Source organism: Gymnoscopelus braueri (assembly GCF_963280865.1).
Source record: "Gymnoscopelus braueri genome assembly, chromosome: 10".
Taxonomy (NCBI): domain Eukaryota; kingdom Metazoa; phylum Chordata; class Actinopteri; order Myctophiformes; family Myctophidae; genus Gymnoscopelus; species Gymnoscopelus braueri.
This window is the reverse complement of record NC_137611.1, coordinates 51,977,917-52,050,005: the sequence shown is the minus strand read 5'-3', so window position 1 is coordinate 52,050,005 and position 72,089 is coordinate 51,977,917. Positions and strand designations below refer to the sequence as shown.

Genomic DNA, 72,089 nt, shown 5'->3' with positions numbered 1-72,089 from the left:
TAACTGGCCGGCAGTGGTTCAGGGGTAGAGTGGCCGGTAGAGCGGCCGGATGGGGGCTGCGAGGTTCCCGCGAGGTTCCCAGTTTGATCCCGGGCTCCGCCAGAGTTAGTGCCGAAGTGTCCTTGAGCAAGACGCTGAACCCCTAATTGCTCCCGATGAGCAGGTTGGTGCCTTGCATGGTTTCCTCCACCATCGGTGTATGAATGTGTGGGTGAATGTAATGCACAATCTAAGTAACGCGCCTTGGATAAAAGCGCTATATAAATGCAACATTTACCACTGTGCACTAAGTGAGGTTCTAACGTGCCTGAAGGGATGGAACCTTTTGATTAAGAGGCCGTTTCAGACTGAAACTTCAAAATAAAATTACCAAGAATGTCATTGCACTGGACCTTTAATGCATCATTTTGATCGTTTGTGGGTTCCCTGGTAGCCTACCTTGTTATACAGGTTGAGACCTAATCACATAAAACACACACACACACACACACACACACACACACACACACACACACACACACACACACACACACACACACACACACACACACACACACACACACTCAGTTTTCACATGATGCGAGTTCATTATTCCGACATCCCAATAGTTCAACAAACGTTAGGTTAGTGTGAGGTTAAGGGTTAGGGTTAGGATTAGGGGTAGTTATAATGGGCTAAATGGGGTTAGTCGGACCAACGGGATGTGGGAATAATGGGCTGTTGGAATAATGACATGGGGTCAAAGCTCAGAAATACCATCAGTAAACCTCTTGTTTGATGTTTAGTCAAGTCGTGTCCCAGTGGATGGAAGCAGTTTGGAGACAGCTGTTATTACAGCTCTACTGGATGGAAAACCTGGGAGCAAAGTAGACAACAATGTCTGAAGGAAGGAGCAGATCTGGTGATCATTAACAGTGGAGAAGAACAGGTTAGTGTATGTGTGTGTGTGTGTGTGTGTGTGTGTGTGTGTGTGTGTGTGTGTGTGTGTGTGTGTGTGTGTGTGTGTGTGTGTGTGTGTGTGTGTGTGTGTGTGTGTGTCAATCGTCCACATAGATGCATGTGATGCAATTATCTGAGTTACAGAAAATGATGTAATTTGAATTCAATCATGTACAAATGATCAGGAATTCGTTGGAGGATTGTGCAGTTTTTCAGAAATGTCATGGATTGGACTGAACAGGACTAAGGGCAAATGGATGTGGGTGGATAGAACACCACTGACAACACAGTGAGACATGTTATACGTTTTTTATACATTAATTATAATTCTATGAAAAACAGTGAATCACTGTATAATGTGAATGACTGATGGTACATTGTTGTTTATTTTGCAGGTACTGGGGTCCTGAACAGCCTGAGAAGTATGCAGACCTGAACTGTGCATACTACTGGCATGGAGAACGACATTGGTATAATGCAATCTGTACATATAAAAGAGTCTGGATCTGTGAGAAGTGATTTCTCTCTTCATGCTCTTCCTGTCAGACAAACTCCACGTCCAAATATATGGCTGTGTGGATGGAATTTCATTAACATTTTTATTTTGCAACTATGCTATGCAATCTTGCTTTTATCATGTCTTTTTGACCTTCCTTATTATATTTCTACTGATACGCAGTTGGGGAGGTTTAAGCACAAAATTTCATATGATAATAATTAACAATTCTGCTGACCTATTGAGACATATACTGTACTGTAAGCGCTTGATAATACTCTGTATTTAAAAGGATGATGAATGTATTCTTGTGTCTAGATTAAAACATTTACTCTCAAAGTTTAAAGGACTTGGCCACGGACCCCCATATCCAAATATTTTGTTCCAGGGACCCCCAGAAGCAAAGATTTGAGTTAAAGATGTTTGCTTTAAAAAAAACTATATATATATATATATATATATATATATATATATATATATATATATATATATATATATAGGCCTAGGCTATTCAAAGATTTGCACACTTTTTCAACATTTTTGGAGTTGTGGAGTTCATTCAGATAGTTAAGCCACACAGTGTTTTAGTTCATTCTCCCTGTCTGCAGAGTTGACGTGAAGAGATGTGTGTCCATTGACCAGGAAGTGTTTGTTTTATGTTTTCATGTTTTCATGTGTGAAATGCCCTTGTTTGTATTTTGTGTTTCTTAACAATACTGCAACTGTTTGCTCATTTCAAAGTCTACACAGGTGAAATACAGTAGATAAGTGATTCTTGTTTAACCAGAGAGTCGACACATTTGACTGTATAGAGTTTATATGCTGTTTATTTCTTTTCTTATAGAAACACATGCCTACACAACCTGTATGTAGAAATAAAACTGTGATCTAAACGTCACATCAGTAGTGGGTGTGGATTCCTTGAGTGAGCCTACAGTCAGTTCATTCACCTTTTCTTCAGCGGGTCTTGACTCAGTAGAGCCAGTAATAGCCCTTGAAGCAAACCTTACTTTGTCATCAATAAAAAAAAGTTAATGGGTCCATAATTTACTAAAATGCATATCATTAATGAAACTGAAAGAAAACTAGCGACTGAAAGCATAAAGTATATGACAATGTTTACTAAGGTAATAAAATCAAGTGTAAAGTCTGGTCAAATACCCTTTTGAGATGGCATGAAAAGTATTCTACAACCAGCAGGTGTGTATATGATATATGATATATGACATCTCTCAGAGAGGTGAGGGCCAATCAAAGCCACACGCCAATCTGTTACCATGGAGCAGGGGGGCAGGCCCACATAGGTGAATGAAGCTGGTACTTTTCCACAGTAAAAGGAATATTCGTACAGAACATTAGAAAAGCTACAAAAATACAATTAAATAAGTCAGTAGAAAGGTATTACAATCACAAACATAAAATACCTATAGGGTCTAACTGAGTGAGGCAGAATATATAAACATGGATATAATACAAATAAAGGAGAAAATGCTGTGTCCCAGGAGGGCATAATATCAAATACATGTATTGGGGGTCAGACCTTGTAAGTTACAGGTGTATAAGGGTCTAAACTCCAAATACACCAGTAGGACATCACACACAAAAACAGGATGCTTAAGATACTGTTGATCAGGACAAAAAGAGGAAAAATATCATATAAAAAAAATACCCAAAGGAATAAAGCCTAAAAATCACAGCATCACATTTAATAATGTTCATCAATTAAGCCTTTGGGGGCTAGAGCAGTGGTTTTCAACCAGTGGTCCGGGGACCACCAGTGGTCCTTGAGGGAGTTCCAGGGGGTCCCCAGCTAAATGATGGATAGGAACCAAATGGACCCTTATGGGTCTGTAACTCTGAGTGTACAAACTCTGAGTGTACAAATGAGGGTCCATTTGGTTCCATTTGTACACTCTCAGAGTTAAATTAACATTGATTTTATAATATAAATTGGGGTCCCTGAGATCGAAATGACATTAAATGGGGGTCTGTAGCCTATGCATGTTAAACTGGGGGTCCTTGAAATTAAAATGGTTGAGAATCACTGCTAGAGCCGTAAAAATCGTCTCTTATTGGGGGTCCCCTGGCATATCTTTTCAAATGGGGGGTCCCTGGGCTAACGTGTGTCAATTTGGGGGTCCTTGACGCAAAAAAGGTTGAAAACCACACTGGGCTAGAGTATCACACGTAAAAACTTTGCAAAAACGTTGCATCCTATATAAACTTCTTTATAAGTGAAGTCCCTTCTCCCTTTTTCTTCCATTGATCATGAAATAAAACATAATGTCACATGTAACATACATCTGACCCACCATAATGAAAAGGATAACGATAAAAGCTCACAGCTTGTTTCCATTGCGGTCCTTAGTATGAGGTGCATATGAGGTCATGTAGTGTGGTGCTGTTGGGTGCATGAAATGAGTTCATGATGTGATAATGTGTCCCTGGCTGTGGTGGAAAAAGTACTCAAATGTTTTACCTAAGTAAAAGTATCAATACTGAAATGTAGAAGTACTCTGTTACAAATAAAAGTCCGGAATGAAAAATGTACTTGAGTAAAAGTACAAAAGTATTGGTATCAAAATGTACTTAAAGTACCAATAGCCTAGGTATAAATTAGGGCTAAAGTGGTAAGAGTATGTTTTATAATAATGTAATAATTCATATCTGCAAAGTAACTAACTAAGTGACTAAGTGACTAAGTTTTCAAATAATTGTAGTGGAGTACAAGTACAAGTTTTGCCTCTGAGATGTAGTGGAGTAGAAGTAAAACACACATGTAGAAGTCTCTGAGTGGATGCGTGGGTGTACCTGCCACTCAAAGTGTGGGAGTGGGGAACATCAAATACATATTTATTATAATACCATATAGGCAAACCCGGGATCTGGTATTTTCAAGGCGCGTACGTTAGCAGTCAGCTAATCTCTCAAGAACAAGTTCAGAGCTGCGCTACTGAATCTGTCGGGAGCCCCGTTCAGAACGTGTGAGCGTTGGCCTACAAGTGGGCGTGCCTTCATATCAGGAAGCAGGCCGCGCTTTACCCAATCAAATTGTAGTGGGAGGGATTTACATCTGTGCGTTCGCTTTCCACTGGAGACAAACCCAAACTCCTTTAACAATAGCGTCCTTGGAGCCGACAAAACCACGGAAAGTTAGTAACATTTTAACTTGTTCTTTCATCATAGAAACAAGTGGGCTTATAACCAAAACGATCCATGTTCTTTGGGAGAAATGGTGTTAGTGTTCCGTGGAGAAATATTGTTAGTGGGAATTAAAACATAGGCGCACCACCAGAAGTGGAGGGCTGAGGGCAGAGACCAAACGCCGGTTTCCAGTCATCATCGATCTATTTAATCACGCCCCCCAGAGTCAAATGCAAAAGTGAAAAACGCTGGGGGCGCTGTTTTTCCTTTTTATTTGATGATGGGTTCCCAGATTGGCAGTCAGCTAAAGTGCCAGGCTGGATAGCGATCAGCAAGGCAGCAGCCTACATTAGCTGCTGAACAGACCGTCTGCTTTGCAGCAACTGAACACTAGGTGTCACTGCTGAACAGAGTGTTTCCAGAGCCTGTCTAGGGCATTGGGTTCTATGGTGGTATCAATGGTATCAATGTACCATATTAGGGACATCAACGGACATCAGCCTCCTTGATTGGCCAACCCACAACCATCGGCTTTGCCAGTTTGCGTGACGTTTGTGCCTCTGAACCAATATAAGTGATAATGCAGAATATCCCGTGCTCTTACACAGCAGGACTTGACCGATATTGTTAAGATTGACCAATAGGATTGATCACCTTTCGTATACTGTTGTGAATAATGTTACACTGGGCGGTGAGTCTGAGAGGACCTCAGAGGACCAGAGCCAATCGAACCGCTGTGGCTGTGAGACACTATGTGTACCACCTTGGAGGTGACAGTCCTGGAGACGAGGATCAGATGGATGTGTCTTCAACACTGTGTCTCTGCTCTGGAGGAAGTTGACCCCCGAGACACCAGAAAAAGGAGAGCGTCACGTTCCCTCCGTGCGTAGGCAACACACAGCTGCACTGATAGAAGATATCATCTACATCTGGGGAGGTTATGCTAGCGAGAGGTTCTGCAACAACCGTCTTTATGCATTTGATGTCAACACCCACAGATGGATCAAGCTCAAGGTTACCGGGACTGCCCCAGTGGGGAGGAGGAACGACACAGCCTGTGTCTTGGGGAAGGTCATGTATGTCTATGGAGGATTAACCCAGCTGACTGGGAACACTAATGCCATCTACAAGTTGGACACCACCACAATTGTCTGGTCTTTAATCAACACCAGGGGAACTCCACCATCTGCTTCAGAAAGTCACTCTGCCACCATCATCGGGACAAAGATGTTTGTATTTGGGGGCTATCCGGAACACGACAACAACATCAGAGTGTTTGACACAGAGACCCACTGCTGGCTGAGCACGCCTTCTGCACCACTTCTTTCAAAAGGACGCTGGGATCATTCAGCCTTTACCTACAATGGAGAGCTGTACATATTTGGTGGCCTGGATATGATTCATTCTTTCAATGATCTTTCAATGTGGAAATTCAGTCCAGAGACCTTCTCCTGGAAAAAGGTTGTTCCCAAGGGCAAAGGCCCACGTAAGCTCTCTGAGATGTGCTGTTGCACGGTGGGAGATCGTATTATCATCTTTGGAGGATACATCGAGCCTGATGACCTGTATATTTTAGACTTAAGTCCTAGTCTGAAGACGTTATGTAAGCTATCTTACTCAGTACGGCCTGGAGCAGTCTGAACTTCCACACAACCTCCGCTGGGAACTGGCAGCCATGACTACCAACAGTGGTGGAAAAAGTACTCACATTTTCACAAGTGCCAAGAGTGGCGGCCGCGTGACAGACGCACGCTTGCCTGCCATCAAATCTGTCACTCCTTCAACGCCCATCTCCCTTCGTTTCAGTGTTCTTGTGCTCTTGTTGTCGTTTACTATCCAGGCGACTATCGTCGCTCTCGTGGCCTGGTTCTGCCAGACCCCTAGTGGTTGAAATCTGAATGGCCAGTCTTCGCATGACGTGTGTGCAGAGGAAAAGAGGGACCGACCGACCGACCGACCGACCGACCGACAAAGCCTCCTGTAGGCCGATCCCCTGGGTCTGGCAAAAAGTATCAATACTGCAATGTAGAAGTACTCTGTTACAAGTAAAGGTTCGGAATTAAACATTCACTAGCCTCGATCTCCAGGCTTTTATTGCTTAGTTTTGCTAAAAAATAAAAGCCTGGCCCAGCACGTCGGTGTACTCGGTATAAGGAAGTGTTTCACTTCCCAACCAACCAGAGTGCAGTGGGCGTCGCTCGTAATGTTGTGTTAACGGGGCGGGGGTTGACGGACAGATCGGTGAACCAATGGGGATCAGGCGCAATCTCTCGCCGGCTCTAACACCCGCCCCTCTATACACGAAATCAGGAGCGTTGGGGCAGTCTAAACATTCACTTGAGTAAAAGTACAAAAGTATTGGTATCAAAATGTACTTAAAGTACCAAAAGTAGAAAGTACTCATTATGCAGGATGTCCCATTTCCCGAGTTTTCAAATGTATACAAACTAGAGGGTCGGGGCGCTGCGCGCCCCTCCCCCCTATCCGCTGCGCGGTGCTTTGTGTTTGTTAGTCTCTATAATATATAAAGCCATAATAGGAGATGTTCCCAATGGAGCTATGCCCAAATATGGAGTGTGTTGTCTGACCTCACTTCCTGTCCAGGGGGGGTTTGTATATATAGATAGGGGTGGCTTCAGTGGGGGACAGGAAGTGCTGACTTTTCTCAATTGTATATATAGATGTCAAAACATAGTTTGAAAATAGCCGATCTACAAGCTCACAATGTGAGCATTGTGAGCTTGTAGATCTGCTATTTTCAAATGGCCGAAATGTATATAGGGCTGAAGTGGTTAATGTATGTTTTGTAATAATAATCAAAATCTACAAAGTAACTAGTAACTAAAGTTTTCAAATAATTGTAGTGGAGTAAAAGTACAATATTTGCCTCTGAGATGTAGTGGAGTAGAAGTAAAAGTATTGGAAATTGGAAATACTCAAGTAAAGTACAAATACCTCAAAATTGTACTTAAGTACAGTACTTGAGTAAATGTACTTACGTAGTTACTTTACACCACTGACTACCAACAGCAACTGAACAAACAAATAATACAGTAAAATACTTCATAATTAATAAATAAAATTGACACGTGTGGACCAATTAAAAAAAAAGGAAAGTAAAATAAGCGACTAAACAAGATAGGGCGTATACCGGTGTTGCTTCCATGTCATGTGACCATTCTATGACGTCACCCATCAATGATGTATATTCATGATGTAAGATTCCATGTTTAGGTTGGAGGTTCCTCATTGACTTCCCAGGAGTGGGCGTGCAAAGTTTCACACTGATCGGTCCAGCGATGGTTCACAGAGAGACAGACAGACGGGACAGTCGGACGGAATCACAGGAGCGAAAACGGAATCCCTCGCCTTCGGTTGTTCCGGCCTGGCGGGGATAATAATCAGACTCAGGTCATCCATACAGCCTGTGGTGTCTTTCAGCACCACCGAGACGGAGGTCTCTCTCTCTCTCTCTCGTGTGTGTGTGCTCTGACACAGTGTGACTGCGTTGTGTGTGTTTTCGGTGCCACTGTCTACAGAATGCTATGGTTTTACCACGGTTCTCCGTTTACTACTCACTATGGGATATCAGCGCCCTCAGGCGATGAGACAGAGCAACACACACGCTCCCGGCGCCAATACTGATTGGCTAAGGGTATGTCACGAGTCCGGGAGGACCCGGGAGTATAAAGCTCCCCCGTGACGTAGGCTCTTCCTCTTTTCTCCACTCTGCAAGCGAATGCGCAGATATTCACACACAAAAAGCAAGAAAATTTCAACTTAACCCAACGCGGGAATACGGAGTATCTCCCCACGGGAAAACCTTGCTAAAAGTTCTCTCCCGGAACTTATTTTATTATTTTATTTGTCTATCCTCTCAGTTTCTTCCTTTGTCTGGCATTTGAAAACGCCGGTTAGCGTTTTTCATTCATTTAGCGACTAGGCTACTAGTAGCAGCTAGGCTAAGGTGCTACTAGCCAAAGTTTAGGCCGCTGTGTTCCAGACCAGGATGGAACCACCGAGGACCTGCGGACGACCGAGGTGCGACCTCCTCGTCGCCGCAGACGACCCCCACAGTGTCTGCATTTACTGCTGTGGGGTCGCCCATGCCGTTGACGCCAAGGTACGCCAGGGCGAGAGGGACGAGTGCCCAGCGTGCGCGTCCTTCACCAGCCAGCAGCTCGACGCCCGGCTTGCCAGGGTAGAGACCCTGGTCGGCTGGGCCAGGAGCGATCCAGGCATGGCGTCCGTCACCACCAGCACAGGGACCCCAGGAGTGCCGCCCGAGGAGACACTCATGGGACCCCCACCGGTGCCGACGCCGAAGGTAAAGCGGCCAGCGGCGGAGACGCCGCCTTCCGTCGCTGCCGCTGTACACATGTCGCCGCCGCAGCTAACCAGCAGCGCCTCCACCTCCCCCCACCGACGCTACGACTGGGCTGCCTCGTTGGCCGATAGCGAGGAGGAGCTGGCCTTCGAGGAGCTGGAGGACGAGTTGGACCTCGCGCCATACCAGGAGGTCCAGGAGGTGTCCATGGCGAGCGCCGAGGGGGATGGCGGAAACCCCGACACCGTCGAAGTGGTCGTCGAAGAGGTCACCGAACCAGTAACAGCGGTATTCAAACGGGCTATCGCCAGGTGCGGGTTGGTGCAGCCCGTAGAGAGCCGCAACGCCACCGCTCTCGCAGCAGGCTTCCAGGGCTTGGAGGCTCCACCAACACGGGTGGTGGAGTCCAAGAAGCTCCCTGAAGCGATGGGGTTCCAGACGGCCTTGGTGAGCTCCTGGGGGGATCACCAAGACCCACAAAAGCTAGCTTTCCCCATCGACCTGATCTCCGCCAGGGAACTGGGGCTGATCGAAGTCCCTCCGATGGACCCTGTGTTGGCGGAAGGACTGGAGGACATGCAACCAGGTACGGTGGTGCTTGGGGGCGCCACACCGTCCTTTTATAACGAGGAAATGAGGAAATCCTCCGCGGCGTTGAAGAAGACCTACGCCGCGGCTGGACAGGTCGCAAAGACCCTCAACGCCGTTACCATCCTCCAGGGCTCCTCTGCCGTGCGACTAGCGGAGATGAAGACGAAATGGGGCGATGACGCTAAGGAGCTGCATCGCCTTAACCAGCTCACCATTTCCTGCACCCAGCACGCCATCAACTGGACCGGCCGGGTGTTGGACGACTGCGCGACCATAGAGAGGGTGCGGTGGCTCGACCTCGCCACCTTCACAAGAGACGCGCAGAAAATAGACGCGAAGAAGAAGCTGCTGGCCCTTCCACTCAAAGCAAGTAATCTCTTCAGCGGTGCAGAGAAGTACTTAAAGGACTCCACGGAGTCGGCGAGGGCCCGGAAAGAGGCAGCGGCGGGTCTTTTGGCCCCGAAGCCTCCCCACCCAGGCAGACCCCGCCAGGAGAGGTCTGCCATACGGGGGAGACTCTCCTCATCTCGCCAACCCAGCGCCAGCGGCAGCTCCCGCAACTCCTCGGCCCGTCCATCCAGAATGGAAGGGCCCATGTCGCTGGGAGCCGGCGACGTCCGTCGCAAAGACCCCCGTTCCCCCCCTCCTTCTTCCCCCCGACCCACACGACGCGGCGGGAGAGGACGTGGTCGCGGGCAGCATGTTTGACATTTGCCCCCCGGTGTTACCGGTTGTTCGGCTGCCCCCCCCACATCCACACGGACGGAGTGGGGGGGGATTAGCCCCCCTGGTCACCTCGGGAAAGAGACGTTGCCTTTTCATGGCCCCGACGGACTTGAGAAACAAAAGACAAAAAGTGACAATGTTACAGAGCCAGGCCTCTGCCGTATTGTATTGTCAGAATGTTGTTTGCCAGGGTGTTTGTGTGCAAAATGTGGTTCCAATAAATGTTCTGAAATTTACAAAACCTCTCATCATTTCACCCGTCTCAGAGCGGCGATGCGGAGGGACCCCCCTTGGGGGGGCCCCTCCATATCAATGCCCTCCACCCATAAGCCCACAGCGCTTGGACAGTCCCTTTGGAGACTGTCCAAGCGCTGCTGGGATGAATTTTGTGCATGCTATGAACAAGACAAAGGTAATAAACCCATTGCTAATTCCAAACGCCAATGTACAAGGGTCACGCCAAAATTTCCATTTCTACCATCCATCCAGCAGAGGGCGCCAGAGGCCCACTGTGGGAAGGAAGGTTTGCAAAATGGCGGCGCGGGTCGAGGGTCACCCCAATATTTACAGTCTGCCGTGCACCGAGTCACGCCAACCTCTGGAGGGCGACAGAGTGCCTCTTTCAGTAGAGGTGGCTCCGTCGCTTCCTTTAGTCAGGCCAAGGGCCCTAGACAAGATGGCGGCGGACCTTGTAGACAACGTGAGAATAGTGCGGAACACTTCCGCACTAGGTCACGTGATCTCTACACGCAGAACGTCAGGATCGACGCGACCTCCTTTGTCTCTAGCGAGCTCCACAGCTGTAGCTCCGCTGAACAGAGTTTTAGCGTCTCCGGTTCCCATGGTAACGGTTTCACGACCAGTGGAACTAGCGACGGCAGCATCCAGCGACAATCCTCTCGCTCAATGCTTGGATCAATGGAAACTTTGCAAGCCGTGCCCTTGGGTGCTGCGCACCGTTCGCAAGGGTTACAGACTGCAGTTTGCCAGGAAGCCGCCCATGACAGACAAGGTATTGTACACCCGAGCGTCGGGCCAAGCGGCCAAGACCTTGAGAGAGGAAGTAGCCTCCCTTCTGGACAAGGGCGCGATAGAGAAATTATCTCCGGATCAGAACCGTCTGGGGTTCTATTCGGAATATTTTCTGGTGAAAAAGAAAGGGGGGGGCGTAAGACCCATATTGAATCTGAAGGGACTCAACAGGTTCCTGCGGGTTTTTCATTTTCAAATGCTAACGACCGTGAAGTTATTACGCACGGTGCGTCAGGGCGACTGGTGGACGAGCATCGATTTGAAAGATGCTTACTTCCACATTCCAATTTACCCCCCGCACAGGAAGTTCCTGCGCTTCGGCTTCGAAGGGGAAGTGTACGAGTACATGGTTCTCCCTTTTGGTATGTCGTTGAGCCCACGGGTGTTTGTGAAGTGTACCAACGCGGCCATTGCTCCACTACGGAGACAGGGAATCCGTCTGTCGACCTACATCGACGACTGGTTGATAGCCGCAGGCTCGGAGGAGGAGGTGGCGCGGCACACGGCCATGGCCATCTCCCATCTGACGTCACTGGGTTTCACAATCAACGTCAAGAAGAGCGTTTTGGTTCCGTCCCAGCGGGCCACCTTCTTGGGGATCTCGCTGGACTCGAACACGCTCAGGGCACGTCTATCCAAGGAGAGGATAGACAGCGTTTTAGCTTGTGTGAGATCTTTCCGCCCGGGGCGGGAAGTTACTTACAAACAATGCATGCAAGCAGTAGGTCTCATGGCCTCAGCCATTCACTTAATCCGCTTAGGCAGGCTCTACATGAGACCCGCTCAGAGGTGGCTGAGGGCCCTTCGGATCCCACCCACCTCAGGTCGTCGGCTTGTGATGGTGTCTCCATGGTGTGTGGAGGCACTCAGACCATGGTCACAAGCAGCCTTTCTGTCCCAGGGGGTCAGTATAGGAGCTGTGATTTCGTGGAAGGTCATCACCACGGACGCCAGTTTGGCTGGGTGGGGTGCCGTCCACGAGGGCAGGTGGACCAGGGGAATGTGGGATCCGACACTGCAGTCGGCTCACATCAACTACCTGGAACTGCTGGCGGTTTTCCTCGCTCTGAAACATTTCGAGGCACAGATCTTGGGTTGTCATGTCGCGGTCAGAACGGACAATACGACAACCATGTGTTTTATCAACAAGCAGGGAGGCTTGACCTCCCTGGTGTTGGATGGTCTAGCACGCGAGATGACGCTTTGGTGCGAGTCACGGCTCGCGTCCATACGGGCGTCTCATGTACCGGGCCTCCTGAACCACGGAGCGGACTTGCTGTCCAGGGGCGATCTCCGGTACGGGGAATGGTCACTCCACCCGATAGTGGCGAAGGATATCTGGCACAGATTCGGTCGCCCCCAGGTCGATTTGTTTGCCTCCGAAGAGAACGCGAAGTGTTCTCGGTTCTTCTCAGTGAAGAGGGGGGACCGTTCCATGGGCATGGACGCCTTGGCACACAGTTGGCCGAGCGAACTGCTTTATGCCTTCCCGCCAATGGAGTTGATCCTCCCCACCTTGGAGAGGGTCAGGCTCCAGGGGTTGTCGGTGTTGCTGGTGGCTCCAGCATGGGGCACGTGGAGGTCGGAGATAGCTCCGCTCCTTTACGATGCGCCTCTGGCCCTCCCTCCCAGGGCAGACCTGGTGAGGCAGGGAGGGAACGAGCTGTTCCACGAGCGCCCTCAGGACCTAGACCTATGGGTTTGGCCCGTGAGAGGGCGAATTTGACTTCATGTGGCCTCCCCCCTGACGTGGTGGCTACCATCCAGGGTGCGAGGGCTATGTCCACAAGGGAAGCTTACGAGGTCAGATGGAATATGTTCGCATCTTGGTGTCTGGAGCAGTCACCAGTGGTGGTGGCTGTCCAGGCCCCGGTGGGCAGCATTCTTACCTTTCTACAGGGAAGGCTAAGTCAAGGTTTATCCTTCTCGACAGTGAAAGTGTATTTGGCTGCCATTTCGGCTTGCCACCTAGGTTTCGACGATGGCAAGACGGTGGGTCAGCATAACTTCGTGCGCCGGTTTATGAACGGCGCCAGAAGAGCTAGACCAGTCAACAGGCCACTGTTCCCAGTCTGGGATTTGACGGTGGTGCTGGATGCACTGTGCCGTCACCCGTTCGAGCCTTTTGAGTCTATGGATCTGAAGGTCATTAGTCTCAAAACGGTCCTTTTGGTGGCCCTGTCTACGGCTAAACGGGTCAGTGACTTGCATGCGCTCTCGGTGAGCCCGGAGTGCATGAGTTTTCTGAACAACGACAGGAGGGTTTTGCTTAAACCAAACCTGGCGTTCGTTACAAAGACCGGGGTGGTGGCCCCGGATCCGGTTGAATTGGTAGCTTTTCATCCACCTCCCTTCGCTTCGGCGGAGGACAGGCGGTTACATTGCCTCTGCCCGGTGAGAGCTTTGAAGCTCTACTGCCAGAGGACGGCGGCCAATCGCTCATCGACACAACTCTTTGTCTCTTTTGGCGTGGGGGTTCAGAGGAAGGCGGTCACCAAAGCGACGCTTTCTAGATGGATCCGAGATGCCATTAAGCTGGCTTATGTGAGCAGTGGTGTCCCAGTCCCGGGGGGTCTGAGGGCCCACTCTACTAGAGGCATGGCTACGTCCTGGGCTCTCTACAAGGGAGCTTCGATCCAGGAGATTTGTGCGGCTGCAAATTGGTCGTCACCATCGACTTTTGTGGCCTTTTACAGTCTGGACGTGGCGGCGTCATCAGTGGCGCACGCTGTCCTGGGTGTGGCTGCTGCCTCCAGGTCAGTGGGGGATAGGGAGTAGGCTTGGGGCTTTCTCCTTATCTTCAACTTCCTCTTTAGGTTTCCTTGGGACCAGCAGGGCTGTGTCTTGGGGAATGAGGGCCCTGCTCCTCAGTATTATGAGGCGGACTGTGTCTGCCTGTTAGAGAATAAGGCAGACTCTAGAGTCTGTCAGGGCCTACTCTTATTATCTATCCCGCACCCCAGCCCGGTGGGCTGGGGGGGCGCCCAGGGGTCATGAGGTCGTGGACCTATGGCCTGGGGTTCTTAGGTCACGTCCTGGGGGACGTGACCTGGGGCTGAGGGGCGTGCGGGGTTGTCAGGGTTGTGTGGCTCATTACCTCAAGGGGGGTTTATGAATCCCATAGTGAGTAGTAAACGGAGAACCGTGGTAAAACTAGAGGTTACGAATGTAACCCCGGTTTTAGTAGGTTCGGAGTTTACTACTCACCAGACACCCCTTTCTGTGCGCATTTGGCATGCAGAGAGGAGAATGTTAAGAGGAAGAGCCTACGTCACGGGGGAGCTTTATACTCCCGGGTCCTTCCGGACTCGTGACATACCCTTAGCCAATCAGTATTGGCGCCGGGAGCGTGTGTGTTGCTCTGTCTCATCGCCTGAGGGCGCTGATATCCCATAGTGAGTAGTAAACTCCGAACCTACTAAAACCGGGGTTACATTCGTAACCTCTAGTTCATCAGTGTGTGTCACGGTTTACAAAACTGGCAGACCCAAATGAAGACACGACACTTAATGATAGTCCAAGGGTTTTTATTAAACAAAGGAGGTGTTGTCGTCTGGAGTGAAGGTGGTAGGCAGGCTGAGGCGAAGGCAAACAGGTGGGCAGGTAGGCAGGCAACTGAAGAAGAGGAAAACAGGCGTGAGTCAAAAAAACAAAAAACACTGGGAGCAAAAACAAGAACTATAGAGCTAGGATGCACTCAAAATACAAGGATTAAATGGCTAGAAGCGTTACCGCACTGTGAAAACGATCTGGCAGCGCGTCGGCAGAAGACCAGGGACTTTATAGAGTGGAGGGTAATGAGCAGATGGCAGGCAGGTGAGTGAGATGAGATGACCAGAGACAGGTGCGTCAATCTGGGAGGCCAGGAACCAAGCCTACGCCCACACATGCCCAAACACAGACAGACAGACAAAAACATAAACACACACGGACCCTGGCAGGTACCGTGACAGTGTGGTGACGCTAACAACATCATGTTGTCATAGTGACGTGGCTGTGTTTTGTTTATGTTGTCATAGTGGCGTGGCTGTGGTTTGTTTATGGATGAGTCAGAATGACGAGAGGTCCGCCCTAGCTCGTTTTAATTTAGGATTTGTGTCTATAGTGGTGGACAGGGACAGCTTTTCTATTCAATAATAATAATTAAACAAATAGAAAATACAATAAACAAACATATACAAACATAAAAAATCACACCCAGTGTGAAGTGGGCGGTGTGGTCATCACAGTGGTCATCACAGTGATGGAAGCTCACTTTAAAAAAAAGTGGTTCTTTTGAAGTGCATAGTCCTATTTATATGTTATTAATTTCATCATGTGTCTCACTAGCCAATCACAGTGCTGAATAAAGTCAGCCAATAGAGTCAGCCAATCACAGTACAGCTAGGGCTGTACTAATGTAGAGGGGTGTGCTATTATGGGCCAATCACAGTGCAGCTAATGAGGTGTCCCAACCCCACTTATAGGGGGCGGCTACACCGCCCAAAAAGACAGAGGCACAGAAAAAAAAAGGAAAAAGAAAAAATGACAAAACAAAGAAACAATGAATAGCATTGAGATCAGTATCTTATCTTATCATCAATACAGTGGATTTTAGGTCCCTAATGCAATGAGTGATTCCCTATATGTGATGTCTATTTATTTCAGTTCTTGACAAATTGTTCAGTTCTCAGCCCACACCCCATGAAGCCTTGAATTCATGGAGATTTTTTAGTATCTGTCACATTCCAAAGCCAATAATTTGATAACCGGACTCCGGAAAGAGTCTCCTACTGACGATGACCTGGTCATCAAATTATTGGCTTAGGAATGCGATGAAAACAAATCATCTTCATGGGGCACTACTCCTTTAATAGTATAATGGTGGTGCTGGTGTTAATTACAAAAAATATTTAAATAACTGATAGATTATTTCAAAATAGATTCTTCATTATAAAAAACAAACTATAAAACAAATAAAACAAAAAATGAAATAAAATCCTTTGTAAAGTTTTAATCAGTTGTAATAAATAAATGAATAAATGTACCCAAAATGACTTGACTTCCTGCCAGCAGCCTAACTACACCTGGCGAGTTCGGCATTTTTGCATATTTGGTTTTAACCAGAGCCATTCAAGGAGAGTTACGTCACCTCCGTCCACTTTTTCGGGCCATGTCTTCTACATAGCCTTCTATTGTCGAATAGTGACAAAGCCCTAAACCAGAAGTTTATGGAATGCATTGGAGCGTTTATGCGTTATGAGCGTTTGTAACTATTTCCAGTTTACATGAACAACGTGACCGACGCTGTTTCTGCCCCCTCAGTGGCGGAACTCTCTAATACACTGGTTCTCAAAGTGGGATCCGGGGACCCCCAGGGGTCCTTGAGGGAGTTCTAGAGGTTCCCAGCTAAATGATTGATAATTAGGAACCAAGTGGACCCTTATGGGTCTGTAACTCTGAGTGTACAAATGGAACCAAATGGACCCGTTAGGGTCTCAGAGTTAAATTAACATTGATTTTGCGATATAAATTGGGGTCCCAGAGATAGAAATGTCATTAAATGGGGGTCCGTAGCCTAACGCATGTCAAACTGGGGGGGTCCTTGAAATTAAAATGGTTGAGAATTACTGCTAGAGCAGTAAAAATCTTCTCTTAGGGTCCCTGGCATATATTTTGAAATGGGGGGTCCGCGGGCTAAAAAGTGTCAATTTGGGGGTCCTTGACATGAAACAGTTCGAGAACCACTGGTCTAATATAAGGCTCTGGTTTTAACCAGTTCTGCATATTTGGTTTGAACCAGTTCTGCATATTTGGTTTTAACCAATTCTGCATATTTGGTTTTAACCAGTTCTGCATATTTTCATGACTGACCCGTATGTACTGTAGGTCTGTCATGCAAATATGCAGAACTGGTTAAAACCAGGGAAACTGTCCGGCGGTGGGATATCTAAAGTTATCCGTCATGAAAGAGGAGTTGCCATTTGATTCAAATGACTGGTGTTCTTTAATAACTGCTGCTATGATAGCCTACAGTATGTATGGTTAATTGTGGGCTCACTAATGCAAGCACAGTAATGTTCACTTTATAATATTATTCTCCCGACTTATTTGAATGTGAGAGCTCAATTTAGGCCTAATGTATATTATGTTAAGTTATCTTATTATTTGATTAAAGTTAATGTGTTGAATGCAGTTATAAATAGACAAAAAACGAAAGAAAAAGAAATGCATTGTTATTATCCTTATTTCTTTGATGTTCTCTTGTCAATACGTTTGAACTAATGGGCATTCACAAAACAGTTTTACAGTGGTGGAAAAAGTACTCAGATTCTTTACTTAAGTAAAAGTACCAATACTGTAATATAGAAATACTTACAACTTACAAGTTACAAGTAAAAGTCCAGAATTCAAAATGTACTTGAGTAAAAGTATAAAAGTATTGGCATCAAAATGTACAAAAGTAAAAGAAACAAAATGTTTGAAAATAGCAGATCTATCAGAACATTGAGGCTGGACGCACAGGTGACTGTTTCATGTAATCAATTCCCAACAGATCCCCAAACCTGTTGTTTTGGGGTGCGCTGATTTCAGTTCATTCAACCTCCTCTTGTGTGTTGGCTCGTGGGGTGCGCCCTAGCGAGACATATATACTTCACGCGTATTGCGCGCCGAGAACAGCTGACCTACTGTACAAGCTCACAACCGGGTCGCGGATGAGACCGCTGTGAGGTTGGAGGACTGCTGTTCTCGGCCGTTCTCTGGAGCATAAATTAGGCTTGACGGGCTGCAGCTGCGCGAGCCAAGCAGGTTCTGGTGCCATGATGACATAGATATAGAAACCTAGATACCTCATTGGCCTCTGCAGTTCGTTGGAGCAACTGGTATCACGGCCGCCATTTTAGAGGAGGCAAGCTACCATTCAAAGTGACTACTGGCCAATCACAGCACGTTGACTACTGGCCAATCACAGCACGTCTAACTGACTTTTGCAGCGCGGCTGCCTCTTACGAAAAGACCTGCCCCCACCTGCGTCTGATTGGCCTACCGAACTCCCCCTTCTGTGACACACGCGGAAGCTTTCCTCCTCTAAAATGGCGCCCAAGATACCAATGCCTCAGAGCCGAAGGAGGCGTCTACCTTTATATGTCTATGCAAAGAGCGCTCCCTCCGTTCTGATGACAACCACTGGAGGTGGGGTGTGGGGGACAACTGCTTTGAATTGTTATTATTGTTTACACACAACAGAAACCAAGGATTATATATTTCAAGAGCGAGATTTAACAGTAAAAATCCTAAGCATTCTTCCTCCATACTGGGAGAAAAACAGCATCTGAAAGTTTGATGGGATGCATTTTTACACGTGAGGCTGTGACCACTTTTACATTGCATCTTATGAGCGGTGGGGTTCAGTTGGTGCCGGCCTGCGCGCGCATACTGGTTCTAATCAGTGTGACGTAGTCTGTTAAGGCGTCTATACACGAATCCACAGAGCGCTTCCCTGTAGGTATGGCGCCGCCCCCTTTAGGTAGCGCCGCCATTACTGCGGTGTCAATATCAGCGTAGTAGCAGCTGACTGATATTGACACCGCAGTAATGGCGGCCTACCTAAAGGGGGCGGTGCCATACCTACAGGGAAGCGCTCTGTGGATTCGTGTATACCAGTCCAACCCTCACCAGGTATCTCCAGGCAAGGCCTCACGCAGTGGTGGAAAAAGTACTCAGATATTTTGCTTAAGTAAAAGTAGCAATACCAAAATATAAAAATACTCTATTACAAGTAAAAGACCTGTGTCCAAAAAGTTCCTTGAGTAAATGTACAAAAGTATTGTCATCAAAATATACTTAAAGTACCAAAAGTAAAAGTACTAAAATGTTTGAAAATAGCAGATCTACATAGCCTAGTATAAAATAGGCCTAAAGTGGTTAAAGTATGTTTTATAACATAATAATAACTAATATCTGCAAAGTAACTAGTAACTAAAGTGCAAACAATTCTAGTGGAGTGAAAGTACAATATTTGCCTCTGAGATGTAGTGGAGTAGAAGTAAAAGTACTGAAAATTGGAAATACTCCAGTAAAGTAAAAAATCACACCCTGTGTGAAGTGGGCGGTGTCTTGCTAGCTAATCACAATACTGAATGGAGTCGATCAATCATGTACAAAGGATAAATACATTTATTGAAACACTCTTTATGAAAAAAACCAAATTTTGGTTTTTTTCAAGTTATGGTTGCTTATATAGGGCTATGCACATGTGTCATGTGACACTGGCCAATCACAGTCCTGAATAGGCTGTGATTGGCCAATCACAGCGCAGGATAATTCTACTAATTTCCTGGGCCCAGATCACAGCGCAGGAAAATGTACATTTTTCCAAATCTCACTTATAGGGGCGGTTTCACCGCCCAAAAATACCTCAAAATTGTACTTAAAGGGATATTTCACTTTCAAAAAAACTTTTGGTCATTTTATCGTCTATTCAGGCTTTTGTGAACCCCCCAGACAGTTTATAAGTTGCTAGATTTAATATTTAGATATTTGATATTCATTCAAGTTGTAATGGGTTTGTATAGGAAGGGGGCGTGTCTGATAAAATTAATATCAAATATCTAAATACTGAATGAAGCAACTTTAAAATGGTCTGGGGGGCTCACAAAAGCCTGAGTAGATGATAAAATGACCCAAAGTTTTTTTGAAAGTGAAATATCCCTTTAAGTACAGAACTTTTGTAAATGTACTTAGTTAATTTACACCTCTGGTCTCATGGCATGTTCTGGCTCCAACCTCTTGACCTCTTGACCTGTACTTCAGGTAGTATGTCAATGTGAGAAAAAAAAAAAAAACACTCTCAGAGAGATATGTGCAAAAAGTTCAACAACAATGACAACACTAACCACTTCAACCCTATAGTTGAAAGGGCCCCCCCAGGGCTATAGTGTTTCCCTGTACACAAAGGTTCTTCAACAGGGGGTCCGGGACCCCTAACTCTCTCTCTCTCTTTCTCTCTCTCTCTCTCTCTCTCTCACACACACACACACACACACACACACACACACACACACACACACACACACACACACACACACACACATACACACACACACACACACACACACACACACACACACACACACACTTTACATAATGAACACACTGCCGTTCCTGTCGCAGCAGGAAAGACATGTCAGACATGTGTGCAATGCCTGCAGCCACACACACACACACACACACACACACACACACACACACACACACACGACACCTACTGGTTCTCAATCGTTTTCAGGTCATGGAACCCCAAATTAATACGTATTTGACCGTGGACCCCCATCTGAAGACATTTTGTGCCAGGGACCCCCCATAAGAGAATATTTGTCAAGATTCGTCAAGCTTGTAGAACTGCAACTTTTTGAAAAGCAAAAAAATCTAATAGAGCGTAAAGGGATAGTTCACCCCAAAAATACTTTTTTTCTATCGATTAGTCACCCCATGGAGACATGAATTCATGGATATTTTTTAGTTTTTGTCTCATTCCTAAGGCAATAATTAGTTACCAGCGGCGGTTCCGGTAGGAGACACAAAGAGTCTCCTTTGTGTCTCCTACCGGATCCGTTGCATATGGAGAGAACTGAGCTCCTGACCTCTGGTAGTGCTTTCCTACTAGTGCTGTATTATTAGCTTGTGTTAGTCTGTAGTATATATTTGTATTATATTTGTGCTTTAAGCAGTAGGCCATTAATACTCTGTGTCTGTCTCACAGAGCACTTGAAGTAGTTTCAGGCAGACTAGGCCAACTCCATGCCGCTAGAGCTCCTCCGTCCTGATACTCCTGGACCTGTCTGCAGCGTTCGACACGGTGAACCATCAGATCCTCCTCTCCACCCTCGAGGGGATGGGTGTCTCAGGCTCTGCACTCTCCCTGTTTGCATCCTACCTGACGGGTCGCTCCTACCAGGTGATGCTGAGAGGATCTGTGTCAGAACCACACAGGCTCACAACTGGGGTTCCCCAAGGCTCGGTTCTGGGTCCTCTTCTTTTCTCTCTCTACACTACATCTCTTGGTGCTGTCATCCACTCCCATGGCTTTTCCTACCACTGCTATGCCGATGACACCCAGCTGATCCTCTCATTCCCCCCCTCTGATACCCAAGTGGAGGCACGCATTGCTGCTTGTGTGGCTGACATTTCGGAGTGGATGTCGACAAACCACCTGAAGCTCAACCTGGACAAGACCGAGCTGATGTTCCTCCGGGGGAAGGGCTGTCCGCACCGAGACATGGCCATCACCATTGATAATGCTGTGGTGACCTCAACTCGGACTGCGAAGAATCTGGGTGTGACCCTGGACGATCAACTGACGTTCTCGGCAAACATCGCATCAGTGACAAGGTCCTGCAGATTCCTCCGCTACAACATCAGGAGGATTCGCCCCTTCCTCACGGAGAAGGCAGCCCAGGTGCTCATCCAGGCTCTTGTCATCATGTATTATATTTGTGCTTTAAGCAGTAGGCCATTAATACTCTGTGTCTGTCTCACAGAGCACTTGAAGTAGTTTCAGGCAGACTAGGCCAATTTGATTGCCCTGTTACAGTGGCTGGGAGGGCTAGCACTCCCCGGCAGACAATTAGCAATCAGTTGAAGTGGTTTTAAAAACCAGCTCTGAAAGCGTCAACTTTCAAAGCGGCTAGTAAACGAAGGCTAGGCGAACAAAGCAACAGGCGACTTTGTCAAAGCCCGACTTCGTCATTGAACGATAAGCTGTATCATTGATTAGTGACATATATAGTAGTGTGATAGTGTATATGTTTAGTGATCTACAATGTGTTTTCTTCCTATTCCTGTCCTCTCTTCTTCCTGGTGGTCGCACAAACACTGGGTTACACCCAGATGTCGCGACACCACTAATCTCATCTATCCTACTCTTTCAACTCACGTCGAGCAAGTGTTAACGGGAGGGCTTTGGAATTGCCACTCGGCTGTGGTGGAAGGCAAATCTGCTTTCATCTCAGCCTACGCATCCTTGCTCCCTCAACTTCCTTGCTCTGACTGAGACTTGGATCAGACCAGAAAACACTGCTACGCCCGCGGCTCTGTCAGATGTGTACTCTTTCTCTCACACTCCCAGAGCCGTGCGGACAGGTGGTGGTGCTGGTCTGCTAATTTCCAGAAAATGGAAATACTCTCCTGTTTCACTGTCACAATTCTCTCCTACCTCATTTGAATTTCATGTGGTCACTGTTTCTCATCCAGTCAAGCTCACCATTGCAGTTGTTTATCGTCCACCGGGCCCTGCTGGTGGCTTCCTGGAGGAGCTGGACCATCTAGTCTCTCACTTCCCTGTCGATGGCTCTGGATTCATCCTTCTGGGTGACTTCAACCTCCCGACTGAGAAGCAGCTAGACCCACTACTTTCGTTTCTTGCCGCCTTTGACCTAGTTATTTCCCCATCTCCTCCTACCCATGAGGCGGGCAACCAACTGGACCTGATCTTCACCAGAGGCTGCTCTACTGCTAACCTGTCTGTCACTCCTCTTTCCAGTGAAAAGGGTAAGAAACTCTCTGATCACTACTTCATGTCCTACTCTCTGTCTCTCTCCTCCCCCCCCCTCACAGCCCCTCCCTACCCACATGATTTCCCCACGTCACAATCTTCGCTCACTTTCCTCCACTGATCTTTCCTCTTCTGTTCTCTCTGCTCTCCCTGCCCCTGAATCCTTTGCTCTTCTATCCCCTGATACCGCCACAGATCTTCTTTTCTCTACTCTATCCTCTTCTCTCGACCTTCTCTGTCCCCTCACCACCAGGCCTGCACGCCAAACTCCACCTGCCCCCTGGTTGTCGGACTCAGTGCGGACTGAGAGAAGGAGCCTGAGAGCGGCTGAGCGCAAATGGAGAAATGGCAACCTCCCGGAGGACCTTCTCACCTTCCAATCTCTCATTTCTACTTTTGCCTCCTCTCTATCAGCTGCTAAAGCTGCTTTTTTCTGCACTAAAATTCAGGCTTCTGCTTCCAACCCTAAAAAACTCTTTGAAACTTTCCTCCTGCAACCACCACCCCCTCCTCCCTCCTCGTCCCTCCTCCCTGACGATTTCGCCAACTTCTTTGACAAGAAGGTGAACGATATCCGATCCTCCTTCCCTCCTCCCCCGGCTGGTGCCCTGCGCACTACCCACACCCGTCTGCCTGCCAGCCCCCCCTCTCTACCTTCATCTACTCCTCTCCCCCCCCCATCCCCTCTCTATCCCACTTATCCCCCCTCCCCTAACGAGGTCCTTCTCCTTGTTACCTCTAATCGCCCCACCTCATGCTCTCTGGACCCGGTCCCATCCACTCTGCTGCAGTCTATTGCACCTGAACTTCTTCCCTTCTTAACCCACCTTATTAACACCTCTCTGACATCTGGCTACTTTCCCTCTGCTTTCAAGACTGCCAGAGTCACCCCCCTCCTGAAGAAACCGACACTTGACCCCTCTGAGATCAAGAACTACAGACTGGTTTCCCTTCTATCCTTCCTATCTAAAACTCTCAAATGTGCTGTCTTTAAACAACTGTCCTCCTACCTCCACCAGAACAACCTCCTGGACTCCAACCAGTCTGGGTTCAAAGTGGGTCACTCGACAGAGACCGCCCTCCTGGCAGTGACGGAGTCGCTCCATGCCGCTAGAGCTCCTCCGTCCTGATACTCCTGGACCTGTCTGCAGCGTTCGACACGGTGAACCATCAGATCCTCCTCTCCACCCTCGAGGGGATGGGTGTCTCAGGCTCTGCACTCTCCCTGTTTGCATCCTACCTGACGGGTCGCTCCTACCAGGTGATGCTGAGAGGATCTGTGTCAGAACCACACAGGCTCACAACTGGGGTTCCCCAAGGCTCGGTTCTGGGTCCTCTTCTTTTCTCTCTCTACACTACATCTCTTGGTGCTGTCATCCACTCCCATGGCTTTTCCTACCACTGCTATGCCGATGACACCCAGCTGATCCTCTCATTCCCCCCCTCTGATACCCATGTGGAGGCACGCATTGCTGCTTGTGTGGCTGACATTTCGGAGTGGATGTCGACAAACCACCTGAAGCTCAACCTGGACAAGACCGAGCTGATGTTCCTCCGGGGGAAGGGCTGTCCGCACCGAGACATGGCCATCACCATTGATAATGCTGTGGTGACCTCAACTCGGACTGCGAAGAATCTGGGTGTGACCCTGGACGATCAACTGACGTTCTCGGCAAACATCGCATCAGTGACAAGGTCCTGCAGATTCCTCCGCTACAACATCAGGAGGATTCGCCCCTTCCTCACGGAGAAGGCAGCCCAGGTGCTCATCCAGGCTCTTGTCATCTCCCGCCTGGACTACTGCAACTCCCTCCTTGCTGGTGCTCCGGCATCTGCCATCAGACCTCTGGAGCTTGTTCAGAAAGCTGCGGCTCGTCTGGTGTTCAACCGCCCCAAGTTCTCCCACACAACCATCCTTCTCCGTTCTCTACACTGGCTCCCCGTAGCGGCTCGCATCCAGTTCAAAACCCTGGTGCTAGCCTATAGGGCAGTGAAAGGAACAGCTCCTTCTTACCTCCGGGCTATGGTCGATGCCTACACCCCTGCCCGACCACTTCGGTCTGCCACCTCGGGCGACTGATTGCCTCGTCACTCAAGGGTCCTTCTGGCCGATCCACACGGTCACGACTCTTTTCTGTTCTGGCCCCACAGTGGTGGAATGAACTTCCCACTGATGTTAGGACAGCAGAGTCACTGCCCATATTTCGCCGCAGGCTGAAAACCCACCTCTTCAGGAAACACTACCCTTCCTCTCTGTCTGACCTACTTGTTGTTAACTAGTTGTACGAACGCTTGTTTTCTATTGTTGTATTGTTTATTGGATCTTGTTTAGTCGATACACTTATTTGTTTTAGCTCATGCTCATTTGATTTAGCTATTTTGTCTCATCTGTTTAAGGAAATAGGTAGCTGATATATTGCACTTTTACCTTAGCGCTAGGTATACTCTTGGTTGCTTGTTTTTGCAGAAAATGCACTAAAGACTTCTGGTGATTAGTAGTTTTCGTTCCCTACCTATGTTGACTACACTTATTGTAAGTCGCTTTGGATAAAAGCGTCTGCTAAATGACTGTAATGTAATGTTGCCTACCGGTCCACAGGTCATCAAATTATTGGCTTAGGAATGCGACAAAAACATGAATCATTTTTTGGGGTGAACTATCCCTTTAAGTAGGCCTATTTAAACTGCTTTATTTTTCTGGGGACCCCCCCAAAGTCTTAAAGTGGGGGGGGTCCCACTTTAAGAATCACTGGACTGATGTGAACTTGTACTCTGAATGGACGTGATACTGTATCAAAGGTCAGAGGTCATGGGTTGGACGGTCATGGCTCACCTGCTCATGATGTCAAAACGCTGCTAACATGTTAGCATGTTAGCATGTGTCTGAACATGTCTGTTGTTCTTAACCCTATAGCTCCCAGTCAATTTCAGAACCCAGTTCAAGGTTCATAAGTAATCACACACAGAGTCCTCCGTGGTCAGGCACCTGCATATAGCCTATATCTCAGTGGTTCTCAACCTGTGGGTCGGGACCCCCAAGGGGGGGTCCCCACATGATTTTTGGGGGGCGTCCCCAGATGACAGTGAAGTGACAATTTAAGGACTTTTAAGACGTTTTTAATATCAAAACAAAAAAAAAATTGTTTCCGAATCAAAAGGTAAAAGTGGTCAAACATTGGCCAAATTGTCAAATAATATAAGTAATAATAATAATAATAAAATAATATATAATATAAAAATTGTGAAAATAGACGATCTACTCGCAGCGCGAGGCGTCGTGAGCTTGTAGATCTGCTATTTTCACAATATTTCTCTGTGGCACAGAGTCAAACTAAATGTAATGCCTCAACTCGACTATGATTCCAAGTGCTTGTCAGGGTGGGGGGTCCCCAGTTCAAATATGATTATTTGGGGGGGGGTCACGGCCTGAAAAGGTTGAGAACCATATCTGACCTTTTCCCACCCATATCCTCCTCATCCCACGGCCAGCAGATGGTCCGTCGCACCAGATTAAAGACTAAAAGGTGATCGAGGACTTTGCGTGTTTTGCCCCCAAGGCTATGGAACAAATCTCCTCCTGATGACAATTTTAAAAAGTCTGTCAAAGACACACCTGTTCAGACAGGCTTTGCCATAGTTGTATTGTGATTGCAGTGTTGTGTCGTGTATTGTTATTTGCTGGTCGACTGGCTACATTATTGACATGCTTTTATGTTTTAATATTTGACTGTCACTGTCTGCGAATGGCACTGGTGGACGAAGTACTTTGTTTTCTCTACTTGTAAAAGTACTAGAAGTTCTGCCCGCTATGCGGGCAGAATTCTAGTACCCCCCCCCTAACCCCGCCAAAGAAAATGTCGTTTGGGGGTACAAAATCATGGGATATAAAAATGTTAAAAAAAAACAGAGGATCGCCCCTCCCCCCCCCCTTAGGGGTCCCTGGAGACCCTGGGGTCTCCAGGCCGTGACCTACAGACACGGCGAAGGAAAACTGTGAACACAGCCACGCATGCAAGATGTTGCACATGAACTCAGCAGCCGCACTGAGGCGCTCCAACACAAACACTCTGACATTAAGCTTCACACAACAAACATCAGCAGCAAACATTCACCACAATGACAAAAAAATTACGTCCGCGCAAAAATAAGCGAGGGCTCGCTTATTTTGTCTTTCCCTCCCTCCCTCTCTTCCTCTCTCTCTCTCTCCCTCTCTGTCTCTCTGTCTGTGTCTGTCCGTCAGCGAAAATTATCTCTCGCTGTTTGGCTGACTATTTTCTCTCTCCCACCCTCCCTCTCTCTCCCTGTGTGTGTGTGTGTGTGTGTGTGTGTGTGTGTGGTGGGGGTGGGGCGGGGGGGACAGCCATGACGCAGCGGGACTTTTGAGATGGCTATTGGCAAAATAGGTTGACTTATTCGGATACATGCGTGTGACAGTTTGACCCTGCCGGTTCTCTGAATTTTTATTTTTAAATAGGCTCTGTCATGATTAATTGACCACACATATGAAGTGAAACAACTGAATTCTATCCAAACGATATGTTATAAGTGAATTCCTTGCCTCAAAGAAGAAGTTTGAGAGCGTTTAATAAGCGAAAATAAGAAGTGAAGGCACTCGCACAACCAACAATGGCTGCCGTTCGTCTTTTGTCAGGCTGCGAACTCGCCACCTGATTGGCCAACTTTTGCTGTCAATCACAGAACGATGAGCGACGTTGCCATGTCCAGGAGTTGTAAGCGTGAAGTGGGTGTAAATTGGTTAGAGAAAGTGCGTTTAATAATATATAACATGTATATGTAGAATATATTGAAAGGTCCATAGGCATAGGTATGTTATTTATATAGATCCAGCGTGTCTGTCCCCATCTGTGGTGTTTTTGGCATCAACCTGGTGGCTTGTTGCTGGCCTTTTGTCTTCCGGAGGAAAAATCACGGAGCGGATTGCGTATTACTGTCGCGCAACCTGGCAACGTCTTTGAGGCTCCTAAAAGGTCTCACCTTCCGGTGTGTCGGTAATGTGTGGGGAATTTTGTGTTGGACGGATTTAATTATGGTGTGAGGGGGCAAATGTGTGTTGAGCAATGAAAAGTGGACGAATAACTGCGTGAATGAATTGCGCACGTTGTGACTGGTGTTGTAGTGACATGTGAGATGTTATTGTGGTTATTTCGCCGAAACAAATGATTAAAAATGAAGTGCCTTCAGTCGCACCACCGGAAGTGAGACGATCTCTCAATTGTAATAATAGATAAGAGTATTGACATCAAAATATATTTACAGTACCTAAGTAAAAGTAGCCTACTCAAATGTTAAAACATCTTTCGAAAATAGCAGATCTGTTTGGTAATACATTCAATCTGCAAAGTAACAAAAGTTTTCAGATAATGGCAAAAAGCACAATATTTGCCTCTGAAATGTAATGGAGTAGCCTAGAAGTAAAAAAAAAAAAAAAAAAAAAACAGAACATTGGAAATACTCAAGTACATTTACTCAAGTGCAGTACTTGAGTACATGTACTTGTCACCCAACCCGATTGCCAGAGGAAACGTTCTCTTTGAACGTTTTTGAAATTCCGTGGATAGACAACTGGAAAACCCGAAAATCCGTGCATAGCCGCCTCGCATCTCCCCCATTGTGACAAAACCATTTCGGAGGCGCGCAGTCTCAAGGGAATTGTCGCCACGTAAGGGGCCACAGAGCGAGCTAAAGCGAGCGAGTTGCCGTCCCGAACGTTGCGACATTCCCTTGTGCCTACTCTGCGCTGTTTGAGTTATGTACCGATAGGCACAGAATCGTAAATTTTGTTGTGGGGACTGCTCTGCTTCCGGGTTTTTCCGGGTTGCGACTGGTTACGCCCACCGTGGGACTCGCCGTACATATGCACGGAATTTCGGGGTTTCTAGGCAACTATGCACGGAATGACATGCACTGGATCCGTGCAATGTATACTAATTCTCTGGCGATTAGGCTGTGTCACCACTGGTGAAATGTGCTCTACAAATACATTTGACTTACTTTTTGGACAGGCAGGTCCTGACAGTCTGTCCGGTTTCTGGCAGAGTCCCCGGGCTATTCGCCGATGCCCCCTCCCACATTCCAACAGCCTACAAACACCAACCAGCTCCTATGTAAATTTCAGTGTAAAAACGTACATACATGTTCCACGCATGTGACATGATGAGAGAGCAGAGACAGTCTGAGGTTTACAGACATGTGAGAAAAGCCTATCATGAATTGCTTAAAACTGTGTATTTTTCATTATTTGTTTCATTTTGCATCGTTGTCTGTTGCACTGTTGTTGTTTTTTCCAGTTTGAGTGTTGAATGTTTAATGGACCACTACAAGCCATTTAATTGTTTTTCTAAATGCGTCGTTCAAATATAGACATTAAACAGATTAAACAGACTGACAGACAGACACAGGGGCGAAAACAATATCTCCGGCCTTGCGCTCGACCTGGCAGAGATAATCTTACGTATACCTCTGGTAACTAGTATATCAAAAATATCAAAATATATCAAAATAACTAAACATACCGGTAATGTGAATACAGTAGCTGCCCAGTAACTACTATCAAAATAGGTGACAAGAACGCATACAAGGAGACATGAGTGCTAGGGGGTGAGGTGGAGTCTGAAGAGGTGAGTTTTCACACAGGTGGGGAAAAATGGGGAGTGAAGTTTGAGTCTGCAGTTCTGACTGCAAGTAGTTTATTCCACAGAGAAGAGAAGAGTCTAGGATGTGTGGGGTGTTGTCCAGGGTGTTTTAGGGAAGGGCGAAGAGTCGAGGACGTGTGGAGCGTTGTCCAGGGTGTTTTATGGAAGGGTGAAGAGTCGAGGACGTGTGGAGAGTTGTCCAGGGTGTTTTATGGAAGGGTGAAGAGTCCAGGACGTGTGGAGCGTTGTCCAGGGTGTGTTAGGGAAGGGCGAAGAGTCGAGGACGTGTGAAGCGTCGTCCAGTGTGTTTTAAGGAAGGGTGAAGAGTCCAGGACGTGTGGAGCGTTGTCCAGGGTGTTTTAGGGAAGGGAGAAAAGTCGAGGACGTGTGGAGCGTTGTCCAGTGTGTTTTAGGGAAGGGAGAAGGGTCTAGGACGTGTGGAGCGTTGTCCAGGGTGTTTTAGGGAAGGTCGAAAAGTCGAGGACGTGTGGAGCGTTGTCCAGTGTGTTTTAGGGAAGGGAGAAGGGTCTAGGACGTGTGGAGCGTTGTCCAGTGTGTTTTAGGGAAGGGAGAAGAGTGTAGGACGTGTGGAGCGTTGTCCAGTGTGTTTTAGGGAAGGGAGAAGAGTGTAGGACGTGTGGAGCGTTGTCCAGTGTGTTTTAGGGAAGGGAGAAGAGTCTAGGACGTGTGGAGCGTTGTCCAGGGTGTTTTAGGGAAGGGAGAAGAGTCGAGGACGTGTGGAGCGTTGTCCAGGGTGTTTTAGGGAAGGGAGAAGGGTCTAGGACGTGTGGAGCGTTGTCCAGGGTGTTTTAGGGAAAGGAGAAGAGTCTAGGACAGGGTTGGGCAACTGTGATGATGGAGAGGGCCACTATATTTCCACACTCACTCCAGAGGGCCACATTGCATATACTGTCCATTCTATGTCTCACACACAAGTAGCAAAAATAGCAGATCTACAAGCTGAAAACGCGTCGCAGTGCGACGCGTTTTCAGCTTGTAGATCTGCTATTTTCGCTATTTTTGAATTGGAATCCTGAATTTTGTTTTCTTTTTTTTTATTGGAATCCTGAAAAGTAAAAATGTTATTTAATTTCAAATGCATTTAGCTATCCTTATGCTAACTTTATGAACTTAATTACAAATACATTGGACACAAGAAAGACAATAGAATTTTAATACTAGTCATTAAGCTATTATGTTTGCAATTGTAACAGCTGAAATCAATAATATATCAGTATTCCGATATTAACCTGCGAGCCGCATTAAGTCATGGTGGGGGCCGCATGTGCAACTGGCCCCCCGTGCGGCCAGTTGCCCATGTATGGTCTAGGACATGTGGAGCGTTGTCCAGGGTGTTTTAGGGGAGGCTCGGACAGCATTCCCGTGTTAGCTGATCTAAGTGAGCGGGAGGGGGTTGTAGGGTAGAAACAGGCCTTGAAGGTATTTGAGGGTGCCTTGCCTTTGGTACCCTTGAAGGTCATTGCCAGTCAGTGTTTTTTCCTGGGTGTTTGACAGGTCATGTCTAGTTTCCCTCCCCCATTGTCCGGCGCCCGTCTCGGAATCGGAAGGCTATCGGTTCGATTCCCCCGGGCTCCTCCTGCCTGGCTACACGTCCAAGTGTCCATGAGCATGACACCGAAGCCCTATAGCGCATTGGTTCTCAAACTGGGGTCCGGGGACCCCCAGGGGTCCTTGTGGGGGTTCCAGGGTGTCCCCAGCTAAAGTAGTTAAAAAATGTTTTATCACATTATTTTAACCATATTATCCATTCATTGGCTACTCAAAAATAGCAGATGTACAAGCTCTCAGTGCGGCACTTCGTGCCACGCTGCGAGCTTGTTCATCTGCTATGTTTGAACATTTTTGAAAAAAACTCTTGAAAGCGTTTGAAAATATTTGAATCATTTTGAATTGTTTAAACACAAATCTTCTCTTCTGTGGGTTGTCCTTGCCACAAAACATTTTCAGATGGAGGGTCCGCGCGGCCAAATATATATATATATATATATCAATTTGGGGGTCCTTGACAAGAAAAAAAAAAGTTTGAGAACCACTGGTCTAGCGCTGGTGATGAGCAGGTTGTGACACACAGTAATTACAGAGGGCTAAATGGCTGCTGGATGACATTCTGACAGTCAAGAGCAGGAATGTGGCCTCAGGGCAGGACAACACATCTTTAAAAAAAAAAAATCCACAACTCTCTGCTTTTCACTGGCTGTACTCTGTTTTTACATGGACAACATTGTTAGCTGATGATGGCAACAAACATAACATTGTTTTTGCCCTGATTTTGTTTTTGTTTTTAGCCCTGTAGCACTTTGTGATTTCCAAAAATGTATTATTATTATTATTATTATTATTATTATTATTATTATTATTATTATTATTATTATTATTATTATTATTGTTGATGTTGCTGTCGGGTCAAAAACATTCTAACTTTTTGTGTTTTTTCGAAAATTAACGCCCTTCTTGATCATACAATAGCGTCACACAAAATAATCAGAAGTACCAGATCTACAAGCTCGAAACGCGGCGCAAAGCGATGCATTTCGAGCTTGTAGATCTGCTACTTTTGCTTATTTTTTTATTTGAATCCTGAAAAGTTACAGTTTTGCACCTAATGAGGTTTCCACCGGACAGAGAGGATAAGTAATCAATCATTATCAGTATTAAGACAACTTCACCCTGCATCATGCTACACAAACACAAATGCACATACTATTCATTTAAATTAGAACAGAAATACAATTTACACACACCACATGAATTGATTGAACTGCATTTTTGTTTTTGTACATGTTTTTTTGTGCCGTTCGTCTGTACTTTAACTGTAAATGTCAATAAAATATAAAATTAATCAATCAATAAATCAAGACTCTTTCTCTTATAAATACACCAGAAAATATTCCAATCAAATGCAGAATCATGAATATCCAGCTGGAACTCAGTTGTTTTGACCATTTGATTGAATAGGGAGAAATGGTACTACAGTACCTCCCCTTTTGGCCTCCTGAAACCTGAAAGGTGAATTTTCAGGGCTGTTTTAAATGAACCCAGCGAACTGCACTTTTTGAGGGACATATCATTACATCTAAGTTGAAACCCTCTGGAATCCTGTTGGAGTTGATGCATCTGTGCCTCTTTGACATATGACCAGAGACACTGACTCATCTGATGATTATTACTAGTCGATGGAAGAAGTACTCACAGTTTTTACTCATAAATGTATCAATACCACAATGTAGAAATACTCTGTTACATGTAAAAGTCTGGTATTCAGAATTGACTTGAGTAAAAGTACAAAGTTACTTTGCAGATTTAGATTATTATCACAAAACATACATTAACCACTTCAGCCCTATATATATTTCGGCCATTTGAAAATAGCCGATCTACAAGCTCACGTGTAGATCTGCTATTTTCAAAAGATTTTATACATTTTGAACTTGTGAAATGGGATATTCTTCACAATGAGTACTTTTGGTACTTTAAGTACATTTTGATAACAATACTTTGGTACTTATACTCAAGCAAATGTTGAATACCTTACTTTTACCTGTAACAGAGTATTTCTACATTGCAGTATTGATACTTTTACTCAAGTCAAAAACTGTGAGTACTTTTTCCACCACTGGTAATTAGTACAACCAATAGATGTCAACCAGGGGGAGGGGTTTCATGAATGGAGACCCGGCCTGTCATTGGGTGGACGGATGACGTCCTGTGATTGGTGGACGGAGGGTTAAACCTTTAGTATGTGTCATGATGTGTTCTTTTCTATCCGGACCAGGACCTGTATGCACCTCACACCTGTAGACGGTAAGATCTATGCATTAGCCCAAGGGTGATGCAACTTTGATGATGGAGAGGGTCACTATATTTCCACACTCACTCCAGAGGGCCACATTGTATATACTGTCGGGCAGACACCTCTTATCTCCATATATTTCGTAAATTAATGCCGTACTTCGTAATTCTATGTCACACAAAAGTAGCAAAAATAGCTGATCTACAAGCTCAAAACTCTCTCTCTTTTTTAGCTTGTAGGTCTGCTATTTTTGCAATTTTTTAATTGGAATCCTGATATTTTGTTCTGCAATTTTTGAATTGGAGTCCTGAAAAATTTCAAAAGCATTTAGTTATACTTATGTTAACTTCATGAACTTAAATAAAAATACATTGGACATAAAAAAGACAATATAATTTGTATACTAGTCATTAAGCTACTAATATAGACTGAAGTAATTAAAGCGGGTCATGTTTGCATGTTTGGAATTGTAACAGCTGAAATCAATTATATATCAGTATTCTGATATTAACCTGCGGGCCGCATTAAGTGAAGGTGGGGGCCGCATGTGGCCCCCGGGCCGTAAGTTGCCCATGCATGCACTAGCCTAGTATATATCGTTGCTATCAGGTAGAAAAACTTTGTACTGTATCTTCCAAAACCATTTTTAAAACATCATAAAGTAGTGAAAATAGCAGATCTACAAGCACAAGCGTGCTGTTTTCACTATACTTTTGTGTGACACTCTTGTGTTATGAAGTAGGGCATTCATTTACGAAAATATTATAAAAGTGTACAAGGTGTCTGTCCAACAACAGTGACATATATACAATACATTATTCATACATTGCATAGTGACACATAAAAAAGCAGGGGGGGGGGTACTGGGACTCTTTACCCTTGCAGGCCTCTCTCTCTCTCTCTCTCTCTCTCTCTCTCTCTCTCTCTCTCTCTCTCTCTCTCTCTCTCTCTCTCTGTGTTCAGGTATGACATTACTGTCCTGAGGCAAACTGTTGTGTAAAACTATTACAACACATAGAGTACTGTAGTTTCAGCTCAGATATTTTGTAACAAAACAAATTCTAAATAATGATAATAATACTTTTATTATTATTATTATTATTATTATTACCCTTATTATTATTATTATTATTATTATTATTATTATTATTATTATTATTATTATTATGAATTAGTAGTACAGTAAGTAATAATTGAATATCTCAGATAGCCTACTTAAAATACACTATTTTAACAATTTCATATTTAATGACACATTTTATATTGAGTTTCACGTGAACAGAAGCACTAAATCTAACAAAGCTTAATCACCGAGTTTGAATGTTGCAGTGTCCTAGTTTGGCTTGTAGATCGGCTATTTTCAAACGATTTTTATACATTTTGAACTTGTGAAATGGGACATTCTGCAGTGAGTACTTTTACTTTTGGTACTTTAAGGACATTTTGATACCAATACTTTTGTACTTTTACTCAAGTCAATTTTGAATATCTTACTTTTACTTGTAACAGAGTATTTCTACACTGCAGTATTGATACTTTTACTTAAGTTAAAAAAAAATAGTATTTTCTCCACCACTGCTGGGTGGACTAAGCACTTCTAATGGGGAGGGAGCGGGGCGGGCTGTGCCGGAGCCTGGGGCCTGCAGCAGTATAAGGCACTGTTAACCCCTGCAGCTTGTTGGTCTGGTTTTGGAAGGGGCGTAAAGTAACTAAGTACATTTACTCAAGTACTTAAGTACGCTTTTGAAGGAATTTTTACTTTGCTGGAGTATTTCCCATTTTCAATACTTTTACTTTTACTCCACTACATCTCAGAGGTAAATGTTATACTTTTACTCCACTACAATTATTTGAAAACTTTAGTTACTAGTTACTTTGCGGATATACATTATTACATTATAAAACACACAAGAACCACTTTAGCCCTATTTTATACCTAGGCCATTTGGAAATAGCAGATCTACAAGCTCACAACGTGTCGCATCGCGACGCGTTGTGAGCTTGTAGATCAGCTATTTTCAAACATTTTAGTACTTTTACTTTTGGTACTTTAAGTATATTTTGACCCAAATACTTTTGTACTTTTACTCAAGTAACTTTTTGAACAGAGTCCTTTTACTTGTAAAGAGTACTTCTAAATTGTGGTATTGATACTTTTACTTAAGTAAAAAATGTCAGTACTCTTTCCACCACTGCCTAACCCTAACCCTAACCTTAACCCTAATCCTAACCTCACATAAATGATGCCTAAAACTGACCTCAAAACCCTGTCCACCTGGGAGAAACACCGGGAGAAGAGACTCTCCCTGTCAGCAAGACCTCAGTGCTCTGTGTGGGGCAGTGATGGAAGACCTACTCACATTTTGTACTTAAGTAAAATAATCAATACCACGATAGGCCTATAGATATACTCTGTTACATATATACTCTGGTATTAAAAATTGACTTGACTAAAAAGTACAAAAGCATTGGCATCAAAACATACTTAAAGTGATAGTTCATACAAAAAGAAAAGTCACCCCATGGAGACTTGCCAATAATTTGATGACCAGCGAAATTCAAACATCAAATTATTGGCTTAGGAATGTGAGAAAAACAAAAAAATCAACCAAAAAAACCCATAAATTCAAGTCTCCATTTTGGGGGTTAACTATCCCTTTAAAGTACTCATTTTGCTAGCCCTAGAATGTCTGTGATCTTACATACATTTCATGTATTCCAAATACACAGTCATAGATCACTCTGGCCGACGCGCTGTGTAGTCACGATCCGCACGGCCGTATAAGTGCTCTAAACTCCACCCAATAATTAATTCCTAAGACTTGGAGTCAGATATTGTCCTCTAGTTTCATATCCATTTGAAAGTTCTGCCAGAAAACGTGTGTTTAGTGAAATATCTACACTTTTCCACGAGCTACACACGGACGACTTTCTGTACGGGCTAGGGGCACGACTTGAGTGAAGGACCGAATTTACCCAAACATCCTCTGGTCATCACAAACGTCATCACAAATTGACACAGGGAAGCACAAACGAATGGGGCACACAATTGACAGGTGCTTGTGATTGGTGCGGGGTAATGAATCACTCCATCTGCCAATTGTGTGCCCCAAACATTTGTGCTTCCCAAAGGAAGTTTAGATATATTCAGTCCTGCACTCATTCCAGGCCCCTCGCCCGTACAGAAAGTCGTCCGTGTGCAGCTCGTGGAAAAGTGGAGATATTCAGATCGTGACTACACAGTGCGTCGGCCAGAGGGATCTATGACTGTGTATTTGGAATACATGAAATGCATGTAAGATCACAGACATTCTAGGGCTATCATTTTGCAGGATGTCCCAATTCACAAGTTTTCATAAAATTATTAACATTTTGAAAATAGCAGATCTACAAGCTCACAACGCGTCACAAAGCGACTTATCACACAAATGAACCCCCCCTGTAGTAACTCTGAGGACCCCCTAAGGGTCCTGGACCCCTGCAGCACCCTGATGTAGAGATTTATAAACAAATAAAAGAACCTTAAAATGAATGGGTTAGGGTTATGTAGATGTTCATACAGTAGGCCTTTGTTTGCAGTGTTGCATTAAGGGTAAAGATAAGACTCACACAAACATGGTGACTGGTGACCGGTCATGTTGTTTATGTTTGCAGTGCACCATGGGTAATGTTGTTTATATGTTTGCAGTGCACCATGGGTAATGCTGTTTATGTTTGCAGTATACCATGGGTAATGCTGTTTATATTTTTGCAGTGCACCATGGGTAATGTTGTTTGTATGTTTGCTGTGCACCATGGGTAATGTTGTTTATATGTTTGCAGTGCACCATGGGTAATGTTGTTTATATGTTTGCAGTGCACCATGGCTAAAGACAAGATTCACATCAACATCGTGGTTATCGGTCATGTGGACTCTGGCAAATCCACGACCACCGGTCACCTCATCTACAAGATGGGAGGCATCGACAAAAGAACCATCGAGAAATACGAGAAGGAGGCCCAGGAGGTGAGGACAGTTTTGACATCTTGTTTTTTAAAGTACTTTTAAATAATCAATTAAATCGATTGGACTGGTTCACCCCTGAATAATAGTAATTACAGTGGTACACCACTAGGTGTGCAGAGCTGAGCCATGCGTGGCTCATCGCCAAACTTGACCTTTGACCTCCATATTGCCTCTTATGTCAAAGTAGTGATAGACGGGTCAATATTTAGTTTAACAACAAATTGATACAAAGGGGTTTTCAATGGATTCTGGTAGTATTAGGCATGCTAAATGACATACTATAATTTTTGGAAAATATACCTGCCGGAAAGGCGTCATTTTCAAGATGGCGTCCAAGATTGCCATGGCTATATCTCAAATGAAAAACATCGTTACAAAGGATTTGTCAACTGATTCTGGTACCTCTATGCATGCTTAAGTACCTATTATGTATAACTATACATGCAAAAAGTCTAGGAAAATACATGTGCAGTAGAACCATTACAATGAATGTCCTTCAAGAGACTATCTGGAGCAACATTCATTGTTGACCAGTGTTGGGCAGTAACAAGTTACTAAAACAAGGATGCCTATGGGGTACCAGAATCAATTGGAAAATCTGTTGTATCATTTTGTACAATTTTGTATGCCCTCTGGGAAGCCTTTCCGGAAGGTATATTTTCCTAGATTTTTTTGTATGGTCATGAGCATGCCTAGTTTTTGTATCAATTTCTTTGGGAGTAATTGACAAAAAAAAGTACTTATTTTCGATCAATTGCACACGCCATGAAGCCTTGAATTGTTTTGTCGCATTCCTAAACCAATAATTTAGCTGTATGGAATCCCCTCTGCTGCCACCTGCTGGTCTCACTCTGAACTGTTCTTTTCTCTCTCACTTTGCTTCTGCCATGATGGAGGGACTGCAACAAAAAAAAAGTCAGTCAGTCAGTCAGTCATTCATTCAGCCAGCCAGCCACGACTACTGTCTGTCTGCCTGTCTGTCTGGCCTTCTGTCTGTCTGGTCACAACATCCGACTATATGACCACATTGAAACCAGACTCAGGCAGTGGTGTAAAGTAACGAAGTACATTTACTCAAGTACTGTACTTAAGTACACTTTTAAGGAATCTTTACTTTACTGGAGTATTTCCCATTTTCTATACTTTTACTTCTACTCCACTACATCTCAGAGGCAAATATTGTACTTTTACTCCACTACAATTATTTATAAACTTTAGTTACTAGTTACTTTGCAGATATAAATTATTACATTATACATAGGCTATTTTCAAAAATAGTACTATTTTCAATAGTACTTTTACTTTTGGTAGGCCTACTTTAAGTATATTTTGATTATTTTCATATTTTTTTGCCAATACTTTTGTACTTTTATTCAAGTAACATTTTGAACACAGGCCTTTATTACTTGTAACAGAGTACTTCTACATTGTGGTATTGGTACTTTTACTTAAGTAAAAAATGACAATACTTTTTCCACCACTGCCAACGACAGGCAGTGAGTTTAATCCATTTGTAGAATCCCCCAGAAGCAAAGATATGAGTTTAAAAAGTTTGCTTTAAAAGAAAATAATAAATGGAGTTTGAAGTTACAATGGGTTATATGGGAAGGGGGCGTGTCTGATAAGATGAATATCAAATATCTAAATACTGAATCAAGCAACTTAAAAACTGTCCGGGGTGCTCACAAAAGTCTGAGTAGACGTTGCAATTACCCCCCAAAAAATTTAAAGTGAAATATCCCTTTATTATGCCTGGGATTCTGATTCTTTCATGTAAATGGCTGGTTGTGATATGATAATGTGTTTTGCCCGTTTGCAGTCAGGTAAAGGGTCGTTCAAGTATGCCTGGGTGATGGACAAGATGAAGGCAGAGCGGGAGCGGGGCATCACCATCGACATCGCCCTGTGGAAGTTCGAGACCGAGAAGTTCTACGTGACCGTCATCGACGCTCCCGGACACAGAGACTTCATCAAGAACATGATCACCGGGACCTCTCAGGTGTGTGTGTGTGTGTGTGTGTGCGTGTGCGTGTGCGTTTGCGTGTGCGTGTGCGTGTGTGTGTGTGTGTGTGTGTGTGTGTGTGTTTGTGTGTGCAGTGGTGTAAAGTAACTGATTACATTTACTCAAGTGCTGTACTTAAGTACAATTTTGAGATACTTTCACTTTACTGGAGTGTTTCCAATTGTCTATACTTTCACTTCTACTCCACTACATCACAGAGGCAAATATTGTACTTTTACTCCACTACAATTATTTGAAAACTTTAGTTACTAGTTACTTTGCAGATATAAATTAGTATTATAAAACATACATTAACCACTTTAGCCCTATTTTACACCTAGGCTATTTGAAAATAGCAGATCAACAAGCTCAACACGCGTTGTGAGCTTGTTGATCTGCAATTTTCAAACATTAGTACTTTCACTTTTGGTACTTTAAGTATATTTTGATGGCAATACTTTTACGTTTATGTTACTTTTACTCAAGTAACATTTTGAACACACAGGCCTTTTACTTGTAACAGAGTATTTTCATATTGTGGTATTGCTACTTTTACTTAAAGGTTGGGTAAGTGATTGTATTTGGTTAAAATAAGTGTTAAATAGCTCTATATTCTGATAGTACTCATTGCTATAGAATGTTTGTTCAGTAACAGGAGTCTCCATTTCTCTCCAGCTCTTTATTAAACATAAAATTCATTTTCAAGTCAGGATACCAATTTTATCCAATCAGGATAGAGAACTCAGTCAGGATACAAATTAAACAAGTGGAAATTGGAAGTGATGACAAAAATAAATGAACAGACACAATTTAAACTGGAACACTATACAAATGAAGCTGATAAATGGGTACTCTCTCCTGATTGGCTGACATTTTTCAACCCACCTAAAAATGTATTTTCTGTTTATCAAAGAGCTGGAGAGACGCAGAGACGCCTGTTACTGAGCTAACGCTCTATAGCAATGATTGCTATCAGAATATAGTTCTCTAATCTTTTAACAAAAACACTTTTTGTTTTAGCACTTAGCTTTGGCTATTCAAAAATAGCAGATCTGCAAGCTCATAGCGCCGCACAGAGTGCCGTGCTATGAGCTTGCAGATCTGCTATTTTTGAAAAATCTTGAAAATGTGTGCAAATCTTTGATATATATATTTTTAAGCTAACATTTTAAACTCAAATCTTTGCTTCTGGGGGTCCCTGACACAAATCATTTTCAGATGGGGGTCCGCAGCCCAATGTATATCAATTCAGGGGTCCTTGGCATGAAAATGTGGGCTGTTTATTTAAGAGCTGGAGAGACGCTCTATAGCAATGATTACTGTCTATCAGAATATAGTGCTCTAACCTTTTAACATTTTTTTTTTGTTTTGACCCAAAAGAAATATCACTTACCCTACCTTTAAGTCAAACATCTGACTTCTCACTTCACTCATACAGCAGGGACATACCATTATCATGAATATCTGCATTCTGTGTCGTTCCAGGCAGACTGTGCGGTGCTGGTTGTGGCGGCGGGGACGGGCGAGTTCGAGGCCGGCATCTCCAAGAACGGGCAGACCCGGGAGCACGCCCTCCTGGCCTACACGCTGGGCGTCAAGCAGCTGATCGTGGCGGTCAACAAGATGGACACCACGGAGCCTCCCTACAGCAAGGCGCGCTTCGAAGAGATCTCCAAGGAGGTCAGCATCGCTAAGCACAACCTTGACAAAACAAATTTGTCACTATCGGTGGTGTAAAGTAACTAAGTGCATTTACTCAAGTATTGTACTTGGGTACGATTTTGCGTTTTTTTTGTAGTATTTCCAGTTTTCAGTACTTTTACTTCTACTCCACCACGTCTCAGAGGCGAATATCGTACTTTTACTCCACTACAATTATTTTAAAACTTTGTAGATTTGAATTATTATTACAAAACATGCATTAACCACTTCAGCCCTATATACATTTCGGCCATTTGAAAGTAGCAGATCTACAAGCTCACAATGCGTTGCATTTTTATACATTTGAAAACTTGTGAAATGGGACATTCTGCATACTTATACTTTTGTACTTTAAGTACATTTTGATACCAATACTTTTGTACTTTTACTAAAGTCAATTTTGAATTCCGTACATTTGCTTGTAAGGGCACGCTCCCATCAAAAGATGGTCGGCTAGCGTTAAACGCAGGTTGTGCGCGGCCACAGTTTTTTGCAGCCAGCGGATTCTAAAAAACGGGAGTGACGCGCCTGTCACTCACTTTCAAGACCCTCCCCGTAGCCCGCACCGCCTGCTGCCTTGAGCACCATGGTGCTTCCTGAGTCTTGGGACGGTCCGCCTTCCACTCACCCGATTGGACAGAGGGGGAAAATCAGCTCCTGCCTCCAGCAGTTTTCTGCTTCAAATGGACAAGTCGTGTAGAGCAGATAAACGCAAGGTCTGCGCAACAGGCGGAAAGATCCGCTCTTGCCTGGGCGGGCCGCTGCCATAAGCAACATAAGCGGTCGCTTAGGGCCACAACCACTAGGGGGCCAAAAAAATAAATAAATCATGTCATGTCATGTATCTCCTATCCAGCAACTAGCGTTATTATTTTAATATGCAATAAAAAATGACATAATTATTTTATAATGGGGGTGTTTGGGGGGGGCGGGGGGGGGGGGCACCCCCAAAAAATCTTGCTTAGGGCCACGAAAATCCTAGCGCCGGCCCTGCGTGAATCCACGCATTTACATTGACAAAGCATTGGCAGATTCTGCCCCAGAGGTAAAATAAAAGTGCGGTGGGAGCGCGCCCCCACCAAGAGTTGGCTGGCCGCTGATTGCAGAATCTGCCAATGCATTGTCAATGCAAATGCGTGGATTCCTGGTCTTGCGGATTTTTTCCAAGAATCCACGCATTTGCATTGACAATGCATTGGCAGATTCTGCAATCAGCGGCCAGCCAACTCTTGGTGGGGGCGCGCCCTAACAGAGTATTTCTACGTTGCAGTATTGATACTTTTACTTAAGTAGAACATTTGAGTGCTTTTTCCACCACTATGTTTTCCTTCCTTGGTTTGTTTTATCTTTGCTTGATGTGTGTCTTCTCTTTTCTCAGGTGACCATGTACATCAAGAAGGTGGGCTACAACGCCAAGTCCGTGGCCATTATTCCCATCAGCGGATTCAATGGAGACAACATGGTGGAGCCCAGCGAAAAGGTGAGATACGCACATTTCCAGTGGCGGAAAGGTAACTAAGTACGTACATGTACTCAAGTACTGTACTAAACCCATTAAGACCGGAAACCGATTCCACAAATGTCTACTAAATCCCAACAGTTTTCTAAAAAAAACAGTGGTTCTCAAACTTTTTCATAATTGTCAAGGACCCCCAAAATGATATGTATTTGGCCACGGACCCCCCCATCTCAAAATATTTGGTTCCAGGGACCCCCCAGAAGCAAAGATTTGAGTTAAAAATGTCCGCTTTAAAAGAATATATATATTCACAAATGTGCACACATTTTCTATTTTTTTCTAAAATAGCAGATCTACAAGCTCATAGCGTGGCACTCGGTGCCACGCTATGAGCTTGTATATCTGCTATTTTTTAATAGCCAAAGTGTATATATATATTTTTTTAGCTCAAATTAAAAAATGACACGCGTCCCAGGTCTTAATGGGTTAAGTAAAATGTCCGCCCCCTCAGCCAAAAGTACACCGTGCGTATGTCACTGATCACATGACCTCAATCAATTATCCAGTTCTAGGCAACATAGAAGGGGGGGGGGTACTTTTGTCTTATTTCCACACAAGAGCTCTAACACACTGTACGATATTTGACCCGATTTGTCTCTCGGGATATTTTTTGGTGATCGCCGAGAAAACCACCGATCTCCGTCCAGATCGGGCGTTCCTCGGCGAGGTGTTGATCGCGCAGTGTGTAAGGTACTCCGAGAAGAAACACCCCGATAAATTGCGCTCGGCGAGCGGTTCCCGATAATTTTTACTTTTCTAGCATGTTGGATATTTGGGTTTGTCGGATCCGATGAGAGCCGTGCTACACCCAATCAAAGCAATTGATAGAGTGAGCGAGCCTGCTCAACGATAGAGGAATAGGGGCTTGCAGACAGAGAGAGAGAGAGAGAGAGAGAGAGCTGTGTGTGTGTGTGTGTGTGTGTGTGTGTGTGTGTGTGTGTGTGTGTGTGTGTGTGTGTGTGTGTGTGTGTGTGTGTGTGTGTGTGTGTGTGTGTGTGTGTGTGTGTGTGTGTGTGTGTGTGTGTGTGTATATCTCTGAACAGTATTGCCAGGTTTTGTGCGAGAAATAAGCAACCAGGTCAATGAAAACAAGCCCAACATAGGCTGCATGAGCACTTTAAACCTATATACAAATAAAATAGCCGATCTACAAGCTCACAACGCGTCGCAAATATTTTCAAAGAAAAAAAGCAACATTAAGAAATAAAGCCAAACAAGCGACTACACTTTGGAAATAAGCTAAAAAGAAACGCAACCACCAATATTTATAAGCGGACACGGCAACACTGGTTGACTTTTGAAACGTTCGTTTCAGAGAGGGAGAGAGAGACTGAGAGAGAGAGAGAAATACAGAGAAATTGAGAATGATTTAATTTCAATCATTAGCGTCCTGTCTCGGTCTCGCGCATATATCACAGGAACCTTTCACGTTTTCGTGAGACGTTTGGAATAAAAACAAATGTATGTATTGGGTCGGGATCACATCGTGGTGAAATATCTTGGAATCAGTGAACCCCTGTCGCCGACCAATCAATCGTGCGAGAATCACAACGATATATTTAGCCCGATTTCAAGAAAGAAACTCGTGCAATGTGAAATGCTTAACGATCTGTTCACTCGCCGACCATTTCAAATGTCGGGCAGTGTGTAGAGGTCTTAAGGTGTATTAAAGACATAGTTCAATGTTGAAAATGAGTGGTAATTCCCCTTTAAACCAGGTCTCTATCAAGATTCTATTAAAAAACGAATTAAACAACTATAAACTGAACAGTACTGAACCATACTGTGCCCTATTACCATGTGACCATTCTGTTAGATCAGTGGTTTTCAACCTTTTTCATGCCAAGGACCCCTAAATTGATATACATTGGACTGCGGACCCCCATCTGAAAATGATTTGTGTCAGGGACCCCCAAGCAAAGATTTGAGTTTAAAATGTTAGCTTAAAAATACATATTTATTCAAAGATTTGCACTCATTTTCAAGATTTTTCAAAAATAGCAGATCTGCAAGCTCATAGTGCGGCACTCTAGTAGCCAAAGCTAATAGCCAAAGCTAAGTGGTAAAAATGATTGTGACGCGGTGTTAACTAATTTCGCTGGGGACCCCCTGGTACCCCCCCAAGGACCACTGGTGGTCCCCGGACCACTGGTTGAAAACCACTGTGTTAGATGGTAAGTTTTGAAGCATTCCCCGGTCAGCCACACGGTGGCACTGTAGTTAAAGGTTCACATATTGGAGCATTTGAAAGGCCACAAATTATTATTATTTATCATGTGTAGTGGTATAATATAATGTGTATTATTGATATGTTATACTTGTTGTTATTAACATGGTATAACCAGTGGTGTAAAGTAACTAAGTACATGTACTCAAGGTACTCTACTTAAGTACAATGTTGAGGTATTTTTTACTTTAATGGAGCACTTCCAATTTTCAATACTTTTACTCCACTACATCTCAGAGGCAGATATTATACTTTTACTCCACTACAATTATTTGAAAACTTTAGTTACAGTTACTTTGTAAATTTTGATTAATATTACAAAACATACATGAACCACTTCAGCATATCCATTTCGGCCATTTGAAAATAGCCGATCACATAATTATATAGCCGAAAATGGCTGATCACAAGCTCACAATGCGTTGCGATGCGACGCATTGTGAGCTTGTAGATCTGCTATTTTCAAAAGATTTTTATACATTTTCTACATTTGAAAACTTTTGAAACGGGACATTCTGCATAATGAGTACTTTCTACTTTTGGTACTTTAAGTACATTTTGATACCAATACTTTTGTACTTTTACTCAAGTTCATTTTGAATTTACTTGTAAGGGCACGGTCACACTGCACTTTTATTTTACCTATGGGGCGGAATCTGACAATGCTTTGTCAATGCAAATGCGTGGATTCGAGTGAAAGATGCGCAAGACCATGAATCCACGCATTTGCATTGACAAAGCATTGGCAGATTCCGCCCCATAGGTAAAATAAGGTGTGAACGTTCCCTAAGGGCGCGCTCCCACCAAGAGTTGGCTGGCCGCTGTTAAACGCAGGTTGTGCGCGGCCACAGTTTTTTGCAGCCAGCGGATTCTAAAAAACGGGAGTGTCGCGCCTGTCACTCACTTTCAGGAGCCTCCCCGTAGCCCGCACCGCCTGCGCCAGCTTTGGGAATGTGCTGCGTTTGTGTAGGGCTGGTTAAGTCCCGGGAAAGACGCACTGTGATTGGCCAGTAGTCACTTTGAGTGGCAGTTGGGGCACACCGCCTGCTGCCTTGAGCACCATGTTGCTTCCTGAGTCTTGAGACAGTCCGCCTTCGACTCACCCGATTGGACAGAGGGAGAAAATCAGCGCCTGCCTCCAGCAGTTTTATGCTTAGTCGCGGAGAGCAGATAAACGCAAGGTCTGCGCGACTAGCGGAAAAATCTGCTCTTGCGTGAATCAACGCATTTGCATTGACAATGCATTGGCAGATTCTGCAAACAGCGGCCAGCCAACTCTTGGTGGGAGCGCGCCCTAACAGAGCATTTTTACATTGCAGTATTGACTTAAGCTTTTTACTTTTACTTTTACTTAAGCATAAAATGTGAGTACTTTTTCCACCACTGGTTATAACATGTATTAAGGAGTGGTACAGTGGGTGGATTATTGTTATTAACATGCTATAATATTATATTAACAGATGGAGTGGTAGAGTGGGTGTAGTATTGTTATTAAAGGGATATTTCACTTTAAAAAAAAATTGGGTCATTTTATCGTCTCCTCAGGTTTTTGTGAGCACCCCAGACAGTTTTGAAGTTGCTTGATTCAGGATTTAGATATTTGATATTCACTTTATCAGACACGCCCCCATCCTATACAAACCCATGATAACTTCAAACTCCATTTTTAACATGTTAGATTCATCAAAAACACCTGTTCTTGGTTCTGGTGACTCATCCTGCCCTCCTAATACGTGAGGGGGCTGTGTTTTTTCGATTACTTTTTTCACTTTTTTAATATATTTTTTTATCGTATTTTATTTTTTTCATTTTCCCCAAAAAATATTTTAAAAAAGTAATTGAAAAAACACGGTCTCCTCACGTATCAGAAGGACAGTGAAATATCCCTTTAACCTGTTATAACATGTATTAACAGATGGCGTGGTACGAAGGGTGGAACGTAGAGCGTAAGGAGGGCAACGGAGCGGGCAAAACTCTGGTCCAGGCCCTGGACAACATTATACCGCCGCAGAGACCCACTACCCTGCCTCTAAGGCTCCCCCTACAGGACGTCTACAAGATAGGAGGTATGCGCTTTGAACTTTGAACTCAACACTGTCATAGGAGGGTTCGTCACAGTGTAACACTAAAGTAGCATAAGTAGCCGACAGTGGTGTAAAGTAACTAAGTATATTTACTCAAGTACTGTACTTACGTACAATTTTTAGGTACTTTTACTCCGCGGGAGTATTTCCAACAGTCTATACTTTTACTTCTACTCTCATGTCAGAGGCAAATATTGTACTTTTACTCCACTACAATTATTTGAAAAATGCAGTTACTTTGCGGATATACATTATTACATTATAAAACATACATTAACCACTTTAGCCCTATTTTATACCTAGGCTATTTGAAAATAGCTGATCTACAAGCTCACAATGCGTCGCATCGTGACGCGTTGTGAGCTTGTAGATATGCTATTTTCAAACCTTTTACTGCTTTTACTTTTGGTACTTTAAGTATATTTTGATACCAATACTTTTGTACTTTTACTCAAGTACATTTTTAACTCCGGACTTAGAACTTGGAAATCTTGAAAGCACCAATCTGACGGCAATTATATTTTCAGAGCGCAACGCCGGAGCGCAACCAAACATAAAACAACTTTTTTAGTTCTATTGGATGTCTCCCTAATATTTTAGTCTAGTTTTATTTATTATTTGTTGACGAAATTGTCAATACATCTAGTCCTAGTTTTTATTTAGTTTTCATCAGTGAAATAAGGTAGATGACAAAAAATGTCATCATAGTGTCAAAATGAACACTGCATGCAGTGGTGTAAAGTATCTAAGTACATTTACTTAAGTACTGTATTTAAAGGTAGGGTAAGTGATTTACTTTGGTTAAAATAAGTGTTACATAGCTCCTATAAGTGTTTCATAGCTAACTATTCTGATAGTTCTCATTGCTATAGAGTCCGTTCAGTAAAAAGAGTGTCCCATGTCTCTCCAGCTCTTTATTAAACATAAAATGCATTTTCAGTGCTCTCTCCTGATTGGCTTATGGCTAAATGTTGTCACCTACCTGAAAATGTACTATTCTGTTTACTAAAGAGCTGGAGAGACCCCTGGGACCGAACAAACGCTCTGTAGCAATGATTCTATCAGAATAGTACTTTAACCTTTTTAACAAAAAAGAAATTACAAAAAAATATCCCTACCTTTATACACTTGTGAGGAATTTTTGCTTTACTGGAGTATTTTCCATTTTCAATACTTTTACTTCTACTCCACTACATCTCAGAGGCAAATATTGTACTTTTACTCCACTACAATTATTTGACTGCTTTAGTTACGAGTTACTTTGCAGATTTAGATTATTATGAAAACATACATTAACCACTTCAGCCATACTGTATATATTTGAAAATAGCCGATATACAAGCTCACAATTGTGAGATTTTAGATCTGCTATTTTCAAAAGAATTGTATACATTTTGAACTTGTGAAATGGGACACTCTGCACAATGAGTACTTTTACTTTTGGTACTTTAAGTAGATTTTGATACCAACTCTTTTGTACTTTTACTCAAGTACACTTTGAGTACCTTCCTTTTTCTTGTAACAGAGTATTTCTACACTGCAGCATTGCTTAAAGTAAAAAAAAAAAAGAGTACTTTTTCCCAACACTGCATTTTAAAAAAAATAATTCCCAGGTATTGGCACGGTGCCAGTGGGCAGGGTGGAGACGGGCATCCTGAAGCCGGGCACCATCGTGACGTTCGCCCCGCAGATCCTGACCACGGAGGTGAAGTCGGTGGAGATGCACCACGAGGCGCTCACCGAGGCGCTGCCCGGAGACAACGTGGGCTTCAGCGTCAAGAACATCTCCGTCAAGGAGATACGCCGCGGGAACGTGGCGGGAGACTCCAAGAACGACCCGCCCAGAGGAGCCAAGTCTTTCCTCGCCCAGGTTGGTTGGACGGACAGACAGACAGACAGACAGACAGACAGACAGACAGACAGACAGACAGAGAGACGGGCAGACGGATAGACGGATAGACGGATAGATGGATAGATGGAGAGATAGACAGACTAGAAAAAGGCAATCTCAGCCAATCACGATGGAATATGAAAAATCGGACTGATCCCCCTTGAGCACATGACTATACAGATAATAGTCATAAAGAGTTGCGAGGCGTTGTGTGAGCTTGTAGATCTGCTATTTTCACAATATGTATCTGCGGAACCGAGTCAAACTAAATGTAATGCCTCAACTCCTACATTCCAAGTGCTTATTAGGGTGGGGGGTCCCCAGTTCAAATATGATTATTTTTTGGGGTCCCCAGTTCAAATATGATTGATCCGCCACTGAAAAGGTTGAGAACCACTGTTGTGGATCGTCTATTCCCGGCTTTAGGAAACGTTGTTCTGAAATGTTGATGACTCACAAGTATCCTATATTACAATTGAGAAAAGTCAGCACTTCCTGTCCCCCGCTGAAGCCACCCCCCTGAAGCCCATTCTTTCAGTATCAACACAACAACAACATATCACATGTCACCACAACACTAGCCACAACGTGCGCACTACTTTTACGCATTGTTTCGTCCACTTTCCATTGCTCTCTATACATTTGCCTCTTTGTAGCATAATTATTATCGTCCAACAATATTTTGCCACAGTAGCGACCACACCGGAAGGGGAAACCCTTTAGCACAAGTTAAGTTTCGGTTTCGTTTTTACCTCCGGGTGTTGCCACATAAATGAAAAACAAGCGGACCATCATGGGCTCTGGTGTTGCCAAATCATGTGCGAGAAACAAGCACCGGTGTTGCAATGAACGTCTACACGCTCTACTGTCTCCGATGTGCGGGCCAGGCTACTAGACGGGAGGGCCGCGTAACGGTCCGAACCTCTAGTAGTAATATAAATGTATGTGTGTGTGTGTGTGTGTGTGTGTGTGTGTGTGTGTGTGTGTGTGTGTGTGTGTGTGTGTGTGTGTGTGTGTGTGTGTGTGTGTGTTTGTGTGCGTCCGTGCGTGTGTGTGTGTGTGTGTGTGTGCGTGTGCGTGTGCGTGTGCGTGTGCGTGTGCGTGTGCGTGCGCGCCAGGTGATCATCATGAACCACCCGGGGGAGATCCACGCGGGCTACGCTCCGGTGCTGGACTGCCACACGGCCCACATCGCCTGCAAGTTCGCCGAGATTCAGGAGAAGATCGACCGGCGCTCCGGCAAGGTCATCGAGGAGAACCCCAAGTCCGTGAAGACTGGAGACGCCGCCATGGTCCGGCTGATCCCCACCAAGCCCATGGTGGTCGAAGCCTTCTCCAAGTTCGCTCCCCTCGGTGAGTAGAATCGGAATTACGATTGCCGCGTCGTCGTCGTCGTCATCATCATCACAGGTTTACAGCAGTGTTCATTTTGAAGGCAAAATTTGATTTGGTTTAGTCATAGTGTTTTCAATAAAATTCCATTTAGTTTTAGTCTAGTCTTAGTCAACTAAATGTACACTTTTTTCCAATTTCAAAGTTCTGTATCTAAGTTCAAAAGGGATGATCAGTGTCATTTGCTATTGTGAATTTTCCCATAGAGATTTCCTAAGATATTTATATAAATCATTTTAATACTGGAACCAAGCCAGGCTCCTGGTGAATCATGACCATAAAACATTTGATTATGTGGAGAAATAAAATTAAATATTATTAAATATAGTATAATATTTTCTTTCACAAATTCAAGTTTTAAGGTCATGATTCACCAGGATCCTGGATGGCTTGGTTCCAGGCTTAAAATAAAGTATATACATATTTTCGGAAATCTCTATTGGAAAAATGAATGGGCTTTTGATTTGTGGCACAACAAAATGGCCACCTATAGTATAAAACGGTCCGTAGCACCGCTCCGGGCACCACGAGGGGTTAATCCGGCCACTCAGCTGTAGACGAATCCACAGACGCGCTGCCTGTAGGCAGTCATAGCTGCAGTGTCAATGCTCCGCACCGCGACACAGCTGCAATGACTGCCGGCAGCGCGGCTCTATGCAACAGCAGCCATATTGGAAAGAAATTGGGCCTCTTCTTACTTCCTTCACAGGTGTTACCAATGATACTAATGAAGGCTCTGTTCCATTCTGGACAGGGTGCTGATATTGTGCATGTTGGCTCACTAGAAACACTCCATTTTGGTTCCCAAATAGCCCCTTATGGTGGGTGTGTAACTCTGAGAGTGTACAAATGGAACCAAATGGACCCGTAGCTGCATTTGGTTCCATTTGTACACTCTCAGAGTTATGGGGGTCCTTGAAAATAAAACAACCACTGTGCATTATTACATTAAATGGAACAGAGCCTTAATTAATATTATTGGTAACACCTGTGAAGGAAGTGAGGGGCCTAATTCATTCCCAATATGGCTGCTGTGCATAGAGCCTATTGCCCATAGATATAGAAACCTAGATACCTCATTGGCCTCTGCAGTTCGTTGGAGCGACCTGTTTCGTATGGTGGCCGCCATATTTCCGGGGGGCACGGGCACTGGCCAATCACAGCGTGTTGACTACTGGCCAATCACAGCGCGTTTTTCCAGGACTTGTCAGAATCTAGTTGTCCCGCCCCCACCTGCCTCGAATTGGCCAACTGAACGCCCCCTTCTGTGACGCACGCGGACATTTTCCAGCCCCCCCCGGAAGCGGAAGCGCGCCCGCCATACAGACGCTTCAGAGCCAGAGGAGGCGTCTACCTTTATATGTCTATGCTATTGCCTCCCTCAAAAACAAAAGGTTGAAAGGTTAGGTTAGACAAAAAGTAGATAAGTGACGGTCACGCACGCACAGATGAACGCACTCACACACGCACGCACGCACTCACGCACGCACACAAACACACAAGCCGGTGTGCGTAGTATGTGTGAATTGTTAATGTATTGTTTGTGTGTTTTCAGGTCGTTTTGCGGTCAGGGACATGAAGCAGACGGTCGCGGTGGGAATCATCAAGGACGTGGAACAGGACGACAAGGATGGGAAGGTCACCAAGGCTGCTCAGAAAGCCAAGGGGAAATAACAACAACATATACACAATACATCTATGCAACAATATATACACTACAATACTGTAAACAATAACATAATACTGTCCACAAGGCTGCTCAAGCCAAGGGAAAATAACAACAATATATACACGACAGTTTAACGTTACTGTCGGGCAGAAACCTCTTATCTCCATTTACATTTTTTTACGTTTTTTTTTTTCGTGAAATACTGCCCTACTTGATCATAGTACAGTGTCAGACAAAAGCATCAAAAGTTTCGAGTTTGTAGATCTGCTACTTTTGATGCTTTTGAATTTGAATCCTGAAAAGCAACAGTGCGGTTTCTACCCGACTGAGACGAATGCAATATGTATACACTACAATACTGTAAACAATAATATAATACTGTCAACAAGGCTTCACAGAAAGCCATGGGGAAATAACAAGATATACCAAATATACAATATGTACAATATATACACTTAATAACAATATCTCTGCTGTCCGGCAGGAACCAGCTAACTCCAAAATGTTCATTTTTCAGGAAATGAAAAAACGAAACAAAAAATGACAAAAATGGAGTTAGGAGGTTTTGTTCATCATTGATAAGAACAGCTGAATGGACCTCCAAGCTCACAATGAGGTTGGAGGTCAAAAGGGGGTGGAGCCTGGAGTCTGCTGGAGACAGCAACGATACTATATAAAGTCAAATACATTACTGTAAGTTGTATGTGTTGTATGTGTGTCAGTTGTATGTGTGTGTTGGTCCAATAAATATCAGCTCCAACATGAATGTGTTGTTGTTTGTTACGTATAAATAACACACGGCACAACATGAACATTATACAAACATTAAGGACACGTTCAAGTATCCAAACAGAAATACATACCATGGCTCTGTTCACAATGTACAATAAAATAACCAAAGTCTGACATCACTGCCACTAGAGGGCACCATCCACCTGGGTCACAGTTATTTTTTCTATTGAAAATTCCATGCTGTTTTTTTTTAATCATCGTGCCTTGGTATATTTTTCAGTTTTTACTTTAAAGGTATTTCCCCTTTTAGGGGCCAGCAACTTTTTTTAATATGATCGTACCATGTTTATATTTTCTTGAAAGTCAGTGTGCCATATATCCTATCATTGTTTAATTATGACACCCCATAAAAATTTAATATTTCCAACAGATTTTGATTGCCCACATAGGCCTCAAACTGTAAACTTCTTTTTTTGAAGAATCATGTTTGATTGACTCTGCCTTGTCTGCTCAATCTTTGAAAGACCCCTCCTGTTTAGTGAGGGCGCTTAACACTGGATGTTCAGCAAACAACATTTTAAAGCTACCAAACGCATAAAACACTAAAGCATATTTATTCCATGAGGGCTGGAATTCCTGAACATCTATTTTATCTTTCTTTGCCTTATTTGACATTGTTCCCTGAGCCGGAAAGGTGTAATTGCGCTATCATTGCATGCTGGTGTGTGACATACAGTAGGCTATAGGCTTCAATGTGTATACAAAACTAAATAGCATAGGCTGTGTGAATAGGCTCTATGCACACTGACAGCAGCCATAGTGCAAAGAAATGTACAGGTGTTGCCAATGATACTAATGAAGGCTCTGTTCCATTCTGGTCAAACAGAGTCAGGGTGCTGATATTGCGCATGTTGGCTCACTGGAAACACTCTGCTACACACCGGTGGGTCTAAAATTGGGGTTCAGGGACCCTCATGGTTCCTTGAGGGGGTTCCAAATGGCCTCTCACGGGTTACGGGTCCATTTGGTTCCATTTGTACACTCTCAAAGTTACGGTGGTCGTGGAAATTAAAAAGTCTGAGAACCACTGTGCTACACTAAATGGAACAGAGCCTTCATTAGTATCATTGGTAACACCTGTGAAGGAAATGATACTATGGCTGCTGTGCATAGAGCCTATTTAAAGAACTGAGGAAGGATTATGTACAGCCAAGGAACCTTTTGAAAGGAAGAGACATGCTGGATGCCGGGGATGCGCCATGATACTCATGGGTGGCAGAACTCGCACCGGAAGTTCGCTGAAATACATTGCAGCGAATGGAGCCGGCTGAACCAGCTCATTAACAAACATTATTTCTGAACGATCGCAACCTTTGTCATACAATCAGTTCAGGAATATAAAAGAAGACATATCACAGGTAGTTTTCTAACCACTTGCTTTTCGATGTGCACAGTACATAATTATATTGAGGCATCTAAACAGAGGGGCAGGTATCGTTTCTGTCTCGGAGGTATCGCGAGATTTGGTTGCCAGACAGGAAATGGGAGAAGCACCCAGCTGCAGACTCCTGGGTGCTATTGGGAAATGGTGGACAGTCTCGTGATATTTTGGCCGTTCAGAGACATACTTTGTGCTCTTTAGATACCTCTATACAATTATACAGTGTACACATCAAAAAGCAACACAGCAGAAAACAAAAAAAGTCTCGATCGTTCAGAAATAGTGTTTGTTCATAAACTGTCTAGCCGGCTCTCATAAGCTCTAATGTTATTTCACTGAATTTCCGGTGTGAGTCTGCCACCCAGTGCTACGAATCTGCCGTCTGGAATTGCAGGATAGAGAAAATGACAAGGGAGGGCACACAGGGCATGGGCAAAGCCCAAGATTGCGACATCCTTATGCTAGTCCAGTTATTTACCCTGCCCCGTGCCAATCATGGCACCTGTGTGCCTAAGGCTACCCCCAGATATAGGTAGCAGTTGTACGATGTACTAAAAACTAAACTTAAAATCATGGTTTTATTTGATACCCTTGCTGCCCTGGCATTTGGCCTTAGTGCCCTCAAATGAACCACACCAAAGGTCGAGTGGCCTTGACACTAAGGGTACGTTTGGAAATGCACACCGGGAGCGCACTCACGTATTAGTTTGTATTGGCCAGTGTGCTCAGTGCCCTAATTCCGAACGCACCCTAAAATGACGGCTTTCGAGACCTGGAGGTCAAGAGGTCAGACTTGGATAGGATGAGTCACAATGTAGCAAACATGAACATTTTAGATTTCTTTGGCTCTTCAAAAAGAACAGATTTACAAGCTCATAGCGCGGCACTTTGTAGATCTGCTATTTTTGAAGTTTTGTGCAAATCTTTAAATACATTTTCAAAGCGAACATGTGTAACTCAAATCTTTGCTTCTGGCCGGATTCTAATGTCTTATCCTATTTAAAAAAAAACAAAAAATTATGTTGCTATAATATCAGTGGTTCTCAAATGTTTTCATGTCAAGGACCCCCAAAATTATATGTATTTGGCCGTGGACCCCCATCTCAAAATATTTTGTTCCAGGGACCCTCAGAAGTTGTAACCTGAGTTAAAAATGCTCTCTTAAAAAATATTTATTCAAAGATTTGCACAAATGTTCACAAAAAAAAAATAGCAGATCTACAAGCTCATAGCGCGGCACCGAGTGCAGCTTGTAGATCTGCTACTTTTGCCGTCTTTGAACTTAAATCCGTAACAGTTTTGGAGATATGAGGTTATGAGGTACAGAGTCGATATGTGTGTTCTTGTCTGCAACCATTACATTATATTATATTATTATATAATATTAACAGCTTTCAACCTGGCATCCCTATTTCGGGCATGTCATTATATATGCGAACATTTTCAAACATTCTCTTTTTTTATTCCCCAAAAATAGTGAAAATGGTGGATCCACAAGCTCACAACGCACCGGGTTGTGAGCTTGTGGATCCACTAATTTGGAAATGGGGCTTAAGTAATTATTTTTTCACCCCCAAATTTTTTTCTCCTTCTAAAATGGTTTAACATCATATAAATAACTCGGTTTTGACCCTCGTGCTTGAGGACATTCTATGACATCTAGGCTGCTTGGTTGTGTAATATTCGCACGTGTGTGTGTGTGTGTGTGTGCGTGTGCGTGTGTGTGTGCGCGCGTGTGCGTGTGCGTGTGCGTGTGTGTGCGTGATGTGTTTTTGTACCATCAGGTTGGGTGGCGTGGTTGAAACAGGAAGTGTTTACACGAGTCTGTCTGTTTGCAGCGCGCAAAAACAACCACTTCCTGTTTTCATCGGCCAGATCATCTCTCAAGTTACTATTGGCGGGTGTGTGTGTGTGTGTGTGTGTGTGTGTGTGTGTGTGTGTGTGTGTGTGTGTGTGTGTGTGTGTGTGTCCACAACAAGCCCACAACATTGTGGGCTTGTAGATCGGCTATTTTTGGTATTGGAGTAGGTATGGTTAAAAATGCCCCAAAATGTTTAAAATGGCATTCATACACTTGACATTCTAAAATACTGATGTCCTCACAAGTATAGTAATACAAACATTGTGTGTGTGTGTGTGTGTGTGTGCCTGTCTGTCTGTCTGTCTGTCTGTGTGTGAGTGTGTGTGTGTGTGTGTGTGTGTGTGTGTGTGTGTCAGTTGTGTAAAGTAAATAAGTATATTTACTCAAGTACTGTACTGTACTTACAATAAGGATAATTCCTTTTATCAGGACGTTGATGAAAGTCCTTGCGGGCTTGTTTCCAATGAGGGCCTGTGAGCAATTAGGGATTAAGAGTCTTGCTCAGGGACAAATTTCATTTCATCGACACATATGCTGGCGTGGCCTGGAATCGTACCTGGGGCAACCAGGGCCTCTGGCTCCCTAGGCGGGCTCACTAACCACTCAGCTATGGCCGCCCCAATGTACAGGTATTTTTTTACTTTACTATTATTTCACATTTTCAGTATTTATACTTCTAGTCCACTACATCTCAGAGGCGAATATTGTACTTTTACTCCACGACAATTATTAGAAAACTTTAGTTACTAGTTACTTTGCAGATAAAGATTTTTATATTATAAAACATACATTAACCACTTCAGCCCTATTTTATACATAGGCTATTTGCTATTTGAAAAGCTCAACGGGTTGTGAGCTTGTAGATCTGCTATTTTCAACCATTTTTGTACTTTTACTTTTGGTACTTTAAGTATATTTTGATGCCAATACTTTGATGCCACACACACACACTGGTGTGTGTGTGTGTGTGTGTGTGTGTGTGTGTGTGTGTGTGTGTGTGTGTGTGTGTGTGTGTATGTGAGACATTCGGTGGTCACCTCTGACGCATGTCTGCCTGTTTGTTGACAACTGAACTATGTTCACATATTTGCCCCTGAAGTATTTCCCAGCTGACATTGTGTATTTATAGTTTGATCATTTCGGTATTTGTCATTATCAAAGGTTTATGAATTCCTCATTTGACGTGCCTTTGTCTGCAAACTATACGATATATTGCAGAAGTTTAATCAATGCTTGCTAAGGATTAGTAAGTCATTTGTTTAAACTTTACTCAGTAGGCCTATGGCTGCAGTGGTGGAAGAAGTACTCGGATATTTTACTTAAGTAAAAGTAGCAATACTACAATATATATAAATACTCTGTTGCAAGTAAAAGGCCTGTGTTCAAAATGTTACTTGAGTAAAAGTGCAAAAGTATTGGCATCAAAATATACTTAGTAGTACCAAAAGTAAAAGTACTAGAATGTTTGAAAACGGCAGATATACAAGCTCACAACGCGTCGCACCGCGACGTGTTGTGAGCTTGTGGATCTGCTGTTTTCAAATAGCCAAGGTATAAAATAGGACAAAGTGGTTAATGTATGTTTCCTAATATCATTATTTATATCTGAAAAGTATTTAGTTACTATTTACTTTGCAGATTTTGATTATTATTACAAAACACACTAACCACTTCAGCCCTATATACATTTCAGCCATTTGAAAATAGCCGATTTACAAGCTCACAATGTGTCGCGATGCGACGCATTGTGAGCTTGTATCTGCCATTTTCAAAAGATTTTTATACATTTGAAAACTTGTGAAATGGGACATTCTGCATAATGAGTACTTTCTACTTTTGGTACTTTAAGTACTTTTTGATACCAATACTTTAGTGCTTTTACTCAAGCAAATTTAGAATTCCGGACTTATACCTGTACAGAGTATTTCTGCATTGCAGTATTGATACTTTTACTTAAGTAAAACATATGAGTACTTTTTCCACCACTGGTTTTGGACATAATTATGAGGTTATCCACGAGACAGAGACGCTATACAAACAGTTCCCAGGAGAAACAGCTTCCTCATTCTATAAGCTTGTTCACACAATAATATGTTTACTACAGTACTAACAGTTTATGCTGATACGTTTACATGTTTGTTTACCAGTTAAACAGCTTCCTCATTCTGAAGCAACACGCTGTTTGTTCACACTTCTAAAACCTGGCGTACATATTGTAATCGTTCTAACCACACAGACAAACAGCACTGAAAGGTCAGAGGACATAGCACAGGGGTCAAAAATCATATAAGTAATTCTAGCATAAATATCAATAAACAATCAGCTACCTGTTTCCAGTGGTAGCCTACAGATCAAGTAGGCTACTGTACAATTTTGAGGTATTTTTTACTTTACTGGAGTATTTACAAATGTCAATACTTTTACTTCTACTCCACTACATCTCAGAGGCAAATATCGTACTTTTACTACAATTATTTGAACACTTTAGTTACTAGTTACTTTGCAGATATAAATTATGATATTATAAAACATACATTAACCACTTTAGCCCTATTTTATACCTGGGCTACTTAACTAAATAGCAGATCTACAAGTTCACAATGTGTCGCGATGCGTAGATCTGCTATTTTCAAACAATTTAGTACTTTTACCTTTGGTACTTTAAGTACAGTTTGATACCAATACTTTTGTACTTTTACTCAAGTAAACTTGTTTGAAAACTGGCATCATAAACAATATTTTGTCACTAGTTTCTTCTTTTAATTTTTTTTTACCTCCCCAAAAGCTCTGAAATTTTTCCTCATTAAAAAAACAAACAAACTTTGACATATTTTATTAATATAAAAAGCTTTGTTTTACAGCGCAACATCAGAGACAGAGAGTTGGGATAGCTAGAAACATTATGTACAGTCTGTATTATGTACATTTGTTCATTCATGTCATTATTCATCGTTATTATTATTATAATATTATTATTATTGATATTATTTATACAGTCATGTCATTAGAACAGTAGCTCTCAATGTGGGGTTTGGCGAACCCCAGGGGTCCTTGAGGGGGTTCCAGGGGGTCCTTAGCAAAATGAGTTTGTATAGCATCACAATCAGTATTATTACTATAATAGTTTGAAAATAGAAATCTATAAGCCCACGTGTCATGGTGCGACACGTTGTGAGCTTGTAGATCTGCTATTTTCCGGGAAAAAAATCTTGAAAAATGTAAAAAATAAAATGTAATATTTTTTAAAACATTAATTTTGAACAACACAAATCTTGTATGGGGGTCCCTGGCATGAAATATTTTCAGACGGGGTCCGTGGCCAAATACCATATAAATGTTTGAGAACCACTGCATTAGAACAGTGGTTCTCAACCTGTGGGTCGGGACCCCCGCCAGGAATGTCCCCAGATGACTTTTAAGACCTTTTTATTTTTTTAATACCTAAAAAAAAGGAAAAGAAAAGACCAATAGTGCATCAAAAGTAACCAACTAACAATACTATAAAAACTGGTCAAACATTGGCCAAATTGTCAAATGATAGGTAAACATTGTGAAAATAGCAGATCTACAAGCTCACAACGCCTCGCAACGCGAAGCGTTGAGAGCTTGTAGATCGGCTATTTTCACAACATTTATCTGTGGAACCGCGTCAAACAAAATGTAATGCCTCGACTCCTACATCCCAGGGTGGGGGGGTCCCCAGTTCAACCATAATTATTTTGGGGGTTCACAGCCTGAAAAGCTTGATATGAGAACCAGTGCATTAAAGTGAAATGAGTGAACTTCTGACGAAAGCAGAGTGAAGGAAGTCGTTTTTTGTGCATTTCTCCATTCCGGTGTCACAATGTTTGCCCATGTCATCACCCATACAAAAACATCAGCTGCCAGTCAGTCAATCACGCTTGCAACACGATAGGTGTGTCCTTAAGATTGTCACAGTCTCTGCCAGAACGCCACAACAAACAAAGATATACAATGCCAGCTCTTAAAGGGATAGTTCACCCCCAAAATGACTTTTTTCCTATCGATTAGTCAACAGATTGAGACTTGAATTCATGGCTTTTTTTAGTTTTTGTCGCATTCCTAAGCCAATAATTTGATGACCAGCAGCGGTTCCGGTAGGAGACACAAAGAATCTCCTTTGTGTCTCCTACCGGAACCGCTGCCTACCGGTCCGCTGGTCATCCTATTATTGGCACTTTATTATTGCACTCCCCGCTGACAGGTGCCGCCCCCAGCCCGTAGGAATATGTACAGTATTATCCTCCCCCCCCCCCCCCCCGCTCGACAAAGCTGGATGCAACCACAGTGGATTCTTCACTTTTTCATGGGTTTTCTTTAAATTATGTACCTCCCACTTCAAGGGTGGTTATGGTGATAACGTGAATGTAAACAAAAAAACATCAAAGAACTTCATGGTTTCAGGTTACGAAAGGTTCCGTGCGACCCACCGCAGTCCAAAAAGAGCCATCTCTCAAGTCAAGAAAACTAAAAGCCACCGTCGTTTTGTGGAAAACCTCCTAGGAACGGACGTCTACTTCTACAGCCGTGGTTCTCAAAAAGTAGTCCGGGGACCACCAGTGGTCCTTGAGGGGGTTTGAGGTGGTCCACAGCTAAATGATGGAGAGTTGGTAACCAAATGGACCCTTATAGATCTTTAACTCTTGAGAGAAATGGACCCTTACGGGTCCATTTGGTTTCATTGTACGCTCTCAAGAGTTAAACATCTGCATTACTTATTTAAAGAATTGTTATTTTGATCAACGTTTGCCTGTCATCTCTCCTATGGAACCAACATCAATACAGCATGGAATTGTGGACAAGATCGTATCCAACGACAACAAAATAAGTCTTTGGGTCAGAGAGTCTGAATCTCATCAAACGGTGGTTCCGTGGCTCAAATGGCGAATAAATAATAGACCTTGATTATGAAAAGGGTTAAAAAAAACACCGGTCTACAGGGACAGGGCCGTGGGCGTCGTGTCGTCCGACATGACCGACATGATGGAGGGCCGCGGCGGACACAGCTTGTTGCCGCTGGGCAGGCAGTGGTACGCCCGCAGCAACTTCAGCACGTCGCGGCGGAAGCGGACGCCCACGAAGGCGTAGAGGAACGGGTTGAGGCAGGCGTGCGTGTAGGCCAGGCTCTTCAGCACCAGCTCCGCCACGTTGAAGCGCTTGCTCTCCTCGCACTTGTCGATGGTGAGCACCGTGGCCTGCACCGCCTCGGTCACCAGGATGCAGTTGTACGGCAGCTGGGTGAGCACGAACACCACCACCACGGCCAGGATGACGCGCATGGCCTTGTGCTTCTCGAAGTTGCGCGTCTTCAGCAGGGTGCCGACGATGACCGAGTAGCAGAAGAGCATGATGGAGAAGGGCAGGCAGAAGCCCACGCTCACCTAGAAAGGATCAATGGAGAATGGAGAATTAAAGAGGGTTTTTATTCGTCACTAACTCTCAGTGAGAGCACCCCCTGCCCTTTACCTGTATTGTTGTTGTTAGTAGGAATAAACACGGACGCACCCGGGAGGAAGTGGACTAAGAAAGGGGAGGAGCCAAACCGAGTTCCTGTTTCTACACAAAAAAGCCCCCAAAGGGGCAAAAAAAATATCATTTTCTTTTACCGAATGGGTTCCCAGATTGATTCGTCACTAACTTACTTTACAATGGACCACAATGGAAACAAAGCCACTGAGGACTTTTTGTGTTATCCTTTTTTGCATAATCTTTGACTTCCTGAACTGTTATCGTGTTAATAAAGTATTCAATCAATCAATCAATCAATCAATAAATCAATCAATCTGTGCTGTTCGCAGAACTTCTTATGTTATTCCGTAAATGTATGCCCCACCATCAAAGTAGTGAAAATAGACGATCTACAAGCTCACAACACGCTGCGGCTATTTTCACTATTTTAAAAGGTTTTAAATATAATAATAAAAAAGGTACGGACGAACGGTTTTGGAACATGCAAGGTTTCCATCGGACAGCAAAGTTGTGCAGCGAAATGTTGTTGTAGGGACTTGTCAAGGAAGAATTGTGCCAACATTCTAATGTAATGACAATATACAATAATACACAATGAAAATATACAATAAAGATAAAATACTGGATGTAAGGTAAATAATAGTTAGGTTTAGGGTCTTGTCTTAGACAGGTACATTAGCTTATCGTTTTGCTCAGTGTTTCTACACTTGAGATGGTTCCATGGGGTCCCCAGCAAAATGTGTTAAAATAGCATAAAAATCAGTTTAACCACTTTAACCATATTGTATACTTTGGCTATTCAAAGACAGCAGATATTAAAGCTCACAAGCGCATCACTTCATGACGCGCTGCGTAAAAAAAAATCAAAAGATCAAAAAATCTTGAAAGAAATTTTGACTTTTCGGGGTCCCTGGCATAAACTCTTTTGAGATGGGGGCGACCTTTTGCTTCAGGAGAAGCGCCGATTTAGCTATTTTTACCTGCAGAGAAAAGACGGCTATCTTGGTCTTGTTGCCGATGTCCGTCGGGTAAACCAGGCGGCAGTATTGTTTGCCGTCGTCCGAATCGGCGGGATTGGCGTACAGGAACTCGGGCACGGCCAGGCAGAAGGCGATCATCCAGACGAAGAGGCAGACCAGCTTGCTGCACTGCAGCCGCTTCTGCTTGGAGTTGTGGGCCTTGGTGGTCTGGACGATGGCGATGTAGCGGTCCACGCTGATGCAGGTGAGCAGCAGCATGGTGCTGAACAGGTTGATCTTGTACAGGGCCGAGTTGACCTTGCACAGGCCCGTGCCGAAGCTCCAGCCCTGGGACGCCTCCACGGCCCAGAGGGGCAGGCTGACCAGGAACAAGAGGTCAGCCACGGCCAGGTTGAGCAGGTAGTAGTCCGTCATGGTCTGGACATGAGAGAAGAGGAGAGAAGAAGAGAGATGGCATGTTATTACGGTTATGTTTTATTTAGTAACGACCCCAACACTTGAGGTTAAGAAGTAGCCCTACTCCATATTGGATCTTGTTTATTTTGATACACTTATTTGTTTTAGCTCTTGCTCATTTGATTTTCCTATTTGTCTCATCTGTTTAAGAAAGTAGGTAGCTGATATATTGCACTTTTACCTCAGCGCTAGGTATACTCTTAGTGGCTTGTTTTAGAAGAGATTGCACTTCTGGTGATTAGTGGTTTTCTTGCCTACCTATGTTGAATGCACTTATTGTAAGTCGCTTTGGATAAAAGCGTCTGCTATGACTGTAATGTAATGTAGTCAGAAAGAATGGTCACTGCTGAGGCAGTGGCTAATGGGGATCTAAAATAAACAATAAACTTGAATCAAGCCTATCCACTTGCTCCTTTAATGTAGCTCCATAAGTATATCATGCACAGTATACATTGCTGCTATGCTCACGCACCTTTTTCATGTCTTTTTTTTGCTCTCTTGTTTGATCTCCCTTCCCACTTGACCCCCCCACCCCATTCTTCCTCCCCCTCTTCTTTCTATATAAATAATGTTGCGATGGGAACGATGTACGAAAACGAATTTCACCCACGTTTTTACTTTGTAAACCTGTGATGTGACAATAAACCTGATTCCGATTCTACTTCTGCACGCACGCACGCACACACACACACACACACACACACACACACACACACACACACACACACACACACACACACACACACACACACACACACACACACACACACACACACACACACACACACACACACACACACACACACACACGCACAGGGGTTCAGAGCATTATATACAAGCCCTTTCGCACCTGCTTGTATGTCTGTGTCTTTTTAAATGGTTACCTCATGTACCTTTTTATTGCGCAAATAAAAAATAAAATAAAACAAACCTTCAGACGCTGGCGGAAGTGCAGGTAGATCCAGACCACGGCCAGGTTGCCCAGGCCTCCCACCACCACGATGCCCCAGAACAGCGGGGGCTGGAAGAGGGCTCTGAACGAACGCACCGACGACATGTCGCACATCAAGTCGTAGTCCTCCGAGTAGTCGCCGTAGTCGTTTTCGGTGGTGATGTCCTGACTCGTGGTGGGATCCTGCATGGCGAGGGGGAAAGAACGAGGCGGGTCTTTAGGGAAATACGTGGACGAGCCGATTGATTGATTGATTGATTGAATACTTTATTTAGAAAAGACATGGAAACAGTACATTCACATACCATTCACAATACAAAGGTCCTCTAAACTGGATAACTCATAAAAGCATAACATAATTTAAAATGAGATCCCCACGCACTCAAATCATGATGACATTTAATAAAAAAATTAAAACATTATTTTTCAAGATTTTTCAAAAATAGCAAATCTACAAGCTCATAGCGCGGCACTCGTGCCGCGCTATGAGCTTGTATATCTGTTATTTTTTAATAGCCAAAGAAAGTGACACAGATGTGTTCCAGGTCTTAATGGGTTTTAAGAAAACAGACAGATATACACTAGAGAGCATTCCACATTTTTGTTGCATAGCATGAGAAAGAGTTAATTCCCTTGTTTGTGCCAAATCTGAGGTGTTGTGGTTGTGGTTGTGCTGCGATACGACGAGACTAAATAACCCACTAGAGCAGTGGTTCTCAACCTGTTGGTCACATGATTTTTTTGGGGTGGTCCCCAGATGACAGTGAAGTGACAATTTAAGGACTTCTAAGATATTGTTTAATACCTAAACAAAAAGAAAGAAAAGAAGATAGACCATTACTGCATCGAAAGTAATCAACACATTATACTATAAAAACTGGTCAAACATTGGCAAAATTGTCAAATAATATAAGAAAGAGGCAAACATTTTGAAAATAGCCGATCTACAAGCTCACAACGCCTCGCATTGCAAGGCGTTGTGAGCTTGTAGATCTGCTATTTTCACAATATTTATCTGTGAAACCGCGTCAAACTAAATGTAATGCCTCAACTCCTACAATTCCAAGTGCTTGTCAGGGTGGGGGGGTCCCCAGTTCAAATATGATTATTTTGTGGGTCGCTGCCTAAAAAAGGTTGAGATTGAGAAAAGATTGAGGTTTTCCAACTTTTTTGGTTCAGGGCACCCCTGTAGATCACTTTTTCATCCACTGTGCCCCTGAATGACATTGTTATTTTTTAGTAACATAAATGTACATCTCTATCCCTAAAATACAGTAGGCCTATGTCACAAGAAAAATAATATCTGTTTCCATTTGGACAGATTGAAAATAACTTTATACTATAGATATTAAACCACTTGAACCCCAGCATCCCTTTTCTGGGTGGATAATTCACCAAAAATAGCTGATCTACAAGCTCACAATGTTGCATGGGAGCTTGTATAGATCTGCTATTTTTGGTGAAGAGATTTGGTGTAGATTGGAAAAGAATGCACCAAGTACAGTGCAATCCATTTTGGTAGTCCATTTTATTTAGAGGGTCTAAGTCAGGGGTAGGCAACCTTAGGCATGGGTGCCAACATTGGCACAGGGAGGGTAACCACTGGCACACTGGCATAAGTGTGAGAGAGTTCTCTTAAAATATTATTATTTGAAAACTTTAGTTACTAGTTACTTTGCAGATATACATGTTTACATTATAAAACATACATTAACCACTTTAGCCCTATATATTTGAAAATAGCAGATCTACAAGCTTGTAGGTCTGCTATTTTCAAACATTTTAGTACTTTTACTTTTGGTACTTTGAGTACATTCTGATACCAATACTTTTGTACTTGTACTCAAGTAAACTTTAAATTCCGGACTTTTACTTGTAACAGAGCACCTCTACATTGCGGTATTGATCATTTTACTTAAGTCAAACATTAAAGTACTTTTTCCACCACTGCATCTGATTCTGTATGCAAATTGCATCCTGCATATTCTACATTCATTCAAACTCTGAACTCTGACTGGGGAGGGAGTCTGGGATATAGGACGGGTTATTGGTTGGAGGAGTCTAATGATTACAATGTCCCGATGTGAAAGAAAATAGTCAAAAGAAAAAGAAAACAACATTAATCTTGTTATGTATATAGAAAATCTAACTCTGTTAAATATTACATTTTGATGTGGTTTCATAATTAAACTATGTTGATATGGCTCAAGAAAATATAAACGAGCTCGGCAACTTGTTTCTAAAAGGTTGCCGATCCCTGGTCTAGGGTTAAACTCAAGTGATAACGATCAATTAAAAAATATTTTCAAAGCATTCTGTGCACCCACTTTGAGAAACCCTACACTACCCCTGCACTACTGGGGCCAGTTGCACCACCTCACACTAAGTTCAAACTTAGCCTAGTTACAGCTTAAATGGCTTTTAAAAAAGCCATTTAACCCATTTAGCCGGGAAAGTATCTGTGTCATTTTTAGATTTCTTTGGCTATTCAAAAATAGCAGATATACAAGCTCATAGCGTGGCACCGAGTGCCGTGAATTTGTGCAAATCTTTAAATATATATATATATATATATTAAATATATATTCAAAGATTTGCACTCATTTTCACGATTAAAAAAAAAATAGCAGATCTACAAGCTCATAGCACCGTAGATCTGCTATTTTTGAATAACCAAATAAATCTAAAAATGACACAGATACTTTTCAGGCTAAACTAGGCTAAGTTATAGCTTAACTTAGCCTAGTTAAGCTATAACTAGGCTAAGTTTGAACTTAGTGTGAGGTGGTGCAACTGGCCCCTGGTTCTCAACCTGTGGGCAGGGGCCCACTGTTGGGTCCCTAACTAATTGGCAAAACACTAAAGAAGACCCTTACAGGTCCACTTGGTTCCATTTGTACACTCTCAGAGTTACAGACTCGTCAGGGTCCATTTGGACCCCCTGATGGTCCCCGAACCTGAGGTTGAGAAACAGTGTCTTTAGTTGAGACACACAGAGCGAGCTGCAGTCCAATGACACTCCCTCACCACTAGAGGCCACCGTTCGACCCATTCTGTATCAACATCAACAAGCAGTGCTCTGTGTTTAGTTTATCCTTACAGTTTACCAGTGGTGGGAAAAGTACTCAATACTTGGTACTCAGTACTCTAAAAGTATCATTACTGCAATGTAGAAGTACTCTGTTACAAGTAAAAGTCCGGAATTCAAAATGTACTCGAGTAAAAGTACAAAAGTATTGGTATCAAAATGTACTTAAAGTACCAAAAGTAAAAGTACTAAAATGTTTGAAAATAGCAGATCTACAAGCTCACAACGAGAGATCTAGATCTGCTATTTTCAAATAGCCTAGTAGGGCTGAAGTGGTTAATGTATGTTTATAATGCAATGATTTATATCTGCAAAGTAACTAGTGACTAAAGTTTTCAAATAATTGTAGTGGAGTAAAAGTACACTATTTGCCTCTGAGATGTAATGGAGTAGAAGTAGAAGTATAGACAATTGGAAATACTCCAGTAAAGTAAAAGTACCTCAAAATTGTACTTAAGTACAGTACTTGGGTAAATGTACTTAATTACTTTACACCACTGCAGTTTACAAACCTCTGTTAGGCCTATTTCTTATCTCACCTCCACTACTAGCATGCATTCTTTGTTCTCTTTCTTATGTATTCATTGAATGATGTTAATTCTTCCATTTTGAGTCATAATGAGCGAGCAAACCAAATATCAAAGGCATTGTTTACACGGCAAAGTGATCAAAAACCATCACAATGATAAAAGCTTATTTCCATTGCGGTTCCCCTAACATGTGAGATGTATATGAAGAGTGATACGTGGTGTGTGTGTGTGTGTGTGTGTGTGTGTGTGTGTGTGTGTGTGTGTGTGTGTGTGTGTGCTGCGTGCGTGTGTGGTGCTAGAGAGAGAGAGAGAGAGAGAGAGAGAGAGAGAGGGGGGAGGGGGAGTGAGAGAGAGAGAGAGAGAGGGAGGGAGAGAGACAGACAGACACGTGTGTGTGTGTGTGTGTGTGTGTGTGTGTGTGTGTGTGTGTGTGTGTGTGTGTGTGTGTGTGTGTGTGTGTGTGTGTGTGTGTGTGTGTGTGTGTGTGTGTGTGTGTGTGTGAGACCTACCAGAGTCATGAAGGATGTCATCATATCAGTGGTATTTTCCATCTATAGAGATAACACACAGGAACAAGAATTACTGCAATATTTACTACTATTAGTACACTAATACTGTTACAACTATTACTGATAGTGCACTATTACAATTACTGCTATGAGTACAACAACAGCATTTTTATGATTACTGCCTATCATGTCATATCATTGGTAGATTCCATCTGAAGAGATCACACAAGAGCAAGAGTTACAATTTTTGCTACTTTTACTACTATTACTGCTGCTGCTGCTGCTACCATTACTACTTCTGCTACTGCTACTACTTAGTGGTGGAAAAAGCACTATATATTTTACTTAAGTAAAAGTATCAATACTGCAATATAGAAATACTCTGTTACAAGTAAAAGTCAGGAATAAAGAATTTACTTGAGTAAAAGTACAAAAGTGTTGGTATCAAAATGTACTTTAAGTACCAAAAGTAAAAGTACTAAAATGTTTGAAAATTGCAGGTCTACACAATATCCTTGGTATAAAATAGGGCTAAAGTGGTTAATGTATGTTTTATAATGTAATAAGGATAAAGGATAATTCCTTTAACAGGTCCGTTCATGAAAGTCCTTGCGGTCTTGTTTCCAATGAGGGCCTGTGAGCAATTAGGGGTTAAGTAACTAGTGACTAAAGTTTTCAAATAATTGTAGTAATTGTAACAATTGTAATATTTGCCTCTGAGATGTGGTGGAGTAGAAGTAAAAGTACTGACAATTGGAAATATTCCAGTAAAGTAAAAAAAAATACCTCAAAATTGTACAGTACTTGAGTACATTTACTTAGTTACTGTACACCACTGCTTATAGTTAACCTTCAGTCCAGTTTGAGTTGAATGTCAAAGGCTGGAGGTTAGAATCTTACATATTCAGCAAGTGTTTACAGTCTAATAATTTAATGCATCATCAGTAAACATTGTAAAACCTAATTTATTTTTGTACTTTATCCAAAAAAAATGCACCCCAAAAAAAAATGTGGAAAGTAACTAAGTACATTTACTCAAGTACTGTACTTAAGTACAATTTTGAGATATTTTTACTTTACTGGAGTATTACCAATTTTCAGTACTTTTACTTCTACTCCACTACATCTCAGAGGCAAATATTGTACTTTTACTCCATTACAATTATTTATTTTTAGTTACTTTGCAGATATAAATGACTATATTATAAAACATACATTAACCACTTTAGCCCTATTTTATACATAAGCTATTTGAAAATCACAACGCCTTGTGAGCTTGCAGATCTGCTATTTTCAAACATTTTAGTACTTTTACTTTTGGTACTTTAAGTACATTTTGATGCCAATACTTTAGTACTTTTACTCAAGTACATTTTTAATTCCGGACATTCACTTGTAACAGAGTACTTCTACATTACAGTATTGATACTTTTACTTAAGTAAAACATTTGAGTACTTTTTCCACCACTGGTTAAATATTGATGATTGATTGATTGATTGATTGATTGAGAAGTTACTTACTGTGCGTGTGAGAGCCAGTAGAGAGCTGCTGTGTGTGACAGACTGTTGACAACATGTGAGAAAAGTGTCCGTTAGACCACAAAGTGAAGTGACGTCAACGAGGAACATGAAACTGCAGCTTCCCGCGTCACACTGTCTGTCTGTCTGTCTGTCTGTCTGTCTGTCTGTCTGTCTGTCTGTCTGTCTGTCTAGTTTTGTCTGTCTGTCTGTCTGTCTGTCTGTCTGTCTGTCTAGTTTTGTCTGTCTGTCTAGTTTTGTCTGTCTGTCTGTCTGTCTGTCTGTCTGTCTAGTTTTGTCTGTCTGTCTGTCTGTCTGTCTGTCTGTCTGTCTAGTTTTGTCTGTCTGTCTGTCTGTCTGTCTGTCTGTCTGTCTAGTTTTGTCTGTATGTCTGTCTGTCTGTTTTAATTAAGTGATGCAGATGTTTAACAATTTAATAAATAATAAAAAATAATTTAATTTCTCAAGAGTTAAAGATATAATCAGGGTCCATTTGGTTACCAACTCTCCATCATTTAGCTGGGGACCACCTGGAACCCCCTGGTTATCAACCTTTTCAGGCCGCGACCCCCCACAATAATCATTTGAACTGGGGACCCCCCACCCTGACAAGCAAATAGCCGATCTACGGGATACATTTTTGCCTCTTTCTTAGGTAATTTTTGACAATTTGGCCAATGTTTGACCATATTTTATAGTATAGCTTGTTGATTACTGTTTTTCATTTTAGAGGTATTAAAAAGGTCTTAAAAGTCCTTAAATTGTCACATTAGAAATGTGCTGCAGATACCCTGTATACGTTTACTGTATGTTGGTTTGTTTACTGTTGAGTGAGAAAACAATGTTGCACGTTAGGCTAATCATCTGGGGACCCCCCCGAAAAAATTGGGGACCCCCCAACCCGACCCACATGTTGAGACCCACATTCACACTCGACAAAGCCGGAGGCGCTGCGGTGGATTCCATCCCCCAGACTCTGGTGGTAGTGGGCAGGTACTTTACCACTGTGCCACACGAGCGCCCACCACTGTCTATCTGTCTGTCTGTCTGTCTGTGTGTGATAACATGTTATAAGCTCTAGGCCAGTGGGTCTCAACGTGGAGTCTGGGGACTCCCAGGGGTTCCAGGGGGTCCTCAGCAAGATATGTTAATACAGCATCACAACCATTTTAAACACTTAAAAGGGTATGCGTTGTACGTTGGCTATTCAAAAGTAGCAGGTGTACAAGCTCACAGCGCGTCACTTCGTGCCACGCTGCAAACTTGTACTTGCTTTGTTTATATAATCTTGAAAGTATTTGAACATTTTGAATAATTTTGGACACAAATGTTCTCTTCTGGGGGTCCCTGGCTGGCACACAACATTTTCAGATGGGGGGCCAAATATGTATCAATTTGGGGGTACTTGACGTGAAAAGGTTTGTGACCTCTCCTCTAGGCTAATGAATGGAAACTATGGATATATAAGCATGTAATCTATCGTTGCTGTCCGGCAGAAACAAGCTAACTCCATTTTTCCGCTTTTGGATTTCCATAAATCAGTGCCATTGAACACCCTTTACGTCTGTGTGTTGATAAAAAAAACATTTAACCAATGAAGAGTATTAAAAAGCGCTTCTGACAAAACCAGCTAACTCCATTGGATCCTCAAACTTTCTGCTAAACCAGCGAAGTCCACCAAAGGGTTAGTTGGTTTTGCTGACTCCAGGCTCCACCCCATTTGACCTCCAACCTCATTGTGAGCTTGTAGGTCCATTCAGCTGTTCTTATCAATGATGAACAAAACCTCCTAACTCCACTTTTTGTAGTTTTTGTCATTTCCTGAAAAATGTACATTTTGGAGTTTTTGCCGGACAGCAGAGATATAATCATATAGGCATATAGAATGTATTACCTGCCTTCAGTGTTGAATTAATGTCGTTTCCATCTGTCTGTCTGTGTGTGTCTGTTACCCATCCATCCGTCCATCTGTGTCTGCTTCAGAGTCTATAACGAACCTCTTTCTGTTCCTATCCGCCCCCACACACACACACACACACACACACACACACACACACACACACACACACACACACACACACACACACACACACACACACACACACACACACACACACACACACACACACACACACACACACACACACACACACACACACACACACACGGTTTCACGCATCATCACAAGGTCTAATTTCATGAAGTTTGATGTGTGTGTGTGTGTGTGTGAGTGTGTGAGTGTGTGTGTGTGTGTGTGTGTGTGTGTGTGTGTGTGTGTGTGTGTGTGTGTGGCGTTAACAGCTGTCTTCATTCACTGTATAACATCAGGTTAACATCTGCCTCTGCGGTCCAGACAGCATGCTAATGTAATAACACTTGATTTGAAATAAAAAGATCAAATCAAATCAGATGTCCTAGAGGTGCTTGTCTCGACCGGAGGCCCGGACGTCAAAATATGAGAAATACAGTGAATGAAGAGAGCTGTGAACCCATTAAGATCTAAATCAATGGTTCTCAAACTTTTTCGTGCCACAAGGACCCCCAAACTGATATGTATTTGGCCGCGGACACCCATCTGAATTATTTTTTTCTTGCCAGGGACCCCCAGAAGAGTGTTAAAAGTGTGTTAAAAAATTGCAAAATTATTCAAAACATTTTTCAAACACTTTCAAGATTTAAAAAAAATGTTTACCACTGCGTCAAGTACCTCAAAATTGTACTTAAGTACAGTACTTGAGTAATTGCACTTAGTTACTGTACACCACTGGTACCAGTGTGAACCTCAGTGT

General features: G+C 43.4%; 3 protein-coding genes and 1 long non-coding RNA gene across 5 annotated transcripts in view; 2 read left to right on the top strand and 2 right to left on the bottom strand.

The window, feature by feature from the left end:
• LOC308092735 (C-type lectin domain family 17, member A-like) overlaps positions 1–1,833 on the top strand; it is a 7,809-nt gene extending 5,976 nt beyond the window's left edge. For both annotated transcript variants that reach the window (XM_080438835.1, XM_080438836.1), the window contains exons 4-6: positions 786–928; positions 1,125–1,228; positions 1,335–1,833. In XM_080438835.1, coding sequence (XP_080294961.1) covers positions 786–928; positions 1,125–1,228; positions 1,335–1,458 — 371 coding nt within the window. In that variant the 3' untranslated portion in view covers positions 1,459–1,833. The remainder of the gene's footprint in view (positions 1–785; positions 929–1,124; positions 1,229–1,334) is intronic.
• Positions 1,834–37,114: 35,281 nt separating this feature from the next.
• LOC308094185 (elongation factor 1-alpha-like) lies at positions 37,115–51,748 on the top strand (the record flags this gene model as incomplete). The annotated part of the gene is made up of 8 exons (XM_080440674.1): positions 37,115–37,258; positions 39,078–39,257; positions 40,746–40,940; positions 42,340–42,441; positions 46,623–46,773; positions 48,405–48,661; positions 49,801–50,035; positions 51,630–51,748. 8 exons carry the CDS (start codon positions 37,115–37,117, stop codon positions 51,746–51,748), a joined length of 1,383 nt encoding a protein of 460 aa, XP_080296800.1.
• Positions 51,749–58,595: 6,847 nt separating this feature from the next.
• Positions 58,596–59,968, bottom strand: LOC308092731. The gene is made up of 2 exons (XR_013933809.1): positions 59,408–59,968; positions 58,596–59,349 (listed from the first exon to the last, which is right to left on the bottom strand). It is a non-coding gene; the product is annotated as an uncharacterized lncRNA (long non-coding RNA).
• Positions 59,969–60,061: 93 nt separating this feature from the next.
• Positions 60,062–69,367, bottom strand: ccr9a (chemokine (C-C motif) receptor 9a). Its single transcript, XM_080441209.1, has 5 exons — positions 69,304–69,367; positions 67,783–67,824; positions 63,635–63,838; positions 62,248–62,664; positions 60,062–61,179 (listed from the first exon to the last, which is right to left on the bottom strand). Exons 2-5 carry the CDS (start codon positions 67,822–67,824, stop codon positions 60,733–60,735), a joined length of 1,110 nt encoding a protein of 369 aa, XP_080297335.1. The 5' UTR covers positions 69,304–69,367; the 3' UTR covers positions 60,062–60,732.
• Between the last annotated feature and the right edge of the window lie 2,722 nt (positions 69,368–72,089).

Excerpts from the sequence above, each read along its gene's own strand:
- ccr9a (XM_080441209.1), bottom strand. The coding sequence starts at position 67,824 with ATGGAAAATACCACTGATATGATGACATCCTTCATGACTCTG. Across the intron at positions 62,665-63,634 it reads ACTTCCGCCAGCGTCTGAAG|ACCATGACGGACTACTACCT; the intron begins GTTTGTTTTATT and ends TCTCATGTCCAG. Across the intron at positions 61,180-62,247 it reads TAGCCGTCTTTTCTCTGCAG|GTGAGCGTGGGCTTCTGCCT; the intron begins GTAAAAATAGCT and ends GATCCTTTCTAG.